This window comes from Neltuma alba, unplaced genomic scaffold (genome assembly GCF_004799145.2).
Source record: "Neltuma alba isolate B1F8T4 unplaced genomic scaffold, ASM479914v2 tig00001479_pilon, whole genome shotgun sequence".
Classification (NCBI taxonomy): Eukaryota; Viridiplantae; Streptophyta; class Magnoliopsida; order Fabales; family Fabaceae; genus Neltuma; species Neltuma alba.
The window spans coordinates 28,698-100,786 of NW_021632477.1; the positions used below are offsets into that span (position 1 = coordinate 28,698).

A 72,089-nucleotide genomic window follows, 5' to 3' on the forward strand; every position below is an offset into this window, starting at 1 on the left:
TGAATTCTGTGCAAATGAATATATTACAGAACAATGCATCTGCTGATTGATACATAGAGAATGACATATGGGTCCCGAAAAGATGGTTGTTAGTAATAAAATTGATGGTGTCCCTAATCATGCTTATTATTTAACGATATAAAACATACCATCAATCCATTAAACTATTTAAGAACTTTATTAAAAGTATTCTTTGAACTCCGCTTGGCTTTATATGAAGGAAACAAGATGAAGATAACGACAATAACAGCAAGTCATCTGATTCATTATTTTTTTATTGTTTAAATTTTTTTCCCGAATAAATATCTTATTTATTCAAAATTCGAAACTGAATAATTCAATAGCTAATCATTTATATATTTATTACTGTTAGCTCGTGTTTAGAGGTAATTCTTATAAAATTTGATTGGATTTATATATGTCAAATTGGGAAAGCTAAAGAATACAAAGATAATAATTCAAAATACACAGGAGAATAAAATTATTTGATTTTAAATTATGAAAAGTAAGTTAACACTCCAAGAGCAACGATAAATATAAACTTATATTTACAGCTATATACAGCTAACGATACTCGATTTAATTAAATAGAAAATTAGGTATGTTCTTGAATGAGTTCATCAAATAATGTAATAAATTTATATGATACTAGTATAAGTAATATTACAACATAAAAATATAAAAAACAATATATAATTATAAATATATATCTACCCAAAAATAAAAATTGGGAACAATAACTCCTACTACATAGAAGGAATTAATTTGGAAAAGAATCTTACCTAGAATGGTAATTATCAACATTCAGTCTTTGAGACTCAAAAACTCTCCATCATCACCAACATAAAATTTTTAATACATGTAAGTAAATGAAGTTGTTCCTTGTCGAATAGATTGTGATTACGAGTCAAGCACGCCAATATATTTTATCTATTTTCCCATCAACACACAATTTTCTTTACCAGGCGTTAATTAAATATGTCTGTCAATGTGTGTATAAACAAGTAGTATTGAAGAAAAATCTTGTTGCTATTGTTAATATTAATGTATAAAATTTACCAAAAAAATTAGACTACTTTTAATTCATTTATAAAATGAGAGTATTATAATATAGGTCCTAGGTAATATGATTTATTTTATAGTTACTATGTCCATCGTATAAATATATGTATCATAACATATCATTCAAATCTGAGTTATTAGGTCTAACAAAATCTTGAACTGGAAAATTGGTGAACCGATCAATAGTCTGATATGGTATGAAGGCTGGACCGGCTAAAACTTGAACCAATATCAACCCGATCAAATCAAGGGGTGGACAGATGAAAGTTGGTGTGAACTGGTGATGAACCAATTTGGATGATTTTGTTGTTATATGAATCCAGATAAAGCATAATACTTTCTATGTATATAAATATATTAGACTTCGAGTCAATAAAATTTTCAAGTAAAAACTTTTAACTGATTTTTCAAAAAAAATCTTTAAAGAACGAACATTAAAATACAACCCAAAAAATTATTATATTCAAATTTATAACTATTTGTTAGTTGTCCAAATACATACAGCCTCAGTCCAAAATACATTACTTTGTCAATTTATTTACAATTGTGCCACTACGTTTATTACTAGTTCTATTCCACATGTAATTGACGTGAAAATTGAATAGTTAAATTAGAAATAAAAAAATTATATGGGTACGTCCTCCTAATCAATGTATTAAACAAAGTGGAAATTGTTGGCCAAAAAAAAAAAACAAAGAAAGAAAACAAAGTGTAACTGAGATGTGTGTTCACTGCGATCAAAATATCTCTCACAGTTCGAAGAATATTCACAAAAATATTTAATAAATCGAGCTCTTTGCCAAAAAATTCCTTCACTTATTTTTAATTATTATATACAAAAATTATCAAAACCAATTAACAAAATTACACTAAATGGTTTTTGCAAATTATCTTCTATCATATTTATGTCCGACTGGATATATGAACCCCACCAGCCACGAGGTGAGTTATACGGTTATATAAAATCTGTAAGAAAAAAATATTAAAAGCCACCCTATGTACATGTGCTTTGAAGTTAATTGGGGTATTTCACTTTGGGTAAACTAGAATGATATTATCAAAATAAATATGTGTGTGTGTGTATAAAAGTTGTTTCGTGTGGAATGGAGTATGACTTCGGGGTCTTCTCACATGTCAATCACTCCATATAATGGGTAGTATGACTTTGGGGTCTACTCACATGTGATTACGAGTCAATCACGCCAATATATTTTTCCTATTTTCTCCATCAACACGCAATTTTCCTTGCCAGGAGTTAATTAAATATGTGTGTTAGTGTGTGTGTATAAACCAGTAGTTTTGAAGAAAAATCTTGTTGCTATTGTTAATATTAATATATAAATTTTACCCAAAAAAATTAGACTACTTCTAATTCATTTATAAAATGAGAATATTATAATATATAGGTCCTAGATATTATGATTTATTTTATAGTTACAATGAAGCATCGTATAAATATATGTGTCATAGCATATTGTTCAGATCTGAGTTATTAGGTCTAACAAAATCTTTATGTTTCTATCATACGGACTTGTGGGGGTATCATGCACATGTATATCTTGGGAAATAAATTTTTTAATTATACAATTTACTCTACTGGATTTTTATTGAAATATTATCTGGCAAAAAAATGTTTATTGAAATATTAAAGCCAACAAGACGAGAATATAAATTAATTTTAAACAAAATACAATACAAAATAGTAAAAAGCTTTTATTATTTGAAAGTCTGTAATTAATCACAATCATGCAATATATTTTTTTTGGCCTGAATATATATTTGATTTTAGTGTTCACTTCTTTATGTTTGTACAAAAGATAAAAATCTTGACACTGTCATCTATCCCTCCCTCCTGGTCTCTTTACTTCAGGGATAGAAACCCAAAGTAGATAGAATGAAAATGCTTGTTGCAACAAACAAAGAATTATGGTGCACCATTTCTGAGAAATACCCTTTTTTTGGTTGTTTTCTTTTTTTAAGAAAATCATTTCGGGTTCTATCTTGTTTTACTAAGGGACATATACAAGGGCCCCTGACAACATTACTTAGGGTCACACGTTATTATCTTGATGCCAAACACTAATTACTTTCTTTTAACGTAATCATGAGAGATGTCATTTTGCAATTTGAAATTCAACTTGCTGGCCTCTTGACTTTGATTTAGAATTGGAGAAATATAAATTGAGGTGTTTGTTCATTGCTGGATGCAAAACGCCTGCAAATTTGATAAGATACTATTTGTCTATCTATAGATAGAGATATGTTGCATTACTCCTTTTACTATGTAATTTTTGAAGTAATGGCTTTATGCTTTCTAAGAGTAACACATAATATTAATTATTCTTATTTTAAATGTTTAACAAATTTTTAGCCCATTTAAATAAAAAATTATCCAAAATATATAACTAAAATAAGTAAATCTGAATCATTCAGAATCATTTCCAATATTTTATATTAATCATGATGCAAGATGAGACTCTGGAGTCAAGTAGGGTCAGGACCCAAGAAAAGAAAATGCCAATGAGAAGGTTAGATGGAAATATTAATATTGCAGGTGAAGATTTAATGGCAAGCTAGCTTTAGAGGATCACAAGTCTTCATACGTACATGAAATTAGGGGCCCAAAAAAAAAAAAATTCTTCCGTCGTGAATGTGTGATATTGATATGATGATATCTGTCTCCCAGCAATTATTAATTAATTTGATTATATTAATGGCAGGACAGACTTAATGAATAAGACAATAATTTTATTAAATTTGAGTATAACAAAAACAATTATTCTCAAGTACGTATTTTAAAAAAAATTCAGAATTAATCTTTTGATTGAGAAATGATAAGGAAAAAAGTTGAAAGGTTTTAAGAATACTCCCCCGTCCCTTTTTATAAGAAACAATCACAACTTCTAACTTGTTCCTATTTATAAGAAGCATTTACATGATGTCTCAAACATTTTTGGCCAGTTTTCTACTTTATCCGCATTAATTACTTATTTTAATATTCAATATTTTTATTATCAGTATTATTCATTAATCTCTCTCCATCACATATTCTCTCTCTTCCATAATTAATCTCTCTATGCTTTTTTAATAATTTTTTTTATGCTCTCTTATACTCTGTACCCCTCATAAAGAATGAAGAATAAAATGTAACAGAAAAAACTTATTATATTCAAATTTATATTTGTATAACTTGTTTGGTTCCAAATACAAGCAGGGTATGAAATATGAATAAAACATACTGCTTCAACAAAAAATAAAACATTATAGGTTTTGCTAAGGTTTTGATGTATTAAACATAGGTTAGTTGAGAGATATGGTCTCACTGTAACCTGAATATTCTCACAGCTCAAAGAACATTGACAAAATTAATGGAAAAATTAGGTAGAGGGACTAAAAATATTAAAATTTACTAGAAAGGATCTTAAAAACTCTAATTTATTTTGAAGGACCAAAATTTAAAATACAAATCTGCAATTATAAAACTACCCCTGGCCTAAACCCCTATATTCCTTCTAATCCCATCTAAAGTAAATAACGGTTAATCATGAATTAAAAATTCCTCAGTCTTTTTCCCTATGGGATCGCTTTGTATTAAAGGCCATTTTCAAACTTCAAACTCTATATATTCTTTTATACAAAAAATTTAGCTTCATGCAAAATAATTTGTGAAGCATGCATATTTTAGTGGACTCTGTTTCAACTTCCAAGCAAATGTCCAATAATTATTGATCTATTAATGAATATTAAATAGGAAATGCTGGGAGAGGGAGCTGGAAACGATGTGTGTGAAAATGGGCAAGAAACGGCTGTGACAAAAGATTGAAAGTGAAGGAGGGAAGCAAAAGGTAATAATTGGAGATTGGATAAACGAGAAGACGATAAGGAAAAAAATAAACAAATAAAAAAGGGCCAAGTTTTTACGTTCAGTAGAGGGCAATTTAGTAATTACCCATTTACATCTTAGGTTTTGGTCTGTTAATATAAATTAGAGTTTTAAGATCCTTGTAATAAATTTAAATTCTTTTAGGTCTGTTAATCTCTAAGTGACTTGCCTCTTTAACAAAGATTTTCCATGGCTCAGACTCATATCATTCAAATCAGAGTTATTAATTAAGTCTAACAAAATCTTAACCTCTATTTGGATGGGAAGAAAAGTTGAGAGGAAAGAAAATGAGAGGAGAGAAAATGGAAAGAAGAGAAAATATTATCACCTCTCATGTTTGGATGGACAAGAGAAAATAGAAAGGAAAGAAAATAAGTAAATATATTAAGGACTAAAATATCCTTTCTGTTATATCAAAATATATCTTGATTAAAATCAAATTAAATATCATAATGAAAAACCATATTTACATAAACATAATCATATAATTTAAAATCAAATTATTTGATAAATATATATTATCATGTTATTATATTTTAATATCAAATAATTTTTGAAAAAAAAGAAAATAAATAAATAACATTTTGTGTAATGTAATGCTAAAAAAACCAAAACAACAACTCTTCTTGTTTTTTCTTTCAGTTCATTTTAGAAGGGTTTTTCCAATTTTAGTTATTTTATTTTTCAATCAAGCAAACACAGAAAAAAGACTTGATAATAATAAATAAAATGAAAAAATAAAAAAAATAAATAGGTATTATTTGCTGAAAAAGCATATGTATAGGTAGAGAGAAAAAATATGTTTTCTTCTTATTTTCTCTTCATATAGAGAGAGAAAAGTTGGGAGGAAAATGAGTTGTGGGACCCACCTCATTTCTTTCCCAATTTTTCTTTTCTCCCACTTTTCTTCCCTCATCCAAACAGGGAAAAAACTACTCTCCCTATTTTTCTTCCTAATTTTCCTTCCTCTCTCATTTTCTCTCCATCCAAACATTAAAGTTTCCACGATACAAAATTGGGGGGCATTGTCTCGCATCTTTGGAGAGATAAAAACGGACTGAAAATCAAGTTACTATAATAATTATTATTATTATAAAAATACTTTTTTCAACTAACATTGAAGTGTGGCGCATTTCTAAGAAATACTTTTTCGGTTTTCTTTCCCGGAAAATCATTTTGGGTTCTCAGTGACATAATATAAAAGGGCTCCATACAATACTGCTTAGGGTCATGCAGGATTTATGCAGTATTAAATGGCAAGTGTAAATCCTACCGTGAGAGGTGTCCATATTTAATGCCAACAGTATTTTAAATATGATTGCTTCTAATAGGAGAATGGTGTAGGAAGGGGAAAAAAAAGAGGCAAATGTGCTTTTGATTTTTATGTAGTTATTGCATCCTTGCATCGCTCACAAGTCAATTCATGTGCCTACACATGTAAATGGAGGAATCCTCTTTATTTAAAAAGAGAAAATTTCATAATTAAAATTAGCATTTAATCAATTATTTTAACCTTCATAATTATCTTTTATAACAATCTCCATAATTATTCTAAGAGTTTTTGTTAGTTTTGATATTCTCCATCGCTTTGCCAATAATATCTTTATCTCTTTATTGTTATAACTTATTAGAAATTTCCACATGTTTTAAATAAATTTACAAGTCCCTTAAATTCTTCGAAAAACATATTCTTTAAATTCTTGAATTTGTTTAGGCGGAAACATGTTGGATTTTTTTTTGAAACCAATATCAGGGATTTAGATTAGATTATATATTGTCTGTTTTCTATGCAATATTTTCATTTCATCAAATCAAATAATGTTCAGGAGACCAAACAAAAAAAAAAGGAAAAATTGGTCAAAAACCCTGTTTGAAATTTTAATTGGCCAAAAGGACCTAAAATTATACAAGTGCAAGTATTCCAATATGTAGGATTTTTTACTAATTTTTCCATCTGCTGTGTGCAATTGCATTCCTCTTTTTATGGTATGTTCTTAGACTAAAAAATTCTTTGAAACCAATATGTAGGATTTTTACTAATTTTCCAACAAAAAAAAAATCAAATAATGTTATGTTGTTTTTATGGTCATCTATTGAATTCCTCTTTTAAAGAGAGATTAAATGAGTGTTACTTTATATTTAAAATTAAGATTATTATGCAATTTTCAGCTTTTTAGACTCAACAAAAAATATGCGCACCTTTGCTTTTATTCTTTTTTACGGTATGTTTTTAGACTAAAAAAATTCTCAATTATTACCGATCGAAAATTTTAACACATAAGTAAATGAATCTGTTTCTTCTTACAATATTAATTACATCATGTTTATCCCTAACTCATGAATTTTCGATTTCTTTTTAATCTCTTTTTCTTATCATTCTTTGTTTTCTTTTATTTAAACACTTGCAACTGGGGACATTGTTTGCAAAGAAACATCATGTTCATCTTACGATTGAGGGTCTTCTTAATATGAGAGTTATAAAAAATAATATGCAAATGAATGTACTATTACAAAACAATGCATCTGATGATTGATATATAGAAAAATCAAGGGACAACTACAGTAAAATCCTTAAAAAAAAGATAATTACTAAAAAGTCTCAATAACAAGTAAGTAATTGAAACCTGTTGTCATTTCTTATCTTAGAACTTATAATTACAAGCTGTTTAGTTGTTATGAGATTTCCTTGTGAATATATTTCTTATGTGGAACTGCATCCCGAAAATCAAAGGGAGAGAATGGCATGAGTCCCTGAAAAGATGGTTGTTGTGAACTTAATCCCCTAAATTGTAGAAATATAAAGTCTAAAAATATTTAGTAATATAATTGATGGTGCTGGTAATCATGCATATTATTTAACTATAAACATCATTAATCCATTAAACTATTTAAGTACTTTATTAAAAGCACTTTATTAAAAGTATTCTTTAAACTTCACTTTACTTTATATGAAGGAAAGAAGATGGAGATAACGACAAAACAAGTCATCTGATTTATTACTATTTTTATTATTTAAAATTTTTTTAAATATCTTATTTATCCAAATCTCAAAACTGAATAAATCACTAGCTAATCATTTATATATTTATTATTGTTAGGTCGTCTTGAGACGGTAATTCTTATAAAATTTGATTGGATATATATCAATTTGGGAAAGCTAAAGAATATAAAGATAATATTTTAAAATACGATAAATTACCATGCTCCTTCAACTATAATACAGATTTGAATCCTAAAAAGCATATTTATTGGGATGACTTTAACCTTAATGCTTTCGGCTTGATAGAAATTAGTTTCAAGTTCAAAGTAGCTTGAAGATACTGTGAGTTTTACCCAAAAGAAAAAAGTAGAAGAGAGTGAGAGGATATTAAGAAAGATAGTTATGGTATTTTAGAAAAAATATATCATGTCATATTTCTTATAATTAACTAACTTATTTAATTTTTTTAATTTACTCAAATTAGTTAAATAGATCTTATATTAAGATCTCAAGGAGTAGTACTTTACTGACAGTGTAAAAAAAAAAGTTACTTTATTAAAAGTATTATTTAAGCTCTGCTTTTCTTTATATGACGAAACAAGATGAAGATAACGACAATAACTGCAAGTCATCATCTGATTTATCATTTTTTTATTATTTAAAATTTTTTCTGAATAAATATCTTATTTATCCAAAATTCAAAAATGAACAAATCATTAATTAGCTAATCATTTATATATTCATTATTGTTCGCTCGTGTTTATACGGTAATTCTTATAAAATTTGATTGGAAATATATATATATATAAATATCAATTTGGGAAAGCTAAAGAATATAAGCATAGTATTTTAAAATACATAGAAAACAAAATTATTTGATTTTAAATTATAAAAAATAAATTAAAACCCCAAGAGAAACGATAAAATAAACATATATTTACGATACATACAGCTAAATATACTCGATTTAATTTGATAGAAAATTAGATATGTTCTTGAATGAGTTCATCAAAGAATGTAGTAAATTTATATGATATTAGTATAAGTAATATTATAACATAAAAATATAAAAAAAATATAATTATTAAAATATATCTACCTAAAAATAAAATTTGGGAAAAATGACTCCTTATACATAGAAGGAATTAATTTGGAAAGGAATCTTACATAGAATCGTAATTATCAAGACTCAGTCTTTTAGACTCAAAAACCCTCCATTATTATCAATATAAAGTTTTAACAAACATAAGTAAATGAAGTTGTTCCTTGTCGAATAGACTGTGATTACGAGTCAAGCACGCCAATATATTTTTCCTACTTTCCCATCAACAAGCAATTTTCCTTGTCAGGAGCTAATTAAATATGTGTGTCAGTGTTTGTATAAACACGTAGTTTGAAGAAAAATCTTATTGCTGTTGTTAATATTAATATATAAATTTTACCAAAATAGACTACTTTTAAATCATTTATAAAATGAGAATATTATAATATGTAGGTCATAGATATTATGATTTATTTTATAGTTACTATGTGCCACGGTATAAAAGGGGCCTAATGAAAATAATTCAGACATAATGAGTATATTTACTATTTATCCTAGTGAAAATACCTTTTTCCTATTTTATTTCAGAAAATCACATAAAAGGGTCCCATATACAACACTACTTTAGGACCACACGGTACTAAAAGGTAAGTGTACTTTTGACTTCTACCAAACATCGGTGATTTCTCTCTTGGGTCATTTGTAATTAGTTGTTTATATTTATGCATATTCTTAAATCTGAATAATCTGTTCATTATTATTACTAAGGGACATATAAAAGGGCCCCAGACAACATTACTTAGGGTCACGCGTTATTTTGCAATTTGAAATTGAACATGCTGGCCTTGACTTTGATTTAGAATTGGAGAAGTATAAATTGACGTGTCTGTTCATTGTTGATGCACAACACTTGCAAATTCGATATGTCCGCTAGGCAAAACATGGAAAAATCTCTAGCCTTTGTTTTCCTTCTCTTACTTCATTGCTTCATGACCAGCTTAGCTACTCAGACAAACATCACTACCGACATATCTGCCCTTCTTTCCCTTAAATCCTATATCACTTTGGATCCATACAATTCCTTAGCTGATTGGTTTGTCTCTTCTTTTCCTTGCAGTTGGGTTGGTGTCACCTGTAATACTCGTTATGGAAGGGTTCAATCATTGAATCTTGGTGGCATGGATCTTAAGGGCACCATATCTCCGCAACTGGGAAATCTCTCATTCCTTGTTGAACTTGATCTCAGCGAAAACAACTTTCATGGTCATATCCCTCAAGAGTTAGTTCAGTTACGTCGATTGAGACTACTCAACTTGAGCTATAATGACTTTTATGGACAAGTTCCAACATGGATAGGGCGTTTATCTATGCTTGAACACTTAAGTTTTCAAAATAACAGTTTCAATGGATTTATTCCATCATCTTTGATCAATCTATCAAGGTTGGAGACCTTAGATTGGAATTCTAATATCATTGAAGGTACCATTCCACCGAAGATAGGAAGTCTAAAGCACTTGAAGAAGTTACAACTTTCAAGGAACAAGCTTTCAGGGGAAATTCCCCAAACAATTTCCAACTTGTCTTCACTTGAACTGTTATGGTTGTCTTATAATAGTTTGTCAGGTATGTTTAGATTTTTTTTTAATATTTATATTTGTGTTTGCTCAAAACTAGTCTATTTAATTATCAGGATATAAGTTAAACCCTCAATCATCATGTGTTTGGTTTTGTCCCAATTTTTTTGAGACATTTCTTATCAGCGTTTGTTTTTTAAAGATGTAGTCGTCAATATTCTTTTAAATAAATCATGAATTAGAACTGAAGTAGATAAATATTTGTTCTCAAAATTTATTCCTCTGGAATAGAAATAAATTTGAACCGAGATTTTGTTTTCCATCATTTAGTTCATGTTATAATTTTCACACATATCGGGTCATAACCTGCTTAAAATGAAAATCTTCAAAAATCCAAGTAAAATATTGAATCATTAAAAAACAGGAAGCCCCATAAAAAATAACCTGATAAGGATGACAAAAAGGATTGGCCGGGATTTCAGTGCTTTTTCTAGCTTCTAATTTTTCATTATCCCCTTTTTTTTTTTTTCTAATTTTTCATTTTCCCCTATATTTTCTCTGTAATTGCAAGCTTTTAGTTTTCCTTTTCTAATATAGAGACAATCCATTCGAATTTGTCAGCGAGTCTCACATCGATCCAAGAAAAATAATTCATATAAATCATTCAAGGGTAGTGGCTAATTAAAATGATTAAGATGATGATTCAGTGCTCTGAACATGATTTTAGATAAATAATCTTAGCAGTATTAACAAATAATTTTATGGTTACAACACGACATTCGAAGGTTCGAGTACTTTTAACTTTCACTAATGATATCTTATCTCTTTATTGGGTCATTTTATAATTAGCTGTTTATATATTTAGGAATACTTTTAAATCCAACTAGTTTGTTTCTTTTTAATAATTCTGCAAAGCGAAACATGGGGGGAAAAAACTAGCCTTTGTTTTTCCCTTGTTTTTAATAATTTGTTTTATATTCCTTCTTTTAAGTCCATTCATTATTTTTTTTCAGTGCATATAAGTCCGTTCATTCTCTTTACAAGCAGCTGTTGCTAATAGATAATGTTTGGATGCCAACCTCTTTAGAAGCATGGGATTACTATATCTTATTTTTATTCCTTTCTTTATTTTTTTTCAGTGCATATAAGTCCGTTCATTCTCTTTACAAGCAGCTGTTGCTAATAGATAATGTTTGGATGCCAACCTCTTTAGAAGCATGGGATTACTATATCTTATTTTTATTCCTTTCTTTATTTTTTTTCATCATTTTCTCTAATAGATCAAATTTAAAATGAGATTTTATTTCCATCATTACTTTAATATTGTACATATACATATCGGTAATGGGGTTTAAATATAGTTAGTAATTTACAATCCCAAAATATCAAAAGATCAAATTACGAAATGATGGTACTATGATTTATCTTTTATTTTTCCTTTTAGATCATTTTCTCTAGTAGAATAAAACACACAAAAAAAGAGATTTTGTTTTTTGTCATTTCATTCATTCGTATCACTTATACTCTGTTCAATTAAAAGGCACGCCATCATATATAATATGCCCCGCATGCCTCTCCTGAAAAAATAATATATATTATAATTTAAGGGTCGGGGTCTTTTTAAAACAATTGTAGTTCTATATTATCTCATTCAAAATGGGCAAGTTTTAAACGATATTTTAAAATCTTTAGATTTAAGTCTTGCACATATTAACTTCTGACATGAAAAAGATATATCATAAAAAGTAAAAAAACCAGTATTTACTAGTATTATAAATTGATAATACAATCACATATATGTATGGTCTGTCAATCCTTTTTACTCCTAGAAGATGACCACCATCATTATGCGTGGTTTCATTTCTCACAAGTTTCTGTTTTTAAAAAAAATGTAGTCGTCGGTATTCTTTTCAATAAATCACGAATTAGAACTGAAGGGGGGAGAATATTTGTTCTCAAAATGTCATAAGAGCTAGCATGGGAATAATAAAGAATACTGCTATTATGTCATTTGGAATGTCTAGAAAGATTTTTTTTTTTTCAAAATGATGAAGGTTTACAACCCTCGGATCTGGAGCATTCAGTTTTGACTTGGGCCATCTCAATTATGTTTTAGTTTTATTATTAATTAATTAATTTATTATTATTTCTTCCCAAAAAGATTGTATTTAAAAATTAATATTTTTTATGTATATTACTTATGACAAATGAAAATACTAAAAATGAACAAATAGATATTAAAAATAGTTATGCATTTAAAAACGAACAAATAGATATTAAAAATGCAACTTCAGTGGCTATATCTTCATAGCAGTAATTTGCAAGGTAAGAATAGTTATGTGATCTTTTTTTCTTTATCATGTTCCCAGTATTTTGATAAATCACGAATTTGCAGTGCAAATTTAATGAATAATAATTTTGTTGGGTAACTTTTAAAGACATGGAACTTGATGCTTTCTTTTAATCCCAAAGTGAACACATGCTTTCTTTAGCATATTATCATTTAGGAGTCATGACTTTTTTGAAAAATAATTTTAGCTAATTATATAATAGTGCTAACTTTAAAAATTAGTAGGTCTTTAGCATGCAAAGGAAATATAATCTAAAAAAAATGATAAACATTCCGAATAGTCTGAAAATGGCGTGTGCGTGCGTGTGTGTATGGAATCTTATATGTATTCCATATAAATACACACACACACACTCACACACACACATGTATGTGTGTATCTGTGTGTCTATATATATATGTGTGTGTGTGTGTGTAACACACACACCTCCCCCAACATTTCCACTTTAAAAGAAAGGATACTGCAATAGAGCCCTTTAACTTTACACTTTAACAAAATTTTTATTTTTTATTTATGCTTATCCTACATTGCCTGCAAAAATTTTAACCGAAATTGCTTTAGGAGTGAAAATTCTAGTATACAGTGCTTTGGTAAAAAAAATTCATTTATTATTCATACTATATTATCTCCAAAAGGTGTAACCGGAAGTATTTTAAGTCCTTAAAAAATGAAAACTAAATTTTCCTACAAGAATTTATCATATTCAAAGTTAGAGACTTGTAAGTATTAAATAATTTATATGAAAGCTACAAAGATTTTGATTGTTTATTTTAAATGGGTGAAATTAACTACATAATCAATCTTTAGCATTTCTTCTTTGAAAGAAATTTTACGGTTCCATTGTCCATTGATATTGGAAGAGTCCCTTTTATATTGCATTCCAATAAAAACTAAATTATTTTATAATAATTTTAAGCCTCTAATTAACACAACTCCACTCATCATTTATTGGTTAAGTGTGAATTCATGAAATTCCTAGTCAACTGATTAACAAATATTTTTTATCTGTTTATAGGTGATTTGCCCGAAAAAATGTTTCATCATCTCCCTTTACTTGAAATCTTCGATGTTGGTTTTAATCAATTAGAGGGAAGCATTCCAAAATCAATAAGCAACTCCACATCTCTGAAAGAATTATATTTAGGTGCAAACTCATTTTCAGGTATGCACCTACTTTTGTGTTTTCTTTTCCTTTTAATATTTTTCTCTAAAATGAAAGTTTGTTTTTCATCATTTCGTTCATATTGTTCATAATTCATATGACAGGGCTCATATACAGCTAGTGGTTACAATCCCAAAATAACAAATAAAGCTAAGATCTTGAACAAATGGAACTATTATGCTTCCCAACAAAACCTAAATTATTTTCTATTAATTACATGGATTATTCATATGGTTGTGTGTAGCAAACGATTTATTGGCAATTACTAGCTAGAAGGTACATGCAATGTCATGGTTATAAGATATTTGCTTTCTCCCTTTCTAACATTGGTAAGACACGCTTTGTTGTGTTTTTTTTTTGGGCTGAAGTATATGTGTATATTATATTATATGCAAATAACATGACCAGGATTATTTTTCTTCTTTTAAGTCCATTCATTATTTAGTTTTCATGCACATAAGTCCGTTCATTTTCTTTACAAGCAGTTGTTAGTAATAGATTATATTTGGATGCCAACCTCTTTGGAAGCATAGGGTACAATATATAACTTTTATTCTTTTCTTTGTTTCTAATCATTTTCTTTAACAGATCAAATTTAAAATGAGATTTCATTTCCATCATTTCATAAATATTGTACATATACACATCCGTAATGGGGATTTAAATACGGAACTAGCTCAGTGCTCATCGGAGTCATGAGCACCATGATATTCATCACTGCGGTGAAATCCATACTATTTAGATACGGTTTTAATAGTCTAGATTTAAAATTTTTAACTAATAAATTTTAAATGAAAATCATGTTTAAAAAACTTACAGTTAAAATATTACATTTATTTTGGATTATCCAACTATAAAAAGAACACATTTTAAAAAAAACAAAAATAAAAAAATTAATTCTGCACCATCTATATTAAATCTGAACGCTCATTAGTGTGATGAGTACCAAAACTAGTTCCGGAAAAATATAGTTAGTGATTTACAATACCAAAGCATCAAAGTATCAAATCACAAAACGATCTTTTATTTTTCCTTTTAGATCATTTTCTCTAGGAGAATAAAACAAAAATGAGATTTTGTTTTGTTGTGATCTCATTCATTCATATCGCTTATACTTTGTTCAATTAAAAGGCACAACATCATGTATATTATAATTTAAGGGTCGGGGTCTTTTCAAAATAATTTTAGTTCCACATTATCTCATTCAAATTGAGCAAGTTTTTAAACGATATTTTAAAATCCTTAAATTTAATTCTTGTACATGTTAACTTCTGACATGTAAAAAAAAATCATCAAAAGAAAAAAAAAAACTAGTACTAATAAAGAATCACGAATGTCTAGCATGGGAATAATAAAGAATACTGCAATTATGTCATTTGGAATGTCTAGCAGGATTGTGTTTTTCAACATGACGAAGGCTTACAACCCAGGGGAGCATTCAGTTTTGATTTGGGCCATCTAAGTTATATTTTACTTTTATATTAATTAATTAATCATTATTTTCAAAAAAGATTGTATTTAAAAAATAATTTTTCTTACGTATATTACGTATTACAAATAAAAATACCATAAATGAACAAGTAGTTGTTTAAAAAAAAAAAAAAACTCACGGTCCGCATATGAACTATCGATGTTATCAAATTGATGACTTGATATTGAACTTTGAGGGCATACAGGCTTCAGTTCTTTTTATTTTCCGTCCTTTCCCTTTACAAATGATCCTTCATTCTCGTAATTGAACTTTGGATCGGAAATCTAATATCATTGAAGGTAACATTCCGCCTGAGATAGGAAGTCTAAAGCACTTGAAGGTTTTACAACTTTCAAACAATAAACTTTCTGGAGCGACTCCCCAAACAATTGCCAACTTGTCTTCACTTGAGCAGCTATGGCTGTCTTATAACAGTTTGTCAGGTATGTTTGGATTATTTTTTATGTTTATATTTGTGTTTTGCCATAAACTAGTCTATTATTAGTTAGCAGGGTATAAAGCCGACCTCTCTGTCATGTGGGTTTTTAGTTTAACCCTATTTTTTGGGGTTCCTTTCTGCCTTTCTTATCAGTTTTTATCGATATTCTTTTCAACGGATCATGAAAAGTAGATAGAATATTTGTTCCTATTCCACAATGCATTCAAAATTTTGTAGGAAAGTTGACATTGACGTATTGCTTATCATTTGATATTTGAAGGGGCCATTCCAAATGAGATTGGTGATCTTCAACGGCTACAGAGGATATACCTTTCAAATAATCAGCTTTCGAGCTCTATACCAACCTCTATATTTAATAGTTTGATGCGACAACACATTGAGCTTGACTACAATAATTTGAGTGGCAGTCTGCCAACAAATTTGTGTTTTGGGCTTCCGAAACTTGAAAGATTATATGTCCATAAAAATGATTTGTCAGGGAAGATGCCCTCCAATTGGCATCAATGCAAGGAATTGGCAGACTTGAGGTTGGGGGATAACAAATTCAATCCAGGAACCGTTCCAAGTGAGTTTGGAAATTTGACCAAACTTCAGTGGCTATATATTGGCAGAAGCAACTTGAAAGGTAAGAGTTTTCATTATATGATTGTTTCAAATTTTGTTGTTAGATTACTTCTAAAGACATAGAACTTGATTCTTTCTCTCAATCCCAAAATCACTATGCTTTCTTTTATATAAAATTTTCATAAAAATGTCAAAAATTGAGATAAAATATTGAATCATTGAAATACATGCGAGGCCAAAGAAAAGGACCTAGTTGGGGTTCAATGTTTTTCTTGTAGCCTCTTGTTTTTCATTTTCGGCTGCATTTTCTTGCCGGTGACTAATTTTCATTATATCCTATCATCTGAATTTCTCAACGAATCACACATTGATCCTGCTGAGAAAGCAAAGCCTCATGCCTTACATAAGACATAATATATGATATCCTTTAAGAATCATTTTTTTCTTACGAAAAAATACTTGTAGTTATATGTTAGCGTTATTTTAAAAAACGAGCGAGTCTTTAACATGCAAAGGAAATAGAGTTTAAAAAAACGGTAAAAAAAATTACACACACAACTCCATCAACATTTCTTCTTTAAGAGAAAGTATATCTGAAATACAACCCCTTTGCAAGTAGGCTTGATCTAACCATCCCTTAACTTTGCACGTTAACAAAATTTTTATTTATTATTCATATATGATTTTTACACACATATCTGAAAGTGAAAAACACGGGAGCCCGTAGAGAAGGACTTATAGTTGGGTTTCAACGCTTCTTTGATCCTGCTGAGAAAGAAAAACCTCATGCCTTACATAAAAAACAGTATATTATCATTTAGGAGTCATGACTTTCTTGAAAAATAATTTTAGTTAATTATATAATAGTGCTATTTTTAAAAATGAGTAGGTCTTTAGAATGCAAAGGAAATAAAATCTAAAAAAAATGATAAAACATTCCGAATAGTCTGAAAACGGTGTGTGCGTGTGCGTGTGTGTGGAATCTTATATGTATTCCATATATATATATACACATGTGTGTGTGTCAATATATGTAACACACACACAACTCCATCAACATTTCCACTTTAAAAGAAAGGATACTGCAATACAGCCCTTTTACTTTAAACTTTAACAAATTTTTTATTTTTTATTTATGCTTATCCTACATTGCCTGCAAAAATCTTAACCGAAATTGCTTTAGGAGTGAAAATTCTAGTATACAGTGCTTTGGTAAAAAAAATTCATTTATTATTCATACTATATTCTCTCCACAAGGGGTAACCGGAAGTATTTTAAGTCCTCAAAAAATGAAAACTAAATTTTCCTACAAGAATTTATCATATTCAAGGTTAGAGCCTTGTAAGTATTAAATAATTTATATGAAAGCTACAAATAATTTGATTGTTTATTTTAAATGGGTGAAATTAATTACACAATCAATCTTTGGCATTTCTTCTTTGAAAGAAATTTTACCGTTCGATTGTCCATTGATATTGGAAGAGTCCCTTTTATATTGCATTCCAATAAAAACTAAAATATTTTATAATAATTTCAATCCTCTAATTAACACAACACCACTCATCATTTATATGGTTAAGTGTGAATTCATGAAATTCCTAGTCAGCTGATTAACAAATATTTTTTATCTGGTTATAGGTGATTTGCCCGAAAAAATGTTTCATCATCTCCCTTTACTTGAAATCTTCGATGTTGGTTTTAATCAATTAGAGGGAAGTATTCCAAAATCAATAAGCAACTCCACATCTTTGAAAGAATTATATTTAGGTGCTAACTCATTTTCAGGTATGCAACTACTTTTGTGTTTTCTTTTCTTTTTAATATTTTTCTCTAAAATGAAAGTTTGTTTTTCATCATTTCGTTCATATTGTTCATAATTCATATGATAGGGTTCATATACAGCTAGTGGTTACAATCTCAAAATAACGAATAAAGCTAAGATCTTGAACAAATGGAACTATTATGCTTTCCAACAAAACCTAAATTATTTTCTATTAATTACATGGATTATTCATATGGTTGTGTAGCAAACGATTTATTGGCAATTACTAGCTAGAAGGTACATGCAATGTTATGGTTATAAGATATTTGCTTTCTCCCTTTCTAACATTGGTAAGACACGCTTAGTTGTTGTTTTTTTTTGGGCAGAAGTATATGTGTATATTATATTATATGCAAATAACATGACCTGTTTTGTTTTTCTTCTTTTAAGTTCATTCATTATTTAGTTTTCATGCACATAAGTCCGTTCATTCTCTTTACAAGCAGATGTTAGTAATAGATTATATTTGGATGCCAACCTCTTTGGAAGCATAGGGTACTATATCTAACTTTTATTCTTTTCTTTGTTTTTCAATCATTTTCTTAAACAGATCGAATTTAAAATGAGATTTCATTTCCATCATTTCATTAATATTGTACATATACATATCTGTAATGGGGATTTAAATATGGAACTAGCTCAGTGCTCATCGCAGTAATGAGCACCATGATATTCATCACTACGGTGAAATCCGTACTATTTAGATACGGTTTTAATAGTCTAGATTTAGAATTTTTAACTAATGATTTTTAAATAAAAATCACGTTTAAAAAAATTACGGTTAAAATATTACATTTATTTTGGATTATCCAACTATAAAAAGAACACATTTAAAAAAACAGAAATAAAAAAATTAATTCTGCGCCATCTATATTAAATCTGAACGCTCATTAGTGTGATGAGTAGCAAAACTAGTTCCGGGAAAATATAGTTAGTGATTTACAATACCAAAGCATCAAAGGATCATATCACAAAACGACCTTTTATTTTTCATTTTAGATCATTTTCTCTTGGAGAATAAAACAAAAATGAGATTTTGTTTTTTGTCATCTCATTCATTCATATCGCTTATACTTTGTTCAATTAAAAGGCACAACATCATGTATATTATAATTTAAGGGTCGGGGTCTTTTCAAAATAATTTTAGTTCCACATTATCTCATTCAAATTGAGCAAGTTTTAAACGATATTTTAAAATCCTTAAATTTAATTCTTGTACAAGTTAACTTCTGACATGTAAAAAAAAAATCATCAAAAGAAAAAACAAACTAGTACTAACCGGTATTATAAATTGATAATACAATCACATATATGTATGGTACATCAATCTTCTTTCAGTCAAAATATACATTTGGTCTAATAACTTTATAAAATATTTCAATTTGGTTTCTCAACTTTCAAAAGTACATGTCTTGTCCTTTAGCTTTAGAATCGTTAGACTTAAATGATGATGTCTTGTAGCAATTATAGTTGTTCTGAAAATTAAACTTTATATGTTAGCATTTGAAAATGTTTTATGAACATTTAAAATCTCAATGATATCATTTTTTGCTAACAATTTTAGGGCTAAAGGATTAAAGGTATGCATTTTAAAACTAAGGGACCAAATTGAAACTATTTATAATGTTAAGGAACAAATCGTATACTTTACCCGTCTTTTATCAGTCCAAGAAGATGACCACCATCAATATACGTGGTTCCATTTTCATTTTATTACTGTTTCATTGTCATTTGATTACTATATCTCTCTGTCCCCCCCCCCCCCAAATTCTCATCTGGCACCTGTATTATCTAAAACGAGACTTTGTTTTTCTTCATTTCATTTGTATTGTTCATCCATGTTAAGAGGAAAATGCTAAGACGATAAAGAAATAAAACAACGTGACAATGTGTGTCCCAATTTTCTTGGGTATGTTTCCGCGCATTTCTTATGAGTTTTTGTTTTTGCTTTCCAAAATGTAGTTGTCGATATGCTTTTCAATAAATCACGAATCAGAACTGAAGTAAAGAGAATATTTGTTCTCAAAATGTCATAAGGGCTAGCATGGGAATAATAAAGAATACTGCAATTATGTCATTTGGAATGTCTAGCAGGATTGTGTTTTTCAACATGACGAAGGCTTACAACCCAGGGGAGCATTCAGTTTTGATTTGGGCCATCTAAGTTATATTTTACTTTTATATTAATTAATTAATCATTATTTCTTTCAAAAAATTGTATTTAAAAAATAATTTTTCTCACGTATATTACGTATTACAAATAAAAATACCATAAATGAACAAGTCGTTGTTTAAAAAAAAAAAAACTCACGGTCGGAATATGAACTATCGATGTTATCAAATTGATGGCTTGATATTGAACTTTGAGGGCATACAGGCTTCTGTTCTTTTTATTTTCCGTTCCTTTCCCTTTACCAATGATCCTTCATTCTCGTAATTGAACTTTGGATTGGAAATCTAATATCATTGAAGGTAACATTCCGCCTGAGATAGGAAGTCTAAAGCACTTGAAGGTTTTACAACTTTCAAACAATAAACTTTCTGGAGCGACTCCCCAAACAATTGCCAACTTGTCTTCACTTGAGCAGCTATGGCTGTCTTATAACAGTTTGTCAGGTATGTTTGGATTATTTTTTATATTTATATTTGTGTTTTGCCATAAACTAGTCTATTATTAGTTAGCAGGGTATAAAGCCGACCTCTCTGTCATGTGGGTTTTTAGTTTAACCCTATTTTTTTGGGGTTCCTTTCTGCGTTTCTTATCAGTTTTTATCGATATTCTTTTCAACGGATCATGAAAAGTAGATAAAATATTTGTTCCTATTCCACAATGCATTCAAAATTTCGTAGGAGCCAGCATGGACATATGAAATACTGCCACTAAGTCATTTATAAACCCTCAATGATCATGTGTTTGTTTTGGTCCCCATTTTTTGGTATCTTTAATTTGTGTATTTTTATCAGTTTTTTAATATTTATCAATATTCTTTTCAATAAATCAGGTATTACCACTGATGTAGTTAGAATATCTAGAAGGGTTGCTTTTTAAAATAATAAAGGCTTACAACCCCCGGATCTCGAATGAATGGAAGGAATTGTTTTTGTCATTACTTACCAAACAGTTTTTGAGGATACTATTTTTTTTTTTTTACATTTTATATTGACGATATTATTTTTTTCTCTATTTGTGAAATAGAAGTTTAGGTGAGTTGGATTTTAGAAGTTGAAAATAATTAGGACATGTCTTATGACTCTACCAACAATACTCACAAAAATGATATTTTTTATTATGGATCTCGTATTACATTAGCAACGTTCTTTGAACACGTTTCTATCAGCTACACCAATAATCTTGACTGGTCTACGGACTTTTTTTTTTCCGCCAACGACTGGCCTATGGATTTGATCTTCACTTGTCCATATGCAGGAAATTATTTAGCTGGTAGCAAATTGACAAAAATGTTGACATAAAATGATACCCTGGATTGGGAAATGTCATATTGTAAACATGAATACAAAAAATACATGCATATTAAATATTTCAACAGCGAACTTGATGGTCTTGCTATTACAATTTATGGCTTATGATACTTAATGTAGATGCTACGAAAGTTGACATTGACGTATTGCTTATCATTTGATATTTGAAGGGGCCATTCCAAATGAGATTGGTGATCTTCAACGGCTACAGAGGATATACCTTTCAAATAATCAGCTTTCGAGCTCTATACCAACCTCTATATTTAATAGTTTGATGCGACAACACATTGAGCTTGACTACAATAATTTGAGTGGCAGTCTGCCAACAAATTTGTGTTTTGGGCTTCCGAAACTTGAAAGATTATATGTCCATAAAAATGATTTGTCAGGGAAGATGCCCTCCAATTGGCATCAATGCAAGGAATTGGCAGACTTGAGGTTGGGGGATAACAAATTCAATCCAGGAACCGTTCCAAGTGAGTTTGGAAATTTGACCAAACTTCAGTGGCTATATATTGGCAGAAGCAACTTGAAAGGTAAGAGTTTTCATTATATGATTGTTTCAAATTTTGTTGTTAGATTACTTCTAAAGACATAGAACTTGATTCTTTCTCTCAATCCCAAAATCACTATGCTTTCTTTTATATAAAATTTTCATAAAAATGTCAAAAATTGAGATAACATATTGAATCATTGAAAAACATGCGAGGCCAAAGAGAAGGACCTAGTTGGGGTTCATTGTTTTTCTTGTAGCCTCTTGTTTTTCATTTTCTGCTGCATTTTCTTGTCGGTGACTAATTTTCATTATATCCCATCATCCTAATTTCTCAACGAATCACACATTGATCCTGCTGAGAAAGCAAAGCCTCATGCCTTACATAAGACATAATATATGTTATCCTTTAAGATTCATGTCTTTTTTTTTAAAAAAAATACTTTTAGTTATATGTTAGCGTTATTTTAAAAAAAAACGAGCGAGTCTTTAACATGCAAAGGAAATATAGTTTAAAAAAACGATAAAAAATTACACACACAACTCCATCAACATTTCTTCTTTAAGAGAAAGTATATCTACAATACAACCCCTTTGCAAGTAGGCTTGATCTAACCATCCCTTAACTTTGCACGTTAACAAAATTTTTATTTATAATTGATATACGAATTTTACACACATATCTGAAAGTGAAAAACATGGGAGCCCGTAGAGAAGGACTTATAGTTGGGTTTCAACGCTTCTTTGATCCTGCTGAGAAAGAAAAACCTCATGCCTTACATAAAAAACAGTATATTATCATTTAGGAGTCATGACTTTCTTGAAAACTAATTTTAGTTTATTATATAATAGTGCTATTTTTAAAAATGAGTAGGTCTTTAGCATGCAAAGGAAATATAATCTAAAAAAATGATAAAACATTCCGAATAGTCTGAAAACGGTGAGTGCGTGTGTGTGTATGGAATCTTATATGTTTTCCATATATATATATATACACATACATGTATGTGTGTCTGCGTCTATATATGTAACACACACAACTCCATCAACATTTCCACTTTAAAAGAAAGGATACTGCAATACAGCCCTTTAACTATACACTTTAACAAATTTTTTATGTTTTATTTATGCTTATCCTACATTGCCTGCAAAAATCTTAACCGAAATTGCTTTAGGAGTGAAAATTCTATGATACAGTGCTTTGGTAAAAAAAATTCATTTATTATTCATACTATATTGTCTCCAAAAGGTGTAACCGGAAGTATTTTAAGTCCTTAAAAAATGAAAAATAAATTTTCCTACAAGAATTTATCATATTCAAAGTTAGAGGCATGTAAGTATTAAATAATTTATATGAAAGCTACAAATAATTAGATTATTTATTTTAAATAGGTGAAATTAATTACATAATCAATGTTTAGCATTTCTTCTTTGAAAGAAATTTTACCGTTCGATTGTCCATTGATATTAGAAGAGTCCCTTTTAAATTGCATTCCAATAAAAAGTAAATTATTTTACAATAATTTTAAGCCTCTAATTAACACAACTCCACTCATCATTTATATGGTTAAGTGTGAATTCATGAAATTCCTAGTCAGCTGATTAACAAATATTTTTTATCTGTTTATAGGTGATTTGCCCGAAAAAATATTTCACCAACTCCCTTTACTTGAAATCTTCAATGTTGGTTTTAATCAATTAGAGGGAAGCATTCCAAAATCAATAAGCAACTCCACATCTTTGAAAGAATTATATTTAGGTGCTAACTCATTTTCAGGTATGCACCTACTCTTGTGTTTTCTTTTCTTTTTGACATTTTTCTTTAAAATGAAAGTTTGTTTTTCATCATTTCGTTCATATTGTTCATAATTCATATGATAGGGCTCATATACAGCAAGTGGTTACAATCCCAAAATAACAAATAAAGCTAAGATCTTGAACAAATGGAACTATTATGCTTTCCAACAAAACCTAAATTATTTTCTATTAATTACATGGATTATTCATATGGTCGTGTGCAACACACGATTTATTGGCAATTACTAGCTAGATGGTACATGCAATGTCATGGTTATAGGATTTTTGCTTTCTCCATTTCTAACATGGGTAAGACACGCTTTGTTGCTTTTTTTTTTGGGGCTGAAGTATATGTGTATTTTATATTATATGCAAATAACATGACCTGTTTTGTTTTTCTTCTTTTAAGTCCATTCATTATTTAGTTTTCATGCACATAAGTCCGTTCATTCTCTTTACAAGCAGTTGTTAGTAATAGATTATATTTGGATGCTAACCTCTTTGGAAGCATAGGGTACGTACTATATCTAACATTTATTCTTTTCTTTGTTTTTTAATCATTTTCTCTAACAGATCGAATTTAAAATGAGATTTCATTTCCATCATTTCATTAATATTGTACACATACATATCCGTAATGGGGATTTAAATATGGAACTAGCTCGGTGCTCAACGCAGTGATGAGCACCATGATATTCATTGCTGCGTGGAAATCCATACTATTTAGATACGGTTTTAATAGTCTAGATTTAAAATTTTTAACTAATGATTTTTAAATAAAAATCAAGTTTAAAAAACTTACAGTTAACATATTACATTTATTTTGGATTATCCAACTATAAAAAGGACACATTTTAAAAAAACAAAAATAAAAAAATTAATTCTGCGCCATCTATATTAAATCTGAACGCTCATTAGCGTGATGAGTACCAAAACAAAAAATGAGATTTTGTTTTTTGTCATCTCATTCATTCATATCGCTTATACTTTGTTCAATTAAAAGGCACAACATCATGTATATTATAATTTACGGGTCGGGGTCTTTTCAGAATAATTTTAGTTCCACATTATCTCATTCAAATTGAGCAAGTTTTAAACGATATTTTAAAATCCTTAAATTTAATTCTTGTACATGTTAACTTCTGACATGTAAAAAAAATATATCATCAAAAGAAAATAAAAAAACTAGTACTAACCGGTATTATAAATTGATAATACAATCACATATATGTATGGTACATCAATCTTCTTTCAGTGAAACTATACATTTGGTCTAATAACTTTATAAAATATTTCAATTTGGTTTCTCAACTTTCAAAAGTATATGTTTTGTCCTTTAGCTTTAGAATCGTTAGACTTAAATAATGATGTCTTGTAGCAATTATAGTTGTTCTGAAAATTAAACTTTATATGTTAGCATTTGAAAATGTTTTATGGACATTTAAAATCTCAATGATATCATTTTTTGCTAACAATTTTAGGGCTAAAGGATTAAAGGTATGCATTTTAAAAATAAGGGACCAAATTGAAACTATTTATAATGTTAAGGAGCAAATCGTATACTTTACCCGTCTTTTATCAGTCCAAGAAGATGACCATCATCAATATACGTGGTTCCATTTTCATTTTATTACTGTTTCATTGCCATTTCATTACTATATCTCTCTGTCCCCCCCCCCCCCCCAAATTCTCATCTGGCACCTGTATTATCTAAAACGAGACTTTGTTTTTCTTCATTTCATTTGTATTGTTCATCCATGTTAATACGAAAATGCTAAGACGATAAAGAAATAAAACAACGTGACAATGTGTGTCCCAATTTTCTTGGGTATGTTTCCGCGCATTTCTTATGAGTTTTTGTTTTTGCTTTCCAAAATGTAGTTGTCGATATGCTTTTCAATAAATCACGAATCAGAACTGAAGTAAAGAGAATATTTGTTCTCAAAATGTCATAAGGGCTAGCATGGGAATAATAAAGAATACTGCAATTATGTCATTTGGAATGTCTAGCAGGATTGTGTTTTTCAACATGACGAAGGCTTACAACCCAGGGGAGCATTCAGTTTTGATTTGGGCCATCTAAGTTATATTTTACTTTTATATTAATTAATTAATCATTATTTCTTTCAAAAAAGGTTGTATTTAAAAAATAATTTTTCTTACGTATATTAAGTATTACAAATAAAAATACCATAAATGAACAAGTCGTTGCTTAAAAAAAAAAAAAAAACTCACGGTCCGCATATGAAATATCGATGTTATCAAATTGATGACTTGATATTGAACTTTGAGGGCATACAGGCTTCAGTTCTTTTTATTTTCCGTCCTTTCCCTTTACAAATGATCCTTCATTCTCGTAATTGAACTTTGGATCGGAAATCTAATATCATTGAAGGTAACATTCCGCCTGAGATAGGAAGTCTAAAGCACTTGAAGGTTTTACAACTTTCAAACAATAAACTTTCTGGAGCGACTCCCCAAACAATTGCCAACTTGTCTTCACTTGAGCAGCTATGGCTGTCTTATAACAGTTTGTCAGGTATGTTTGGATTATTTTTTATGTTTATATTTGTGTTTTGCCATAAACTAGTCTATTATTAGTTAGCAGGGTATAAAGCCGACCTCTCTGTCATGTGGGTTTTTAGTTTAACCCTATTTTTTGGGGTTCCTTTCTGCCTTTCTTATCAGTTTTTATCGATATTCTTTTCAACGGATCATGAAAAGTAGATAGAATATTTGTTCCTATTCCACAATGCATTCAAAATTTTGTAGGAAAGTTGACATTGACGTATTGCTTATCATTTGATATTTGAAGGGGCCATTCCAAATGAGATTGGTGATCTTCAACGGCTACAGAGGATATACCTTTCAAATAATCAGCTTTCGAGCTCTATACCAACCTCTATATTTAATAGTTTGATGCGACAACACATTGAGCTTGACTACAATAATTTGAGTGGCAGTCTGCCAACAAATTTGTGTTTTGGGCTTCCGAAACTTGAAAGATTATATGTCCATAAAAATGATTTGTCAGGGAAGATGCCCTCCAATTGGCATCAATGCAAGGAATTGGCAGACTTGAGGTTGGGGGATAACAAATTCAATCCAGGAACCGTTCCAAGTGAGTTTGGAAATTTGACCAAACTTCAGTGGCTATATATTGGCAGAAGCAACTTGAAAGGTAAGAGTTTTCATTATATGATTGTTTCAAATTTTGTTGTTAGATTACTTCTAAAGACATAGAACTTGATTCTTTCTCTCAATCCCAAAATCACTATGCTTTCTTTTATATAAAATTTTCATAAAAATGTCAAAAATTGAGATAAAATATTGAATCATTGAAAAACATGCGAGGCCAAAGAAAAGGACCTAGTTGGGGTTCAATGTTTTTCTTGTAGCCTCTTGTTTTTCATTTTCGGCTGCATTTTCTTGCCGGTGACTAATTTTCATTATATCCTATCATCTGAATTTCTCAACGAATCACACATTGATCCTGCTGAGAAAGCAAAGCCTCATGCCTTACATAAGACATAATATATGATATCCTTTAAGAATCATTTTTTTCTTAAGAAAAAAATACTTGTAGTTATATGTTAGCGTTATTTTAAAAAACGAGCGAGTCTTTAGCATGCAAAGGAAATAGAGTTTAAAAAAACGGTAAAAAAATTACACACACAACTCCATCAACATTTCTTCTTTAAGAGAAAGTACATCTGAAATACAACCCCTTTGCAAGTAGGCTTGATCTAACCATCCCTTAACTTTGCACGTTAACAAAATTTTTATTTATAATTGATATACGATTTTTACACACATATCTGAAAGTGAAAAACATGGGAACCCGTAGAGAAGGACTTATAGTTGGGTTTCAGCGCTTCTTTGATCCTGCTGAGAAAGAAAAACCTCATGCCTTACATAAAAAACAGTATATTATCATTTAGGAGTCATGACTTTCTTGAAAACTAATTTTAGTTAATTATATAATAGTGCTATTTTTAAAAATGAGTAGGTCTTTAGCATGCAAAGGAAATATAATCTAAAAAAATGATAAAACATTCCGAATGGTCTGAAAACGGTGTGTGCGTGTGCGTGTGCGTGTGTGTGGAATCTTATATGTATTCCATATATATATATATATACATGTATATGTGTGTGTGTGTGTGTCTATATATGTAACACACACACAACTCCATCAACATTTCCACTTTAAAAGAAAGGATACTGCAATACAGCCCTTTAACTTTAAACTTTAACAAAAATTTTATTTTTTATTTATGCTTCTCCTACATTGCCTGCAAAAATCTTAACCGAAATTGCTTTAGGAGTGAAAATTCTAGTATACAGTGCTTTGGTAAAAAAAATTCGTTTATTATTCATACTATATTCTCTCCAAAAGGGGTAACCGGAAGTATTTTAAGTCCTCAAAAAATGAAAACTAAATTTTCCTACAAGAATTTATCATACTACAGGTTAGAGCCTTGTAAGTATTAAATAATTTATATGAAAGCTACAAATAATTTGATTGTTTATTTTAAATGGGTGAAATTAATTACACAATCAATCTTTGGCATTTCTTCTTTGAAAGAAATTTTACCGTTCGATTGTCCATTGATATTGGAAGAGTCCCTTTTATATTGCATTCCAATAAAAACTAAAATATTTTATAATAATTTCAAGCCTCTAATTAACACAACACCACTCATCATTTATATGGTTAAGTGTGAATTCATGAAATTCCTAGTCAACTGATTAACAAATATTTTTTATCTGTTTATAGGTGATTTGCCCGAAAAAATGTTTCATCATCTCCCTTTACTTGAAATCTTCGATGTTGGTTTTAATCAATTAGAGGGAAGTATTCCAAAATCAATAAGCAACTCCACATCTTTGAAAGAATTATATTTAGGTGCTAACTCATTTTCAGGTATGCAACTACTTTTGTGTTTTCTTTTCTTTTTGACATTTTTCTTTAAAATGAAAGTTTGTTTTTCATCATTTCGTTCATATTGTTCATAATTCATATGATAGGGTTCATATACAGCTAGTGGTTACAATCTCAAAATAACGAATAAAGCTAAGATCTTGAACAAATGGAACTATTATGCTTTCCAACAAAACCTAAATTATTTTCTATTAATTACATGGATTATTCATATGGTTGTGTGTAACAAACGATTTATTGGCAATTACTAGCTAGAAGGTACATGCAATGTCATGGTTATAGGATATTTGCTTTCTCCCATTCTAACATTGGTAAGACACGCTTAGTTTTTTTTTTTTTTGGGCAGAAGTATATGTGTATATTATATTATATGCAAATAACATGACCTGTTTTGTTTTTCTTCTTTTAAGTCCATTCATTATTTAGTTTTCATGCACATAAGTCCGTTCATTCTCTTTACAAGCAGATGTTAGTAATAGATTATATTTGGATGCCAACCTCTTTGGAAGCATAGGGTACTATATCTAACTTTTATTCTTTTCTTTGTTTTTCAATCATTTTCTTAAACAGATTGGATTTATAATGAGATTTCATTTCCATCATTTCATTAATATTGTACATATACATATCTATAATGGGGATTTAAATATGGAACTAGCTCAGTGCTCATCGCAGTAATGAGCACCATGATATTCATCACTATGGTGATGGTGAAATCCGTACTATTTAGATACGGTTTTAATAGTCTAGATTTAAAATTTTTAACTAATGATTTTTAAATAAAAATCACATTTAAAAAAATTACAGTTAAAATATTACATTTATTTTGGATTATCCAACTATAAAAAGAACACATTTTAAAAAAACAGAAATAAAAAAATTAATTCTGCGCCATCTATATTAAATCTGAACGCTCATTAGTGTGATGAGTAGCAAAACTAGTTCCGGGAAAATATAGTTAGTGATTTACAATACCAAAGCATCAAAGGATCATATCACAAAACGACCTTTTATTTTTCATTTGAGATCATTTTCTCTTGGAGAATAAAACAAAAATGAGATTTTGTTTTTTGTCATCTCATTCATTCATATCGCTTATACTCTGTTCAATTAAAAGGCACAACATCATGTATATTATAATTTAAGGGTCGGGGTCTTTTCAAAATAATTTTAGTTCCACATTATCTCATTCAAATTGAGCAAGTTTTAAACGATATTTTAAAATCCTTAAATTTAATTCTTGTACATGTTAACTTCTGACATGTAAAAAAAAATGATCAAAAGAAAAAAAAAACTAGTACTAACCGGTATTATAAATTGATAATACAATCACATATATGTATGGTACATCAATCTTCTTTCAGTCAAAATATACATTTGGTCTAATAACTTTATAAAATATTTCAATTTGGTTTCTCAACTTTCAAAAGTACATGTCTTGTCCTTTAGCTTTAGAATCGTTAGACTTAAATGATGATGTCTTGTAGCAATTATAGTTGTTCTGAAAATTAAACTTTATATGTTAGCATTTGAAAATATTTTATGAACATTTAAAATCTCAATGATATCATTTTTTGCTAACAATTTTAGGGCTAAAGGATTAAAGGTATGCATTTTAAAACTAAGGGACCAAATTGAAACTATTTATAATGTTAAGGAACAAATCGTATACTTTACCCGTCTTTTATCAGTCCAAGAAGATGACCACCATCAATATACGTGGTTCCATTTTCATTTTATTACTGTTTCATTGTCATTTGATTACTATATCTCTCTGTCCCCCCCCCCCCCAAATCCTCATCTGGCACCTGTATTATCTAAAACGAGACTTTGTTTTTCTTCATTTCATTTGTATTGTTCATCCATGTTAAGAGGAAAATGCTAAGACGATAAAGAAATAAAACAACGTGACAATGTGTGTCCCAATTTTCTTGGGTTTGTTTGCGCGCATTTCTTATGAGTTTTTGTTTTTGCTTTCCAAAATGTAGTTGTCGATATGCTTTTCAATAAATCACGAATCAGAACTGAAGTAAAGAGAATATTTGTTCTCAAAATGTCATAAGGGCTAGCATGGGAATAATAAAGAATACTGCAATTATGTCATTTGGAATGTCTAGCAGGATTGTGTTTTTCAACATGACGAAGGCTTACACCCCAGGGGAGCATTCAGTTTTGATTTGGGCCATCTTAAGTTATATTTTACTTTTATATTAATTAATTAATCATTATTTCTTTCAAAAAAGGTTGTATTTAAAAAATAATTTTCTTACGTATATTACGTATTACAAATAAAAATACCATAAATGAACAAGTAGTTCTTAAAAAAAAAAAAACTCACGGTCCGCATATGAAATATCGATGTTATCAAATTGATGACTTGATATTGAACTTTGAGGGCATACAGGCTTCTGTTCTTTTTATTTTCCGTTCTTTTCCCTTTACCAATGATCCTTCATTCTCGTAATTGAACTTTGGATTGGAAATCTAATATCATTGAAGGTAACATTCCGCCTGAGATAGGAAGTCTAAAGCACTTGAAGGTTTTACAACTTTCAAACAATAAACTTTCTGGAGCGACTCCCCAAACAATTGCCAACTTGTCTTCACTTGAGCAGCTATGGCTGTCTTATAACAGTTTGTCAGGTATGTTTGGATTATTTTTTATGTTTATATTTGTGTTTTGCCATAAACTAGTCTATTACTCCCTCCGTTCCTTATTATAAGAGACAAATAACTAAATTACGTTGATCAAAAAAATAGTTAAAATTAGTTGAGAACAATTAATGTGTAAAAAGTATAATACTTTTTCCAACAATGCCCCTATTAATAAGGAGAGAGAGTATGAGAGAGAACAATTAAATTATTAAAAAAAAGAGAAGTGGGAGGAGAGAGAGTATGAGTTAGAAACAAAATAAATAGGGGTAAAATAGGAAATCAATACAAAAAAATAGAGACAACTTTTAAGTGTCTCTTATATATAGGAACATGCCATAAGTATCAAATGTCTCTTATAATAAGGAACGGAGGGAGTATTAGTTAGCAGGGTATAAAGCCGACCTCTCTGTCATGTGGGTTTTTAGTTTAACCCTATTTTTTGGGGTTCCTTTCTGCCTTTCTTATCAGTTTTTTCGATATTCTTTTCAACGGATCATGAAAGTAGATAGAATATTTGTTCCTATTCCACAATGCATTCAAAATTTTGTAGGAAAGTTGACATTGACGTATTGCTTATCATTTGATATTTGAAGGGGCCATTCCAAATGAGATTGGTGATCTTCAACGGCTACAGAGGATATACCTTTCAAATAATCAGCTTTCGAGCTCTATACCAACCTCTATATTTAATAGTTTGATGCGACAACACATTGAGCTTGACTACAATAATTTGAGTGGCAGTCTGCCAACAAATTTGTGTTTTGGGCTTCCGAAACTTGAAAGATTATATGTCCATAAAAATGATTTGTCAGGGAAGATGCCCTCCATTTGGCATCAATGCAAGGAATTGGCAGACTTGAGGTTGGGGGATAACAAATTCAATCCAGGAACCGTTCCAAGTGAGTTTGGAAATTTGACCAAACTTCAGTGGCTATATATTGGCAGAAGCAACTTGAAAGGTAAGAGTTTTCATTATAATATTGTTTCAAATTTTGTTGTTAGATTACTTCTAAAGACATAGAACTTGATTCTTTCTCTCAATCCCAAAATCACTATGCTTTCTTTTATATAAAATTTTCACAAAAATGTCAAAAATTGAGATAATATATTGAATCACTGAAAAACATGCGAGGCCAAAGAGAAGGACCTAGTTGGGGTTCATTGTTTTTCTTGTAGCCTCTTGTTTTTCATTTTCTGCTGCATTTTCTTGGCGGTGACTAATTTTCATTATATCCTATCATCTGAATTTCTCAACGAATCACACATTGATCCTGCTGAGAAAGCAAAGCCTCATGCCTTACATAAGACATACTATATGTCATCCTTTAAGATTCATGTCTTTTTTGTAAAAAAAAAAAATACTTGTAGTTATATGTTAGCGTTATTTTAGAAAACGAGCGAGTCTTTAACATGCAAAGGAAATATAGTTTATAAAAACGATAAAAAATTACACACACAATTACATCAACATTTCTTCTTTAAGAGAAAGTATATCTACAATACAACCCCTTTGCAAGTAGGCTTGATCTAACCATCCCTTAACTTTGCACGTTAACAAAAAATTTTTTTATTATTTATATATGATTTTTACACACATATCTGAAAGTGAAAAACATGGGAGCCCGTAGAGAAGGACTTATAGTAGGGTTTCAATGTTTCTTTGATCCTGCTGAGAAAGAAAAACCTCGTGCCTTACATAAAAGACAGTATATTATCATTTAGGAGTCAGGACTTTTTTGAAAAATAATTTTAATTAATTATATATTATTGCTATTTTTAAAAATGAGTAGATCTTTAGCATGCAAAGGAAATATAATCTAAAAAAATGATAAAACATTCCGAATAGTCTGAAAACGGTGTGTGCGTGTGTGTGTGTATGGAATCTTATATGTATTCCATATATACACACACACACATGTATGTGTGTATGGAATCTTATATGTATTCCATATATATACACACACACACGTGTGTGTGTGCGCCTCTATATATGTAACACGCACAACTCCATCAACATTTCCACTTTAAAAGAAAGGATACTGCAATACAGCTCTTTAACTATACACTTTAACAAATTTTTTATTTTTTATTTATGCTTATCCTACATTGCCTGCAAAAATTTGAACCGAAATTGCTTTAGGAGTGAAAATTCTAGTATACAGCGCTTTGCTTAAAAAAAAATTCATTTATTATTCATACTATATTGTCTCCAAAAGGTGTAACCGGAAGTATTTTAAGTCCTTAAAAAATGAAAAATAAATTTTCCTACAAGAATTTATCATATTCAAAGTTAGAGGCTTGTAAGTATTAAATAATTTATATGAAAGCTACAAATAATTTGATTGTTTATTTTAAATAGGTGAGATTAATTACATAATCAATGTTTAGCATTTCTTCTTTGAAAGAAATTTTGCCGTTCGATTGTCCATTGATATTCGAAGAGTCCCTTTTAAATTGCATTCCATTAAAAAGTAAATTATTTTACAATAATTTTAAGCCTCTAATTAACACAACTCCACTCATCATTTATATGGTTAAGTGTGAATTCATGAAATTCCTAGTCAGCTGATTAACAAATATTTTTTATCTGTTTATAGGTGATTTGCCCGAAAAAATATTTCACCAACTCCCTTTGCTTGAAATCTTCAATGTTGGTTTTAATCAATTAGAGGGAAGCATTCCAAAATCAATAAGCAACTCCACATCTTTGAAAGAATTATATTTAGGTGCTAACTCATTTTCAGGTATGCACCTACTTTTGTGTTTTCTTTTCTTTTTGACAGTTTTCTTTAAAATGAAAGTTTGTTTTTCATCATTTCGTTCATATTGTTCATAATTCATATGATAGGGCTCATATACAGCAAGTGGTTACAATCCCAAAATAACAAATAAAGCTAAGATCTTGAACAAATGGAACTATTATGCTTTCCAACAAAACCTAAATTATTTTCTATTAATTACATGGATTATTCATATGGTCGTGTGCAACACACGATTTATTGGCAATTACTAGCTAGAAGGTACATGCAATGTCATGGTTATAGGATATTTGCTTTCTCCATTTCTAACATTGGTAAGACACACTTTGTTGTTGCTTTTTTTTGGGGCTGAAGTATATGTGCATTTTATATTATATGCAAATAACATGACCAGTTTTGTTTTTCTTCTATTAAGTCCATTCATTATTTAGTTTTCATGCACATAAGTCCGTTCATTCTCTTTACAAGCAGTTGTTAGTAATAGATTATATTTGGATGCCAACCTCTTTGGAAGCATAGGGTACTATATCTAACATTTATTCTTTTCTTTGTTTTTTAATCATTTTCTCTAACAGATCAAATTTCAAATGAGATTTCATTTCCATCATTTCATTAATATTGTACATATACATATCCGTAATGGGGATTTAAATATGGAACTAGCTCAGTGCTCATAGCAGTGATGAGCACCATGATATTCATCACTGCGGTGAAATCCATACTATTTAGATACGGTTTTAATAGTCTAGATTTAAAATTGTTAACTAATGATTTTTAAATAAAAATCAAGTTTAAAAAACTTACAGTTAACATATTACATTTATTTTGGATTATCCAACTATAAAAAGGTCACATTTTAAAAAAAAACAAAAATAAAAAAATTAATTCTGCGCCATCTATATTAAATCTGAACGCTCATTAGCGTGATGAGTACCAAAACAAAAAATGAGATTTTGTTTTTTGTCATCTCATTCATTCATGTCGCTTATACTATGTTCAATTAAAAGGCACAACATCATGTATATTATAATTTACGGGTTTGGGTCTTTTCAAAATAATTTTAGTTCCACATTATCTCATTCAAATTGAGCAAGTTTTAAACGATATTTTAAAATCCTTAAATTTAATTCTTGTACATGTTAACTTCTGACATGTAAAAAAAAATGATCAAAAGAAAAAGAAAACTAGTACTAACCGGTATTATAAATTGATAATACAATCACATATATGTATGGTACATCAATCTTCTTTCAGTCAAAATATACATTTGGTCTAATAACTTTATAAAATATTTCAATTTGGTTTCTCAACTTTCAAAAGTACATGTCTTGTCCTTTAGCTTTAGAATCGTTAGACTTAAATGATGATGTCTTGTAGCAATTATAGTTGTTCTGAAAATTAAACTTTATATGTTAGCATTTGAAAATATTTTATGAACATTTAAAATCTCAATGATATCATTTTTTGCTAACAATTTTAGGGCTAAAGGATTAAAGGTATGCATTTTAAAACTAAGGGACCAAATTGAAACTATTTATAATGTTAAGGAACAAATCGTATACTTTACCCGTCTTTTATCAGTCCAAGAAGATGACCACCATCAATATACGTGGTTCCATTTTCATTTTATTACTGTTTCATTGTCATTTGATTACTATATCTCTCTGTCCCCCCCCCCCCCCAAATCCTCATCTGGCACCTGTATTATCTAAAACGAGACTTTGTTTTTCTTCATTTCATTTGTATTGTTCATCCATGTTAAGAGGAAAATGCTAAGACGATAAAGAAATAAAACAACGTGACAATGTGTGTCCCAATTTTCTTGGGTTTGTTTGCGCGCATTTCTTATGAGTTTTTGTTTTTGCTTTCCAAAATGTAGTTGTCGATATGCTTTTCAATAAATCACGAATCAGAACTGAAGTAAAGAGAATATTTGTTCTCAAAATGTCATAAGGGCTAGCATGGGAATAATAAAGAATACTGCAATTATGTCATTTGGAATGTCTAGCAGGATTGTGTTTTTCAACATGACGAAGGCTTACACCCCAGGGGAGCATTCAGTTTTGATTTGGGCCATCTTAAGTTATATTTTACTTTTATATTAATTAATTAATCATTATTTCTTTCAAAAAAGGTTGTATTTAAAAAATAATTTTCTTACGTATATTACGTATTACAAATAAAAATACCATAAATGAACAAGTAGTTGTTTAAAAAAAAAAACTCACGGTCCGCATAGGAACTATCGATGTTATCAAATTGATGGCTTGATATTGAACTTTGAGGGCATACAGGCTTCTGTTCTTTTTATTTTCCGTTCTTTTCCCTTTACCAATGATCCTTCATTCTCGTAATTGAACTTTGGATTGGAAATCTAATATCATTGAAGGTAACATTCCGCCTGAGATAGGAAGTCTAAAGCACTTGAAGGTTTTACAACTTTCAAACAATAAACTTTCTGGAGCGATTCCGCAAACAATTGCCAACTTGTCTTCACTTGAGCAGCTATGGTTGTCTTATAACAGTTTGTCAGGTATGTTTGGATTATTTTTTATGTTTATATTTGTGTTTTGCCATAAACTATTCTATTATTAGTTAGCAGGGTATAAAGCCGACCTCTCTGTCATGTGGGTTTTTAGTTTAACCCTATTTTTTTGGGTTCCTTTCTGCCTTTCTTATCAGTTTTTATCGATATTCTTTTCAACGGATCATGAAAAGTAGATAGAATATTTGTTCCTATTCCACAATGCATTCAAAATTTTGTAGGAAAGTTGACATTGACGTATTGCTTATCATTTGATATTTGAAGGGGCCATTCCAAATGAGATTGGTGATCTTCAACGGCTACAGAGGATATACCTTTCAAATAATCAGCTTTCGAGCTCTATACCAACCTCTATATTTAATAGTTTGATGCGACAACACATTGAGCTTGACTACAATAATTTGAGTGGCAGTCTGCCAACAAATTTGTGTTTTGGGCTTCCGAAACTTGAAAGATTATATGTCCATAAAAATGATTTGTCAGGGAAGATGCCCTCCATTTGGCATCAATGCAAGGAATTGGCAGACTTGAGGTTGGGGGATAACAAATTCAATCCAGGAACCGTTCCAAGTGAGTTTGGAAATTTGACCAAACTTCAGTGGCTATATATTGGCAGAAGCAACTTGAAAGGTAAGAGTTTTCATTATATGATTGTTTCAAATTTTGTTGTTAGATTACTTCTAAAGACATAGAACTTGATTCTTTCTCTCAATCCCAAAATCACTATGCTTTCTTTTATATAAAATTTTCATAAAAATGTCAAAAATTGAGATAAAATATTGAATCATTGAAAAACATGCGAGGCCAAAGAAAAGGACCTAGTTGGGGTTCAATGTTTTTCTTGTAGCCTCTTGTTTTTCATTTTCGGCTGCATTTTCTTGCCGGTGACTAATTTTCATTATATCCTATCATCTGAATTTCTCAACGAATCACACATTGATCCTGCTGAGAAAGCAAAGCCTCATGCCTTACATAAGACATAATATATGATATCCTTTAAGAATCATTTTTTTCTTACGAAAAAATACTTGTAGTTATATGTTAGCGTTATTTTAAAAAACGAGCGAGTCTTTAACATGCAAAGGAAATATAGTTTAAAAAAACGATAAAAAATTACACACACAACTCCATCAACATTTTTTCTTTAAGAGAAAGTATATCTACAATACAACCCCTTTGCAAGTAGGCTTGATCTAACCATCCCTTAACTTTGCACGTTAACAAAATTTTTATTTATTATTTATATATGATTTTTACGCACATATCTGAAAGTGAAAAACATGGGAACCCGTAGAGAAGGACTTATAGTAGGGTTTCAATGTTTCTTTGATCCTGCTGAGAAAGAAAAACCTCATGCCTTACATAAAAGACAGTATATTATCATTGAGGAGTCATGACTTTTTTGAAAAATAATTTTAGTTAATTATATAATAGTGCTATTTTTAAAAATGAGTAGGTCTTTAGCATGCAAAGGAAATATAATCTAAAAAAATGATAAAACATTCCAAATAGTCTGAAAACGGTGTGTGTGCGTGTGTGTGTGTATGGAATCTTATATGTATTCCTCACACACACACATACATATATATGTGTGTGTGTGTATCTATATATATATATGTAATACACACACAACTCCATCAACATTTCCACTTTAAAAGAAAGGATACTGCAATACAGCCCTTTAACTTTACACTTTAACAAATATGTATTCCATATATATATATGCATGTATGTCTGTATGCCTGTGTCTATACATATATATGTGTGTGTGTGTGTGTAATACACACACAACTCCATCAACATTTCCACTTTAAAAGAAAGGATACTGTAATACAGCCCTTTAACTTAACACTTTAACAAATATTTATGCGGTGAAATCTATACTATTTAGATACAGTTTTAATAGTCAATTTTAACTAATGATTTTTAAATAAAAATCATGTTTAAAAAACTTACAGTTAAAATATTACATTTATTTTGGATTATCCAACTATAAAAAGAACATACTTTAAAAAAACAAAAATGAAAAAAATTAATTCTGCGCCATCTATAGTAAATCTAAATGCTCATTAGTGTGATGAGTACCAAAACTAGTTCCGTGAAAATATAGTTGGTAATTTACAATCCCAAAGCATCAAAGGATCAAATTACAAAATGATCTTTTATTTTTCCTTTTAGATCATTTTCTCTCGGAGGATAAAACAAAAATGAGATGCTTTCTTTTATATAAAATTTTCACAAAAGATGTCAAAAATTGAAATCAAATATTGAATCATTGAAAAACATGCGAGGCCAAAGAGACAGACTAAGTTGGGGTTCAATGTTTCTCTCGTGGCCACTTGTTTTTCATTTTCTGCTGCTTTTTCTTATCAGTGACTAGTTTTCATTATATTTTCTCATCTGAATTTCTCAACGAATCACACACTGCTCCTGCTGAGAAAGCAAAGCCTCATGCCTAATGTATGTTATCCTTTAAGAGTCATCCCTTTTTTTAAAAAATAATTTTAGTTATATATTAGCAATTTTTTAAAAAAATGAGCAAGTCTTTAACATGCAAAGGAAATATAGTTTAAAAAAACGATAAAACATTACACACTCAACTCCATCAACATTTCTTCTTTAAAAGTATATCTAAAATACAACCTCTTTGCAAGTAAGCTTGATCTATCCATCCCTTAACTTTACACTTTAACAAAAAAAATTTTTTAATTATGTATGCTTATTCTACATTGCTTGCAGAATTTCTAATCGAAATTGCTTTGAGAGTGAAAATTCTACATTCGGAAAAATTAAGTTGTTGCATACAGTGCTTTGGTAAAAATTCATTTATTGTTTATACTATGTTATCTCCAGAATCTGTAACTGGAAGTGTTTTAACTCCTTAAATGAATAACTAAATTTGCCTATAAAGAATTTATCATATTCAAAGTTAGAGCCTTGTAAATATAAAATAATTTATAGGGAAGCTACACATAATTTGATTGTTTATTTTAAATAGGTGAAATTAATTCTATAATCTATGCATTCCAATAAAAACTAAGTTATTTTCTAATAATTTTAAGCCTCTAATTAACACAACTCCATTCATTATTTATAAGGTCACGTGTGAGTTCATGAAATTCCTAGTCAACTAATTAACAAATATTTTGTGTTTGTTTATAGGTAATTTGCCCAAAAAAATGTTTCATCATCTCCCTTTAATCGAAGTCTTTAGTGTTATTGATAATCAATTGGAGGGAAACATTCCAAAATCAATAAGCAACTGCACATCTTTGAAAGAAGTGTATTTATATGGTAACTCATTTACAGGTACGCACTTAATACTTGCGCGTTTTCTTGTTTTTTTTTATTTTTCTCTAAAATGAGATTTTGTTTTTCATCATTTCATTTGTACTGTTCATTCATAATTCATATGATAGGGCCTACAGTCCCAAAATAGCAAATAAAGCCAAGATCATCAACAAATGGAACTGTTGTGCTTTCAAACAAAAACTAAATTATTTTCTATTAATTACATATATTATTTATGTGGTTGTGTTCGACACATGATTTATTGGCAATGACAAAAATTTTACAGTTAAACTTAACAAACTCACATGAAATTACTGGAAGGTATGCAATTTGGTGGTTATACATATATTATTTATATGGTTTTTCATCGTTTCAATTATATTGGTCATCCAAATTAATAGAGAAAGCTAAGATGATTAAAAAAAAATAAAACAACGTGATAATATTTGTAAATTTTTGAAAAGGTATAGTTTTTAATTTTTCAAATTCATTAACTTCAAATTAAATATGTTTGCCAATAAAAATTAATTAATTATTCAATACACTGATCATGTCACCCCAAGGAAATTTGTGGTTTTCATAATTTTTTATTCTAAAATTTTAAAAAGAGTTAAAATTAATGTAAAAATATTTTTTTCTTATATATTTTGCTCTTCTTAATTGGAATGAGTGTTACTTGAAATTCTTTTGTTATATTTAAAGTTCTCGACTTATTCTTAGGCATGCCATAGTTAGTAATATTTGTAAATTTTTGTATGATAGGATAAGTTTAATATTGAAAAACAGGAGAGTTTGCAGTTGTGGCTTTTTCCTGATTTATTACACACACATACATAATTTAAAGAATTGAAGAATTTGCAATGAACAAGAAATTTATTTAAATAAACTAAGTATAAAATATCAATTTTGAATAATTATATATAAGTCAATTTAGAAATTTAAATACAATTCAATAAACTATAGTTCAATCATTTTTGAGCTCACAATATACAAGATGTTTTAAATCGTCAGACAAATAATTAAATTGTAAATATTATTTTAAGTCATTCACACTGAAGTGGAGCTGTTCCGTACGTTCAATTCTTTATATAAAATTAACCAAGGCATAAAACTTTTCACTAAGAAACGTGTAATTTTTTTGAATATATTACATATATATATATTATATGCATACAATATTATTTTCTTTATTTTCTTTTTAAAATTCGCACAGTTATGAAAATGTGAGTACCTATCATTATACATGTACTTTATGCATATTATACGAAAACATTGCGAGCTGTTTTATTTTTCTATTTAAATGCCAACCTCTTTACAAGCATTGAAATTATAAAATAAATTTAAAATGAGATTTTATCTTTTCGTTTCATTAATATTATACATATTTATTATGGAGGCTTAAACATAGTCAGTGATTTACAATCACAAAATAACAATGAATTTTTTCCTTTTTAGATATTTTCTGTATTAGAGTAAAACTAAAATGAGATTTTCTTTTTGGTCATTTCATTCATGTTCTTCATTCATAGAATGTGTCTTACATCAAGCCTGTTATTACAATGCCAAAATAAAGGGGGGAAACTAAGATCGTGAAGTGATGGGATCACCGAACATTTAAAATGTGTAAAACAGTTTTTCAAAAAATTTTATTATTAATCTACCATATCATTTATATACTTTGATCAATAAAATGGCTTCCATATATAATTTATCCAGGAATCATTCCAAGTGAGATTGGAAATTTGACAAACCTCAAATTCCTTGATCTTAGCTACAACAATTTGCAAGGTAATAATTTTAATTATATGATTGTCTTACACCATGTGTATGTTTCTGTTTTTGAAACTCTCGAATGAAAAGTAATTTTTAAATGAGATTTTGCTTTTATTTTTTTTCATTCCCTTTAAAGGATCGTGAGAAGTTTACCAAAAAGTTTGCATTCACATTACAAATCTTTAAAAGAAAAAAACTAAAATATACATTTGGTCTTTTATATTTGCATTAAGTTTTATTTTGATCCCTCCTCAAGTTTATAAAATGCATTTTTGGTCCTTCAAGCTTAACACAGTTGGTTTCATCTCCCGGAAAATGCTTAAGTGATGAATGTGTAATTAAACACTAACAAAACATCCGCAATAATAGAGTTATTTTCATTTTAATTTTTCAATTTTCACAAATAGAAATGTTATATTAAAAAGATTAAAATGGAGAAAAATGCTTAGATGCACCCAGTGTGCCACTTCATCTGTGCTCTAGCAAATCAATATATAGCATTTCATACCATTTTAATCTCAGGTGTCAGGCTTTTTATTTCCATTTTAATTATTTAAAAAATATCAAGGGTTTTTTGTGTTGCCTTTGCCTCCTCAATGTTCTCTCCCTCCCTCCACGGCTTCACTGGTCGAACTCCGTCCCATCCTTTTCATTCAGAAATTCCAGCCCCTCACCCCACATCTTCGCAACTAGAAAGATTAGAGCAAGAATGAAGAAGAGCCAGAAGAAGAAATTTTAAAATCTGCAACTTCCGGTCTCCCTTCCAAATCCACAATTTTTGAAAACTCCGATGATGAAAACGGCGACCTTAAAGAAGATAAGAAGGTAACCATGTCTTGCGTGTAAGTCATCTTATGCCGACATCGTGAGCCCACTGCTTTTGCAGCGGACCTTCTTCATCTACCTTAAAAAAGAGGCACTAATGAACATTCAGTAAGAGAAATTCAGCTAAAAAAAATTGGTTTGGATGAAGAGGGTTTGATGAAGAACAGAGGGAGGGGGGCTGGAGTTTCTGAAATGGAGAAGATAGGAGGAAGGGAGTTCGGTGTGAAGCCGTAAAGGGAGGAAGAAGAGAGAACAGGAAGGGGCAGCGAATTACAAAACCCAGGAGTTTTTTAATTATTTTTTAAATAATTAAAATGGAAGCATCCTTTGTCAATATTTAATTGCAGTCATCACTTAAGTTTGATGAGTAAGCATTTTCCATGAGATAAAACTAACAAAAAAGTCCTTAAAAAGGAAAATAAAATATAATTTTGGATCATTATAAATATGTGTTTGCTGTTTGTTTTTATAAAGTATTCCATTGCTTTTTAAACAGCCTGTTGATTAATTATGTCAAGTCAGAGATATCTAAATAATGTTGTTGACCAAACTAGTTTTACTGCCAACAAGCAAGCATTTATAATGCCAGGGTGGCGTGGGTTTGTTCATAAAAAGGAGTTTATCTTTTTTCTCTCCTTTTATTTGATGAAGGATTTGTCCTTAAAAGATTTTATGATACATCCAATTCTCTTATCGATATATATATATATATATATATATATATATATATCATCTTTAAAATTGAAACAGGCGAAATTCGATCATCTCCCTTAATTTTATACTTTTAAAATTTTTAATTGAAATTGCGAGAGGAGTAAAAATTCTAGTATAACTGATATTGTTAACGTAATTCATTTTACATTAGGAAAAGTTGTGTTGTTACACTCAAGACTTGTACAAAGGTCCAGTTATTAGTTATACCATATTATCTCCAAAATGTAAAACTGGAAGTATTTTAGTTCTCAAATGAACTAAAATTTTAGCCTTTTTCTTCGCAATTCATCCTTAGATTTTAAAATTAGGACCTTCTAAATATCAAATAAATTTAATATAAAATATAAATAATTTGGATGTTGATTTTAGATAGGTGAGATTATTCCATAGTCTCCCTTCAACAATTCTTCTTCAAAAGAAATTTAATGTCCAATTGGCATTGATATTTGAAGAGTTCGTTTAAACTGCCGTCCAACAAAAACTAAATTATTTTCTATTAATTTTAAGCCTCTAACTAACAAAATTCCATGTCTTATTTACATTGCTAATGCTTGTGTACGTGTGAATTTATTAGAAACATGCTTGCCACACTGCCAAGTAAAAAAAAAAATTACCGTCCAATGAAAACTAAAATATTTTTATTAATTATAAGCCTCTAATTACCAAATTTCCATGTATTATTTGTAGGCAAAATTCCTTCATTTCTGTGGAACATGCCTTCTTTAAGACACATTATCCTTGATTTCAATCATCTAAAGGGTAATTTGCTAAAAGAAATGTGTCATCAACTTCATTTGCTTGAAGTTTTTGGTGTCGTTGGTAATCAGTTAGAGGGAAGCATTCCAAAATCAATAAGTAGCTGCACATCTTTAAAACGATTACATTTGGATTTTAATTCATTTACAGGTATGCATTCACTTACTTTTGTGTTTTCTTTTCTTCTTCTAAAATGAGGTTTTGTTTTCATCATTTTATTCGTATGAACTGATGGATGTAATATGTTTGGAGTCGTTTTTTCTTGTTTATTACATGCATAAATTGCAACAATTATATATTTTTTTAATTGAAATGAAGATTTGAATTTAATATTTTTTAAAAAATATAGCTTAGGAATTAAAAGAATGTACAGTAAACAAAAATATATTTCGATATGTATAAAAAAATAAATTATAAATTAAATTAAAAAAATTAAAAAAAATTTAATGCAACTAAAAAAAAATGCATGTCTAACGAAATTTAAGCTCAAACTAAAGAACAAGAATACAAGATTTTTTAATAGTTAGTCAAATGATTAAAATAAATCATTTAAATTCATTTGGGTTTGAAGAGATATTGTTCTATGCTCAATTCTACGTAAAATTAAATAAAGCTTTTACAGTAAAATTTTTTCATATGATAACTTTTGAGTTTTGAGTAATTATTAAATATGAAAATAAAAGAAGTACACAAAATTAAGAGGAGGGAGAAAGTACGAGTGTGTGTGTGTGATGTAGTACCAATTTTTTAATATGTTGAGAAAAGTATACTTCATAATTTTTTGCTTCAACTGTTCGAAAAATATTAGAAAGTATGCAATTAATAGCAATTTGATGGCTATTTTTTGTTCAGCCAAAACGAGGTCCATTTTATTGAGAACAAAAAAAATAATTGGTACAAACACTAATAGCCGAAGCCACTAGACACGAAAAGACTCAAATCCTGACATACAATTTATGATCAAAGAAATAAACACAGAAACAAAACCAACAGTAAAGCAAACAAACAACAAACCAGTTTCTGTAAAAAGATAAACCAAAAAACAAGAACAATCAAATAGTACAAAGAGGAACAAACAAGAAGCCAACAAGGGGTAAATGGAATTAGCCAATTCTATTTCTATCCTCTACTTCCTCATGCAAGTTTACAACCCAAGAAAAATAAAAATAAAAATAAAAAAAACACATCAGAACCACCTTTAGCTCTAGTATCCTCGCTCAAAATCAAAGACAAAGGGGGGTGATGGTGACTCCAGCCATCTGATAGGAAACACCCCCTTGTTACATGCCACAGCTATGTAATCAGCTGCTCTATTCCCCATTCGATTCACCAGGGAAATTTCCACACATTTTCAAGTTAGTTAGACCAGTAATAGTCTCCTACAACTCCTAACCTCCTCTCCAATCAATATCATCTATAGTTCTCCTCTTACAACACCATCCATGAAATCTCCCACTGCATTTCTACATGTTAGACTAATAGCAGTAGAGTTAGGCAAAAATGAACCATCACAATTAATTTCTACCTTACCACCGTCTGGATAGCTCCACCTTCTAGAAACAGCGGACTTCTCAGCATTGCTCCCAATCTGTGCTGACCATCTTTTAGCTCTCTAATATTCGTCCATAGCTGTATTTGCAGAATCAATAACCAGCCTTGGATCAGATTTTTTACACTAAAAAACCACTCTATTCCTCTCCTTCTAAACCAGCCACATAACCCAAACAAAATAAGCTAACTGATTCTCATCAAAGATATTCTTTTCAGTTAGCATCTTCACCCACCAAGCATCAAATCGTACCATGTCATTTTCATCAAACCTCAATAACGACCTGCTTCTAAACCAAACACAATTCACTTAAGAGCATAAGAAGAGAGCATGTTCTAAAGTTTCAGGGTCAGATTCACATATGGTACAAAGCTCAGTTCTGCTACACCTCCTTTTCAACAGCCTCCGCTTATTGATATCCTTATTACAGGTACTGCCTACACAAGACATCTCCACAAGAATTGGAGAATTTTAGGCAGTACTTCAATTTTCCACAACTGATTCCATACCTTTTTTAACAGAATACTTCCCATCATTTGCACTAAGCTAAACAACTGCATCCTTTCTATAGTGTAGCTCAGAGACATTTCTTCTATCTTCTTCACCACATCAATCGGCACCAAACCCTCTAACCTCTCCACAGCCCACCTACCATTTTGAATTAAACGAGAAACAAGCCAATCTTTTTTATCCTTAGGCACATTCACAAACTGGGATAAATTGCCTTCCAAGCCCTTAATCCATTTATCTCTCCATAGTCTAACATCAGACCCATTTCCAATTCTCCAATATCAATCCTCCATAAGGGCTAATCTACCATCTAGAATGCTACTCCAAATCCAAGAAGCTCTATACCCTTTTTAGCATCTAGAAAAGAAACATTAGGGAAATAAATCTCTTTCAGCATCTTAACCCATAAATCAGCAGGGGAGTTTGGAATCCTCCAAGCAGTTTTGTTAGAAGAGCATCATTGATAATTTCAAATTCTCTGAATCCCATTCCGCTTACCATCTTAGAATCAGTTAGCAAGTCCCGAGATTTCCAATGAATCTCTCTCCCCTCATCACCACTCCACCAAAATCTAGCAACCATTCCATCAAGCTCCTTACAAATTTTTTTCAGGAAACTTTGAAACAATTCATAGGAAACAAAGGGACTGCAGATTTAATCATAATTTCTCTTCCAGCTTGTGAAACCTCCCACTCCACCCCTTGATCTTCTTCTCTACTCTTTCTTTAAAGTAACCTAAATCTTGTTGCTTAGTTTTACCCCAAATATTTGGGATACCAAGATACTTTCCAGGCTCTTCTATGTCTCAATACCCAAAATATAGCATACTTTCTCTTTCAAATCAGCTGCAGTACTTTTAGAAAAGATAATGCCAGATTTTGATAAATTTGCCAATGGACCCGAGGCATCACAATAACTCTTTAACAAAGAAGCTAAAACTTTAACAGTTGGCTTCCTTGGCATTCATAAAGGAGAGAATAACATCAGCAAACAGACTATGAGAAAGCATGGGACAATCTCTAGTGACTTTAAGTCCTCTCAGTACACCATCCTCCACATTTCTGTTAATCATTCTTGATAGCACTTCCAATACTAAATTGAATATACAAGGTGAAAGAGGATAACCTTGTCTCAACCCCCTTTCTGGAATAACTTCTCCCAACTTCCTGCCAAATAAGCAAGTATTCAATTTAACAGTGGAAATACATCTCCTGATCAAATTAACCGATCTTGAATGAAAACCAAACTTGCTCAGCACTGCCCTCACGAAATCCCATTCCATCTTATCATAAGCCTTACTCATATCCATTTTAAGAGCAAACTTACTTCTGATTCCCTCCTTTCTTCTCCTCAGATAGTGAAAAATCTCCTGGGCAATTAATTATGTTATCATGTGTCTGTCTACCAGCAACAAAAGCTCTTTGAGTATTAGAGACACAAACATTCAAACAAGATTTCAAACTACTAGCTAAAAATTTTGAGATTACCTTGTAAACAAAGTTACAAAGGCCAATGGGCCTAAATGACTCACATCTTTTGGTTTATCCACCTTTGGAATCAATGCGATATTTGTTACATTTAGATAATCTATATCACATCTTCCTTCAAAGTAACTATCCACCATCTTTCATAACTCTTCTTCCACCACATGCCAAGAGGATTGATAAAATTTTTCGTTAAACCATTAAGACTGGTGCCTTATTCCCTCGCAATTGGAAAACAACATCATACACTTCCTTCCTATAAACTGGACTTAGCAACCGATTATTCATATCATTTGTGACACAAGTTTCCACATACTGCAAAACCCCCCCAAAACTTCTTCTTCCAGAAAACTTCTTTTTCCAGACGTATTAAAGAGATCTTTGTAAAAATTAACAAAGCAATTAACAATCTCATTCTCATTTTCCATCTAAGTCCCATCCTCTCTTTTTAACTTCAAGACTGCATTCCTTTACCTTCTCTGGATTGTAGAGGTGTGCAATTTCTATCCCCAACTTGAAGCCAAGTTATGCGAGATCTCCACCACTAATAGGTTTCTTCATTATGCCGAACTTTCTCTAACTCAGCTTCCACTTCCCCTATTATCCTCATTACTTCATCAGAGCCAGCTGACTCAAGAGGGTATCAGCCATTTTTTTATCATTTGGAAAAGTTTCCTTACTCCACTTAATAAGAAACCTCCTACAATTATTTAACCTCCTTATAACCTCCTGTATTTCATCCCATCTTGAATCTTTCTCCAAACTCCATCCAGATCTCACTTTGTCAACAAAATCAGGATTTTCAATCCATATTTGCTCAATTGTAAAACTTTTAGGAGTTTTAACTCTGTTTAATTCAAATTAATTAACAAGGGTGTGTGATCAGAACCCACAGGCTCTAAATGAAAAACCTGCGACTTAGAAAATTTCTCTCTCATATCCACATTTCCTAACACCCTATCAATTCTTTCTTTCACATTATCATCTAGCATTCTCTTATTGCACCAGGTATAAATCATGCCTTTAAAATTCAAATCAATTAATTCACAATCAGTAATAAATTGTTAAAAATTAAGAATCTTCCTTACTGACCTTGCATTACCGCCTTTCTTTTCCTCTTGAGAGATTAGGTCATTGAAATCTCCTAAGCACATCCATGAGCCCGCCATGGCTCTAGCAATTTGTCTCATCTTGTCCCAGCATCTCCTCCTTTCTCTTTCTTTAAGAGGCCCATAAACAAAAGAAATGAATTCAGGAAGATCAAACTTAACAGAATCAACATAACTATGTGTAACATTCTTACGTTCATTACACTATACAAGACAATAATCTTCACTTCTATACAGCACCACCCACACAAGCCTCCACTTTTACCTTCAGGATCCACCATATATATAAAGCCTTCCTCCAAACCACAGCCTATCCTCAACCTTTCCACTACAGACTTTTTTTGGTTTGTCTCCATCGAGAAAACTATCCATGAATTCTACTAACATTCTTCAAATTTTTAACTATTAAGGGAGCCCCCAACCTTTGACAGTTCCATGAGATAACACTTACGGTCCTGGGGTGGCTGTTTTAGGCTAGCCACGAGCAACCTTAGCATCAATTACAGTACCACAATCAGTCTGTTCACCAAGAGAAACAGCTTGACTAATGTTCTGGATTCCTTCTAACGCTTTTCTTCCAAGATTCTGGGTTACAGCACCACACCCTACTTTCCCATTTGCTTCTTAGGAATTCTACCCTTCTTGTAACCCTTTTTTGAGTTAATTTTTGAGATGCATCAACAATCTCTGTAGGCTCAGAGAAAACTAATTTCCTTCTTTTAACATCTATCCTCTCCTCTTACTCCATTAATAGCCTTTTCAACCCAATCTTCCCCAAACCTGTTACCATATCTGACATAGGAGAAACACTCCCATATAGTACTATTGCCTCAAATATAATGCTGCTTTTCTTAGGCAGAGACAAAGCTTTTTCTTCCTTCTCTTTAGACCTACAAATTGTAACTTCCTTCACTCATTTTTAATTGAAGTTGAGTTAGCCTTCTTACATCCACTAGTCCTTACAATAACCTCTTCCTTCTCATTCTTCTTACCAACCATATTACTGCTCAAATCCACTTGCTCAGTCCTCTTATCACCTGCATTCTTTTCTTTATTTACCTCATCTTCCTTCCAAGGTAATTCAATCTGTTTGCCTTTATTATTTGTCTTTCTTAACTTCACACCCTCCACTTCTTCCCAACTATCCTTACAGATAACCACTAACTCATCCATCCTTCTATTAGCCTATACTCCTAACTAATTTTCATACTCTACAGAGCCAGGCTCTTTGTTGTCCTTGTACGTATAGCTTTTGATATCATGCCCCAGTCCACAAGCAAAGCACAAATTCTGCAATCTTTCATATCTCAACTTGATCGATATAGGATCCTTATCAGGTCGTGGAGCACAAAGTCCAGTAACTAGAGGTTTCTTAAAATCAAAAAGCACTCAAGCATGAAGAAAACTCCAATTAACAAACCATCACACTTAGGATCCTCCACAGGACCCACATCTCCAATCTCTGAGACAAGTCTAATGGCATTTTCAACATCCATCGCCACCAATGGTAGGCCCTGAAATTGGATCCAAAAAGGGCACAGGTCAAAGTTTACCTCACTACCTACCATGTCTTCCTCCCACTTTTAAATATTCAGGAGCCATCCATTAGTTGACCATGGCTTCCCTGGCAAAATTCTTCTATAATCTTCTCTATATATAAATTCAAAGATAAAAGATTTCTGATCCATCTCTACAATTTCCAGATCCTCTTTCTTTTTGAGATTCCACCCCTTTCTGATCATCTGAATTACCGTAGCAACATTCAGATTCTTCTTTGTAATCATGCTTCCAATCAAAGCATCATCCCCAAACCTTCTATCTTCTTTCTTCCTCCACACCAAATCAACCTCAAGGATCATCTTCTTCTCTTCTAACTTTCTTTCTCTTGAACTTCCTCTAACCTCAATCAACCTCATTCCTCCGATCACCTGTTCTTCACCACACTTTTCTCTCGCAGAGAACGATCGAGAAGTCACTCTTTTCACCTCCATTGGGTGATGGATGACACTCCGAAAAACCTCCTTTACCACCATAATCGACGAAGGAACAAGAAATTACGAACGCGCTGATAGCTGTCGTAACAACTTCCACTCAGGAGAGAGAAAAAGTTTTTCTTGATGATTCAATTTGATGGTTATAAGAAATTCGCTTTTTCCCTTTCTAATATTTCAGTGTTTGGAATTAGTAAGACGTGAAGCTATTTTTTTCCCCCCCGGTTGCACATTGATCAATGAAAAAGCCCCATATCGCATTTGATGTGCCCACATGTTTTATAGATTTTGATTTTATAAATTAAAATTGAAAAATTAATGAGTTCATGTATATATTTGACACAAATATATTTTGGTGGAAACTCATTGACAAGTATCCTATTATATCTATTACTTATTTATTTATTTTGAAAGTTTGTTTATCACGTTCAATTGAATGTGCTAATATGAAAACAAATAACGATCAGCATAAAAATTTAATATTCCGAGACTTAGTTTTTTTTTAACTACTTTAATCAATTAGCGGGGGACATATTATTATTTATACTAAATGTTTGTCTTTTTGTAACATTAAAATTTGAGACAGATTTTTTTTATACACAAATTTGAGACATGGATAGCGTAGCATATAGTAAATTTCTTTTTTGCCATCATAGATAGCGTAGTATATATTTGTTAGCGGAGATGTTATATCATTTTCGAACAAAAATCATTCATCACGCCTGTATGAAAAGAACTCACCCAACCTCGATATTTAATTTTCAAATCATTAAAATAATTTCTAATAAATTACCTAAATCAGGGCATGGTCTTGTTGTAGTATTAAATACATCAAATTAAGTTTGCAGAAAACAGTAGTATTTCGTACACCATTGCGGATCTTATTAGAATATGTTCACGTAATATATATAAAATGATGTATTCTTTTATTCCATGCATATTATATATAAAGCATATTAACTATTTTATCTCCTTTTTTCCCTAGTATCTTCTCTTATGAGAATGTTATTCATCCATCAATTTTTTTGTCCAGGTTTTGTACCCAAAGGGATAGGCAGTCTTGATAAACTTGATATGTTAGACTTGTCCAACAATCATTTCAAAGGACCTATTCCTTCCAACATATTCAACATTTCAACATTAACATTTTTAAACCTTGGTGGCAACTCCCTCTCTGGCCTTCTCCCATCATATTTAGGAAATGGCCTTCCCAATTTGAAGAAATTATGGTTGTATGGGAATGAACTAACTGGACAAATTCCAAATAGCATATCAAATGCTTCTAAGCTCATTGCTTTAGACTTGTCATCAAATAAACTTACCAAAGCTATCCCAAATGTAGTTGGAAATTTAACAAGCTTGATTGACTTAGCTTTGGATGGGAATGAATTGGCAGGTTTGATTACATATACATTTGACAAATTACATAGCCTTCAACGTTTAAGTCTCAGCAGCAACAAATTACAAGGATCCATTATAAATGAGCTTTGCCAACTCAAAAGTCTAAGTGAGTTGAATCTTGCCAACAACATGTTTTCAGGAGCAATTCCGGAATGTCTTGGGAATACTTCTTTGCAAAAGTTGAATTTTAGCTCTAACAAATTTTTTTCCCATATACCCTCTTCTCTTTGGAGTCTCAAAGATATATTGGTTTTAGACATATCCTCCAGTGCATTGAGTGGAATAATTTCACCAGAGGTATCAAAATTGAGAGCAATTACACTATTAAATTTGTCAAGAAACCAAATTTCAGGAAGCATCCCTACAACTATGGGCAGGTTGCAGGCTTTGCAAAACCTATCTTTAGCTCACAACAAATTACAAGGGCCTATGCCTGAATCGCTAAGTGGCATGATAAGTATTGAGTCAATAGATTTTTCTCATAATTATTTGTCTGGTGTGATTCCAAAGTCCTTAGAGTCACTGCACTATCTTAAATCTATTAATCTTTCTTATAATTTATTGGAAGGAGAAATTCCAAATGGTGGTCCTTTTCAAAATTTTACTGCTCAATCTTTCATAATGAATAAAGACCTTTGCGGAAAATCCCAGCTACAAGTCCAACCATGTAGGAGAGGAAACAAGCAAAGAACAAATAAAGTGATGCTGGTGATAAAATGCTTAGTGCCTATAATGGTTGTCATTTTGGTTATTACATGCATTGTCTTTCTAAAGCATAACAAAGATGATGCTAAATATACAACCAAAAAGGACTTAACAAATTTTGATGCACCAACTAGGATATCCTATTATGAGCTTCTACAGGGAACGAATAGATTTGATGAGGGGAATCTTCTTGGCTCTGGAAGTTTTGGATCAGTATACAAAGTAATTCTTCCAAATGAAAAGATAGTTGCTGTCAAAGTATTTAACATAGACATGGAAGAAGCATTGAGAAGTTTTGATATTGAATGTGTTGCCATGTGCAATTTACGCCATCGCAATCTCATTAAGATCATTAGTAGTTGCTCAAATGATGATTTCAAGTCTTTAATCATGGAATTCATGTCAAATGGAAGTCTTGATAGATGGTTGTACTCTCATAACTATTGTCTAGATATCTTGCAAAGGTTGAATATAATGGTTGATGTGGCAGCTGCATTAGAGTATCTTCATCATGGTACTCCTACTCCCATTGTTCATTGTGACATAAAACCAAGCAATGTTTTGTTGGATGAAGATATGGTGGCTCATCTTAGTGATTTTGGTATAGCTAAACTATTAGGTGAAGGACAATTGGAAACTTATACAAAAACATTGGCTACAGTTGGCTATATGGCACCAGGTAATAGTTTAATAATAATATTTTAGTTCAATTAGTTTTTTCTATTATTCTATGCAAAATTATATATTATTCAATCATTGATTGTCAAGACATTTTGCATTCCTATATGCAAAGATTTTATTAGCTATATAAAAGAAAAGTTTAACAGCAAACCTTATATTATCTTTTGACATATAGAGTATGGATCAAAAGGAGTGGTTTCTTTCAAAGGAGATGTGTATAGCTATGGTATCATGCTCATGGAGATGTTTACAAGGAAGAAGCCAACTGACGAAATGTTTATTGAAGATCTTTGTTTGAAAGATTGGGTTAGCAAGTCAATACCACATTCAATCATTGATATTTTAGATATCAACTTGCTGTGCAAAGGGAATCCAAATATTAGCAGTATATTACAGCATATATCATCAATTTTTGAGTTAGCATTAAGTTGTTGTGTTGAACTACCTGAAGCACGAATTATGATGACTGATGTTGTGGTCTCATTGAAAAAGATAAGGTCATATTTACATAAAATGTTAGAGAGGCATCACTAGTTAAATAATCATTATGGAGAAGTTTAGTTACTGTTTCTTTTAACCTTTGGTTTATCTTGTCTATGAATTGTGTAGTATGTTAAAATGTTGATTATTTATATGTTTGTTATATTAATATATGAAGTCTCTACAATTTTTGTAATTTGGAGATATTAAGAAAATTACTTAAGTTGGTTACTTATAACAAATGTGTGTTGACTTGTCTGAATTACTCTTATTTAATCATATACATTGGAACTACCCTTGGGTGGAAATATTTTACAATCAATAGAGATATTTTGCACAAAATATTATATGTTTGGAAAACAAAGTATATTAAGGTTTTATATTTAAAATTAAATTCAACTCCTAACTAGCTCTTATATTTAAGACTGGAGGTAGTATTTTATATAATACTTAAGAAAACATGTTGTGATTACTATTTTCCCTGCCTTCTGTCTTGATTACTACCTTCAATGTTTAATATAAGAACTAGTTAAGAGTTGAATTTGGTCAAAAATACAAGACTTCAATTCATTTTGTTTTTATTGGCCAAAAAAAAATTCATTTTGTTTTTCGAATTTATAAATTTTTTCTCCAAATATCCATGTTGATTGTAAAGGATTCTCATTGAGGGGTAATCCCAATGTATATTTGTTATAAATAACTTATTTAATTAATTTTTTTAATATCATCAAATTAGTTATCTAGTCCTAATATTAAAGAATAGAGGTAGTATTAAATGAAATGTTTTGAAAGGTCAATTATATATACACACATGCACAATTTTGAATGCCTGAACAGAAACCGAACAACAATGTACAATTTTAATAATCCAATCATACACTGGTTCCCGGGTTGGTTCTTTTTTATTTTTGGTTTTTTTTTTTGGCTCATTGACCCTTTGTTTGGTATGAGGGAATCGGAGACAAGGAAAATTTTTAATGAGCTTGATTGAAAAATTGGAAAAATGGGGTTATAAAAATTTGACAGAGAGAAGATGTAAGATAAAAAGAGTAAGCAAAATTAGTTAAAGGCTTGCCAATGTTTTAAAAGCCAGACTAGAGATCGAGCTGGAGAGGTCAGCGGGTCACAATTCAAATAGTCAGATCAATTGAACTGTTTGGTTGGACCGATGACATAATAATTAAATAAAATTAGTGTTATATACATATATAATATATATGTAAAAAATAAAAGAAAAAGTTAAATAACTTAAGAATAAACTTCAATAATTCAGTTTTATAATGAATTAAGCAGCTCACATAATAATAAAAATAATATAGCATCTTCTTGAAAAAATTTTAAAAATGAGGTTGAGTTTTAATTTTGTATAAAGTATACAGTACGTGAATGGGTTTTGATTAAAAAAAAGTTGTATATAAAAACTACAAACACTACAAAAAAACATGGTTTTAGCGACAGAATTTAGCGACGGATTAGCGATGGAATTTGTTCCGTTGCTAATTCCTTTGTCGCTAATTGATTAGCGACGGAATTAGCGACGGATTTTCCGTCGCTAATTCCCGACGGAATTTTTCCGTCGCTAAATTGATTTTTTTAAAAATAAAATAAAATGCCACGTGGCACCTTTACCAATTGCCACGTTATCACTGGGACCACATCCACGTGTCACTGCCACCTCACCCCCGCCTGCCATGTGTGCGCCACGTGTCACCACCACATAATTCCCTTCTCAAAGTGACTTCTCCATGGCTTGAACCCAGGACCTCCTTCGTGCACACGTGCGGCTTTAGCAGTTGAACTGCAATGAACCTGTTGACTTATTATGTAAAATTATATATATATATTATATTATTTTACACAAACAATTATATATGCATATATATTATTAAAAACTAAAAATATACTATATGATAATTTTAATCGTAACTATTTTAATGAAAAATTATTTTTTAAATATTTTTTTACTATTTTTATAATGTTTTATTTTTTAAAAAATATTTTTAATATAATTTTAATTTCTAACGACACTAATTGTGAATTTTACATCATAAATAATTTTTAAATTTATTTTTTAATTAACATTGATGAGATATACAATTTAAGTATATATATTATATTACATTATATTATATTATGTATATGTGGTTTATATATTTGAAGAAAATCATTTACAATTAGTCAAAAAATCTTGTTATTCAAAAAATAACTACTATAATAAAATCTAATAAATTATTCTATATAAAAAATTAAATGATTTAAATAGATTATGATAAACAGTATTTTCCTACTTGTATATATATCCTATGTAATTTATTTTCTTAAAATTTGCGACGGAATTTGCGATGGAAACAAATTCCGTCACTAATTTCTGACGGAATTTCTGTCGCTAATTTTTTTGATGGATTAGCGATGGAATTAGCGACGGAATTATTTGACAGAAAAAGATTCCGTCGCTAATTCCGTCGCTAAATACGGATTAACGACGAAATTTAGCGACGGACAGAAATTCTGTCGCTAATCTGTCAAAAAAATTAGCGACGAAATTTCCGTCACAAATTCCGTAGCTAATTTGTGACAGAACAAATTCCGTCGCTAATTTGCGACAGAATTTGTTTTTGTCGCTAATTCTGTCGCTAATCAGCTGTTTATTTGCAGTGAAATATAAACAGGAAAATTATGAAAATTAGTTTTATCAATAGCTAAAGCATATGTCTTGTTATTTATCTTTATACAAGATTTTATTGCGGTTGCTTAATTTTAAAAAATATATTTTTAGTCCTTTTATCTAAAATTAGTAGTCTTAAATGATAATTTTTGTAACAATCATAGTTAAATTTAATCTTAATATGTTAACATTTAAGAATATTTTATTAACACTCAAGATCTCAATATTATCATTTTTTAATTAACAATTTTAGGAGTAAAAAGCTAAAAGTATACTTATTAAAGTTGATGAACTAAATTAAAACCTCAATTAAAAATATACTTTAACCTTTGACCTTTATGAATTTCAAATTAATTTTTTCCAACAAAATTAGAATAATTTCATCTTTTTTTTCAAATTCTTACTCAATTATTAATAAAAGAGAAAAAAAAAACACATTCACGTTAGACGAGGAGCACGTCACACAGAAAAGAAGAAATGAAGTGATCTTCGGTTCTTTTATCTCATAGGTATTAAGACAATGCACATTTTTGTTCATTGGCCAATAGATGGTCTCTTCTCAAAATATCTGCCATCATTCCCTTTCGTTTTAGGCTTTCATCCCTTCATTTTGCGTACTTTTCTCTTTCCTTTTCCTTTTGTTCTTCGTCTTCATTTGTGCACTCTTTTGGTTCTCTTTGCTGCTGAGTTTTTTACGGTGCATTTTTGAGATTTCAAAACTTAATGTCATTTCTATAAGTATTTTAAATCTACATATTTTATTCTCCATTTCTTCTTATGTAAGCTTTATTTTTCCCCAGAGTTTGAACCGTCCGGTTATTGAAAAACCGCTTCGATTCGCGGGTTGATGGTGGCCACTGGCTAAAAGGCCAACTCAAAATTGTCCAAAACGACTGAATGCTCTGAACAGTTGAATCCATTGAAACGGCTCAACAAACCCTCCGGTCAACGATTGGACTGGTTGAACTGTCTGTCCAGGTCTTAAATCATTACTTTTAACCCCATCTCTCTCTGTTTTTTTTTTTAATTAAGCTCATTACAACATTTTTTCTTCTCCCCTCCACTGTCCGGGTCTTAAACCATTGCTTTTAGCCCCATTTCTCTTTTTTTAAAAAAAAAATTGAGATCATTAAAACTTTTTTTAATTATGAACAATATGAACGAAATGATGAAAAACAAACTTTCATTTTAGACAAAAATATTAAAAAGAAAAGAAAACACAAAGTAGGTACGTACCTGAAAATTAGTTAGCACACGCACGCAAATAGAGAAATGGGGCTAAAACTTGAAAGGTAAGGGTCTTAAACCATTGCTTTCATTTTTAATTGAAAATTGAGATCAATTTTTTAAATTGAGCCCCATTGCGCACCTTTGCTTTTATTCCTTTTTATGGCATGCTTTTAGACTAAAAAATTTTCAATTATTACCCATATAAAATTTTAACACATAAGTGGTGAATGAAGCTGTTTCTTCAATCATTTTTATCAAATTAAATTTTTTCCGAAAAGAATTAGCTAATAATTTTAAAATCTTCTAAAAAAATGACTTCATACTTTACTAGCTTAATAATTTTTAGGACAATACTTATATCAAGTTCTTTATATCTATTGTGTCGGGTTCTCCAATCCTCCTATTTTTGAAATATTATCATTTAATTATATACTCACCTAGAAAAATATAACATTTGGCCATATGTGATTGACATAATGGATATATAATGAAGTTGACAGAAGTATTTTCGTAATTTTTATATTGATTATTTCATATTTTATATAAAGGAAAAATTAGATAATATAATTTCATTCATGTTTTGCTCGAACTTAAGAATGATCCTTTTCATATAATTTTAAGGAATTCATTATGTTTACCCTAACTCATGAATCTTCAATTTCTTTTTATATATTTTTCTTACCATTCTTGATTGTTTTTATATTTAAACACCCAGAGAAATTGTAGTAAAGGACTCCGAGACTCCCCGTGTTATATTAGATCAAAATATATGAGAATTCAAAAAAATTATTTTGTACGGTTAAAATTTTCCAACATGGTTCCATAGAATTTAATCTTAAATTATGATACTGAATCTAATAAAAAAAAGTTAATGATATGACTAGTTTTTAAAATAAATACGGGTGGGTTGATAACTATGCAAAGCCTATCTTTGGCTCACAACAAATTACAAAGGCCTATACCTAAATCGCTAAGCAGCATGATAAGTATTGGGTTAATAGTGTTAGATATTTTATTATAATTATTATTTAGATATATATATTAGGAAATTAATAAAATACTCTGAGTGTGGCCTTTTCAGTCAAACAAGGCCCAAGCCCAGTAGGGTTAAGCTTTTCAGTCCATATATGTGTTGTTAACTCTCTGATGGTGAGACACGCAACAATTGAGTTGACAGCTGAATATTTTGAGAGCGGTAGTTTTAAGAGTGACCTATCTGCTTCCTTGAGGTTCCCTGACTGGTGACGGCTGATCCAGTTGCCATCACTATGCCTTATTCCAGTTAGAAGAGACCTGAGCAATCCTTTTCTTCTAACTATTGTTCTCTTTGGCAGCTTTATTCGCTTGTCTCAAATCCCGAGATCATTCAAGATAAGACAAATGGCAAGAGGTACACAAAGATTCTTTCGCTGTATTATTTTATGAGAAGATTCACATTTCTTTATTATTTTATTTATTTGTATTGTGAATCTGTCTTACACGTGGCATCAGAGCCAGGTTTGATTATTCTTTGCCTACTTATTTTCTTTATCTGGGATGATCTGAGCATAAAATGGAATACAATAATTTACCGTTGTGACTCACATCGGGCTCCATTAGTAAAATCAAAGATAATTATTTTATACTGCAATTTATTTTATTGAAAATTAAATTCAGTTCTATATGTTTTATATTTTACATATTTTTGGATTAAAGGGATGTGAGGAGATTAATTTCGATCTCCTATGAATCATCATCCTCTTCAGTTAAATTGGAGGATCCGAATAAATTTGTCTCCTTTTGGAGTCAATTATAATTAACGGTTCAGTGAGCATTTTGATTCTTGAAGAGTGTATCTGGGATATTTTGAACCCAAATGAATCACCGCTTAATTTGATTTATATATGGGTCTGTTTCGGAATAATGGGACAAAAGGAGAATGATTCTGTTATTATTGGTTGTTTTGTTTCTGGGATTTCTTTTTTGGGCCATTTATTTTGGATGATATAATTTAATTCCAGCATACTTTTATGTTAAATAAATAATTATTTGGATTATGTTTTATTTATTTAACAGCTTATTTCACATGTACTTTAATATATGCAATGTTTTAAATTGTTTAAATAAAGATAAAAGTTGATCTTAGCTATTTCACATTTTGTGTAAATTTGCAAAATTGTTTGTTGTATTGTTTATTTGCCTAAATATTTGGACAATAGATTTAGGCAAATTATTTAATTATTTGAATTTTGCAATGTTTATTTTAAGTAGAAATATGCTGAGGTTTATGTTTAAACAATTGTTCGGATGCATAAAATAGTGGAAGAATTTAGTTTGGTTATTTACTTGTTAATTAAATTAATTGCTTAAATTCTCCATTGAGATGTGCATATACCGTACTAGAATGCACTTGTATGATATTTGTGATTAGCATGCTTTCTTAAGGAGTAGCCACACCATCCTTTATCTATTGCATGCGATATAAATCACATAATGGACTTATAAAATATCAATTGTAATTAAATATGCATTCATAATTGGTCTTTGCCCACAGGTAGATAATTATCGATGTATATTTAATTAGGCTGGGATAGAATTGCCTTGTTTTTTCTAAGTAGCCCACAGGTTTTAGGAAATATAAATGCGTTCTAGTTCCATCAATATGAGATAAATACATGCTATGCTAATTTCTTTGCCCATAGGGAGAACTTAGTGATACGTATTTATAATTGTATGCTTTATTAATGTTTTAAGCATACATGGCACAGTTATTGTGATTGTCTCTATTTATTTGGAAGTTTGACTGATTCTCTAATATTGTAGCTGCATTTACCGTCCCTAACATTGTTGCTGATGCTAGTAACAAAATTATACTTGACGGTACTAACTACCCTGATTGGAGGGAAGACATTGCTTTACATCTCAGTTGTCTGAACATGGACTATGTCCTGGAAACTGAAAGGCCTCCCAAACCAGCTGATGGCTCGACTGACAAAGAGGCTAAAGAGTATTATGAATCTTGGGAGAAAAACAATCACCTTACTCTCTTGCTGATCAAAACAAGGATTGCTAGGAGCATTCGGGAAGCAATCCCTAAATGTGAAACTGTTAAAGAATACCTGGAAGTTGTGGACAAACAGTTCAAACTAACAGACAAGCAGATGGGGGGCACCATTATGTTGAAATTATGTGTCATGAGGCTTACAGGTATAGGCGGTACTAGGTAGCATATAATGAAGATGAGAGATTTATCCTCTCAGCTGAAATCCTTCGATATGGAGCCTACTGAGCAATTCCTGACGCAGTTAATCCTGAACTCCCTTCCTCTTCAGTTTGATGCCTTTAAAGTATCTTACAACACACATAGGGAGAAATGGTCAGTTGATGAATTGCTGTCCATGTGCGTGTAAGAAGAAACTAGGCTGTTGATGAGTGGAAAGGGTGCACTTAAGGAAGCTTATCTGGGAGAAAGCTCCAATAGGGGTGGCAGTAGGAAGGGAAATAAGGATGACAAGAAGAAAAGAAAGAGAAGAATCCCTCCTGCCATTGCCTCAAATAAGAAGGATGCCAAATGCTTCTTCTGCAAGAAGAAGGGGCACATGAAGAATGAGTGCTCTAAGAGGAAGGCATGGCTTGAACGTAAAGGTATGTTTACTTCTCATGTTACCTTAGAATCTCATGCTATTAATGTTGATTATGACACTTGGTGGATTGATACTGGTTCAATGATCCACATTTCCACAACCATGCAGGGCTTCTTAACAAGCAAGCCACCACGTCCGAGTGAGGAATGGGTTCTATCAGGCAACAGGAACCCAGACCATGTGGAGTTGGTTGGCACTTATCATATTTTTTTTGAATAATACTTGTGTAGACCTTTTTGAGGCTTTTTATATTCCGACATACATGAGGAACTTAATTTCCATTTCAAAATTAATTCCACTGGATTATGGTTTATGTCTTGAGAAGGGCTCTATGTTTTTGAGCAGACATCATGTTAAGATTGCAGACATTGCAATGATTGATAATTTATTTAAAATTATTCGTGATCCTGTTCAATCTTTTAATATTTCGCGTGGTATTAAACAAAGTGTCATCAATGAGAATTCTATTAGCTTGTGGCATAGGAGATTGGGATATATCTCCATTGATAGAATCAAAAGGTTAACTAAGGAGGAAATACTTCCACCCTTAGACCATTCAGAATTTGATTCTTGCGTGGACTGCATAAGGGGAAAGCAGACCACCAAGTCACAAAAAGGAGCTAAAAGAAGTTCTGAATTGCTTGAGATTATACATACCGACATTTGCTGCCCTGATTTAACCGCACACGATCAAAAGTATTTTATCACCTTTATCGATGATTACTCGCGCTGCACATATATCTATTTGCTTTATAATAAAAGTGAGGCACTAGATGCCTTTAAGGAATATAAAGCAGAGGTAGAAAAACAAATTGGGAAACCAATTAAGATTGTAAGATCTGATAGAGGTGGTGAATACTATGGTAGGTACACCAATGAAGGACAAGCACCTGGTCTTTTTGTAGAATTTCTTCGAGAGTAAGGTATAGTTGCTCAATATACCATGCCTGGCTCACCAGACATGAATGGTGTAGCTGAAAGAAGAAATAGGACCTTGCTGGATATGGTTAGCAGCATGATAAGTAGCTCCAAACTTCCAATTTCTCTATGGAAAGAAGCACTCAAGACAGCTGTATACATTCTAAACAGGGTTCCAACAAAGGCAGTGCCTAAAACACCCTTTGAAATCTGGAAAGGTTGGAAACCCAGTTTGAATCATTTAAGGGTATGGGGCTGTCCTGCAGAAGTAAGAGTGTACAACCCACAGGAAAAGAAATTGGACTACTTTATAGGCTATGCAGAAAAGTCTAAGGGTTATAAGTTTTACTGTCCGCCTCCTTCAAAACTATTTGTGGAATCTAGGAATGCTAAGTTTCTTGAGAATGATATGATTAGTGGGAGTGATTAGATAGGAATTGATCACATAGAAGAGACCACTAGCACAAATGGTGAGGGAACATCAATTGTCAATGACTCTTCTTTAGTTAGAGATGTCATACAACATGATGTAGATCCCATAACTCAAGTTGATGATGCTAGACATCAGGAACATATGCAAAATGACCAACCTGTCACAGAAGTAGAACCACCATAGAATGTGACAGAGGATGTTCCTGATGAGCCACCTCAACCGACTCAAGAAGTTGAACTGAGGAGGTCAACTAGAGAGAGAAAGCCAGCATTGCCTGGTGACTACATTGTGTACTTCACTGAAATTAACTGTGATGTTAGTATTGAAAATGATCCTTTGACCTTTACTCAAGCCATGAAGAATGAGAATTGCAAGTTGTGGCATGATGCCATGGTCGAGGAAATGAACTCTATGGCAAACAACCATGTATGGGAGCTTGTAAAGTTACCTAGTGGGTCTAAAGCCATTGGCTGCAAGTTGGTTTACAAAACCAAAAGAGACTCACAAGGTAACATTGATCGTTACAAAGCAAGGTTGGTTGCCAAGGGTTTTACGCAAGTGGAAGGAATCGACTACGGAGAAACATTTTCTCCTATATCAAAGAAGGATTCATTCCGCATTATCATGGCATTAGTTGCACATTTTGATATGGAATTGCATCAAATGGATGTTAAAACTGCATTTCTCAATGGTGATCTTGACAAAGAGGTCTATATGAAGCAGCCTGAGGGATTCATTACGAAAGGCAAAGAAAACTTGGTATGCAAGCTAAAGAAATCAATATATGGTTTAAAGCAAGCCTCACGACAGTAGTACTTAAAGTTCCATGAGGTGATCACATCATTTGGTTTCGATAAGAACATCATGGATGAATGCATATACCACAAGGTTAGTGGGAGCAATATCATATTTTTTATTTTTTATGTCGATGACATATTACTTGCAACCAACGATCTGGGACTATTGCACGAGGTGAAACAGTTTCTGTTTAAGAACTTTGATATGAAAGATATGGGTGAGGCATCTTATGTCATTGGCATTAAGATCTATAGGGATAGGACTCAAGGTCTTTTAGGCCTGTCTCAAGAAACCTATATAAACAAAGTTCTTGAACGATTCCGGATGAAGAACTGTTCAACCAACGTGACTCCTTTAGAGAAAGGAGACAAATTCAGTCTAGATCAATGTCCTAAAACCGAGCTCAAGAAAAAGTAAATGGAAAGGATCCTATATGCCTCAGCAGTAGGAAGTTTAATGTATGCACAGGTTTGCACTAGACTTGATATAGCTTTTGCTGTGGGCAGGCTGGGAAGGTACCAAAGTAATCCTGGTGAGGCGCATTAGACAGCTGCAAAGAAAGTGTTTAGATACCTATGAGGGACTAAACACTACATGCTTACATATAAGAGGACAGAGAATCTAGAAGTGACTAGTTACTCAGACTCTGATTTGGGAGGATGTTTGGACACAAATAAGTCTACGATTGGTTATATCTTCCTACTAACAGAAGGAGCCATATCATGGAAGAGTACAAAACAAACTCTAACAGCTCCTTCTACTGGTGATGCTGAGTACATTACGTGTTTTGAGGCAAGTTCACAAGCAATATGGATAAAGAATTTCATTGCTGGGCTTAAGATTGTTGATTCGATCTCTAGGCCGATCAGAATGTACTGTGATAATATCGCTGCAGTGGCCATAGCCAACAACAAGAGGAATAAGAGTCGAAGTAAGTTCGTCGAACTGAAATTCCTATGCTTGAAAGAAAGGGTTATGGATGGCCAAATTTCAGTTGAATACATCGGTACAAAGGAAATGCTAGCTGATCCTTTGACTAAAGGGTTGAAACCAAATGACTTTGTTTCACACGTGCCTCACATGGGACTTCGTCCTCCGATTGGTTAGTTGAAGTATGAGCAATGAAATTTATGATTTGTCATCTCTGGTTATGATTGTATATACATTTGTGTTTTTGAGGTTGATAAACATAAAGTAGGAATCGAACAAAAATTGAGTTTGTTCATAAAGGTATACCCATTAAGTAAGGATGCTGCTTGTGATGCATAGAAGATAATACCCGACTTAAGGGGACTTGTCGCCATGATTCTTGCAGTATAGCCTTAGCTTACTGAGGCATGGCAATTGACATACGTATAAGGGCCAAGTGGGAGAATGTTAGATATTTTATTATAATTATTATTTAGATATATATATTAGGAAATTAATAAAATACTCTAAGTGTGGCCCTTTCAGTCAAACAAAGCCCAAGCCCAATAGGATTAAGCTTTTCAGTCCATATATGTGTTGTTAACTCTCTGATGGTGAGACACGCAACAATTGAGTTAACGGCTGAATATTCTGAGAGCGGTAGTTTTAAGAGTGACCTATCTGCTTCCTTGAGGTTCCCTGACTGGTGACGGCTGATCCAGTTGCCATCACTGTGCCCTATTCCAGTTAGAAGAGACCTGAGCAATCCTTTTCTTCTAACTGTTGTTCTCTTTTGCAGCTTTATTCGCTTGTCTCAGATCCCGAGATCATTCAAGATAAGACAAATGGCAAGCGGTACACAAAGATTCTTTCGCTATATTATTTTATGAGAAGATTCACATTTCTTTATTGTTTTATTTATTTGTATTGTGAATCTGTCTTACAAATAGATCTTTCTCATAATTATTTGTCTGGTGTGATTCCAAAGTCCTTAGAGTCACTGCTCTATCCTAAGTCTATTAATCTTTCCTACAATTTATTGGACGGAGAAATTCTAAATGGTTGTCATTTTCAAAATTTTATTACTTAATCTTTTATGATGAATAAAAATCTTTGCGAAAATCCTAACTACAAGTCCAACTATGTAGAGAGGAAACAAGCACATATCAAATAAAGTGATTCTAGTGATAAAATGCTCCGCACCTATCATGGTTGTCATTTTGGTTGTTATAGGCATTGCCTTTCTAAAGCATAATAAAGATGATGCTAACTACGCAACTAAAAGGGTAACAAATTTGGATGCACCAACTACAATATCCTATTATGACCTGCTACAAGAACAAATGGATTTGATGAGAGTAATCTTCTTGGCTCTGGAAGTTTTGGATCCGTATACAACACACTTCTTTCAAATGAAAAGATAATCGATGTCAAAGTATTTAACATAGACATGGAAGAAGCATTGAGAAGTTTTGATATTGAATGTGCTGCCATGTGTAATTTACGCCACTGCAATGTCATTAAGGTTATTAGTAGCTATTTAAATGATGATTTCAAGTCTCTAATCATGGATTTCATGTCAAATGGCAGTCTTGATAGATGGTTGTACTCTCATAACTACTATTTAGATATCCTACAAAGGTTGAATATAATGGTTGATGTGGCAGCTACATCAAAGTATCTTCATCATGGCACTTCTGCTCCGATTGTTCATTGTGACATAAAACCAAGCAAGATTTTGTTGGACAAAGATATGGTGGCTCATCTTAGTGATTTTAGTATAGCTAAACTGTTAGGTGAAGGATAGTTAGAAACTTGTACAAAAGCATTGGCTACAATTGGCTATATGGCACCATGTAATAGTTTGATAATAATATTTTAATTCAATTATGTTGTTCCCTTCTTTTTTTTTTTTCTATGCAAAATTTTATATTATCCGCTAAATTTTATATTACCCAACCATTGATATATATTTTCCATTCCTATGTATGAAGATTTGTATTAGCTACATAAAAGAAAAGTTTAATGGCAAACCTTATATTCTCTTTTGCCACATAGAGTATGGATAAAAAGGAGTGGTTTCTTTCAACAGAGATGTGTATAGCTATGGTGTCATGCTAATGGAGATGTTTACAAGGAAGAAGCCAACTGATAAAATGTTTGTTGAAGGTCTTGATTTGGAAGGTTGGGTTAGCAAATCAACACCACATTCAATCATCAATATTCTTGATGTCAATTTACTGCATGAAGGGGACCCAAATATCAGCAATTTATTACCACATATATCATCAATTTTTAAGTTGGCATTAAGTTGGTGCACTGAATTAACGGAAGCACAAACTATGATGACTGATGTTGTGGTCATGTTGTGGTCTCATTGAAAAAGATAAGGTCACATTTATGTAAAATGCTAGAGGTGACCTCTAGTTTAATAATCATTGTATGAAAGTTTTAGTTACTGTTTCTTGTATCCTTTGATTTATTTTGTCTATGAGACACGTGGTATGTTAAAATGGCAATGATTTATGTGTTTGTTATGTTAATAAATGAAGTCTCCACATTTTTTATGTCTTGAGCTATTTTCCTTCTTATATTTTATTCATTACAACTGTTTTTAGCTATTTAAATTGTAGTTGATTCATTTTTTTGCCTTTTGAAAGGTTATAATTGAATAAACTTATGAGATAAATTACATAGTTTATAAGGGTTTTCTATTTTCTGTAAGGAGAGAGCAAATGTGAACATCATATTTTGCAATAATTTTGGGTTTCAAGGAGTCTAATTTATTTGAATAACAAGTTTTTGAAGAAGGGGTCCCTCTTCTTCCATAGAAATGGTTGTGGGGCTTCTTTTTTTATTTTTTATTTTCATTCATGCAGGCATTCAGAACTTGAGAAATGAAGAAAGCATTAATATCAATTAAACATGGAGATATTAAATGAAGAAAAGATGTTGAAATGAAAATACCAATGGGAATGAGTCTCAATTTACTGCTCTAACTAGCATCACTTATAGATACAGCAACAAAAAGCTCGTGGAACATAGATAGCTTATGGAACTTTTGAGGGATGGTTTATCCCCCCCCCCCCCCAAAATTTTCTCTTGTCCGTCAAGTTTAAGAATGGAGCAAGAGTTTGTTTGGGGAATATTAATTTGTCTATTAAAACTATTGAATCTAAAAACTTTATTAGTGTTTATTCTGATTAGATGCATGATAGTCATGCATGATAGTCACACGACTAGTGTTTAAAGGATTAATCACAACTGTGTGACCATGTAGTGAGTCTATCTAAGTAATTTAATTTTGCTATTTTTGGTGTAAGGAACAAGTCTAATAATTTGCAACACGACTTATTTCAACAGTTTCTCGGTAGATATATATCACACATGGGGCTACTCCCAGAGATTTTTTTATTGTCATCAAAATAAAGTAGTCAAGTTTATTTGGAAGGGCCCTAGAGCCGCTCCCACGTAGTACTTCACCCTTCTTTATTTAACTAAGATTAATAATTATTCTTTTTGGTAACACCTATATGCTAATTATGTTGTTGTGTCTTGTTAAATTTTGTTTTGTATATTTACTATTAACGCGTGTTACTTTTCTTCCTTCTGAAATTCTTATACCCCTCATAAAAAGTTGAAACTCGATTTTACATTTAAAAAGGTTTTGAAGAAGGTGTTTAGTACCACAAGACCGAGCTATTTGCGTTTCATTTCATGATAAGAAAATATAAAAAAATCACAAGCATACAAGTTTTTCTTGGAGAAATTCTTGGATGCACCAAATGCACCACCTCATCTATGCTCTGTCCACTTATAATACAATAAATAATCTCATTTTAACCTGAGCTGGCAGTTCCTTTTTTTTATAATTTATATGAATATGTCATTTAAAAAAAAAGAATTTCTAAAAAACTAAGTACATTAAAATGTTATTTTAATCAAATTATTGATCAAATTTTCTCTCCTCTCTCCTTTCCTCCTCCTCCTCCTTCATCGGAACCCTTTTTCTCCCAATCCAATTACTCCTCTGCCATCTCTGATCTCTTACACAGCTTTTGTTGAGGTAAAATGTTCAAAATAATTTTCAGATTTTTCAGATTTCAAACGCAAGGGGTGGGCTGGGAGAGGGATTGAAACATGATGTGCATGAATTAGTTTCATGCCCTCTTCAGACTCATGCTATTAGAAATGCTTCCTACTCTAATGCAACAGAGACAGGATAAACTAAGAAGGAAAGGGGATGCTAGATGAAGCAGGCATCGAACAAAGTTTCAAATGACACTGATGGAGGTGAAAGATTAGCTTATTTAAAAATGAAGAGCAAAGTCAGTAGAAACATAAATGAAAACAAAATTTCCAACGGTTTTTGCCATCAGTTCCAATGCATTTGAATTTGAATTAAAAAACAAACCACGATTTCAGGAAGAGAGGAGAGAGAGAAAAGAACCTTCAGGCTGGGGAATTTTTTTGGGGACAAAATCAAGCATCTTTCGAGTGAGGAAGTTAATCAATGAAGACACTGACGGTCAATACCGAGAGCAATCAATAGCAACTGTGTTTACTCTGAAAGAAATTGAATCTTAGAGAAAAAGGGTCGATCAAAGAAGGACGAGGAGAGGAGAGAGGAAAGTACCGTACAATTAAAATAATTTCTTTTTTTTAGAAATTTTATCTAAAAAATAAATTATTCATACATAATTAAGAAGCTACCAGCTCAAACCAAAATAATATTGTGATTGGATAGATCACATATGAGGTGGTGCTCCAGGTCCATACGAGAATTTCTCCAAAATGGTAGCCGTTGAGATTAATATGAGAGCTCATAATTTGCCACATCATTACACTATTAAAAATAAATTTTAATTATAGTGTAAAATTCATTACCAGCTTTTATTTTTTTTAAAGATTTTTTTAGCATGGAATATCTAAGTTTTTCACCTACCTAAATAGAAGATTTATGTAAGGTCCAGAGTAATTTATACAACCATGATGGATGCAACTCGTCCACCAAATATTTATAATATACAATTTTGTGGACCTATCCAATTTCAAAAAGAAGATTTATTACGTTCCAATCTAAAATATATCGAGTCAGACAGGACCATATACCAAGTATTTTAATTTTTAATGAGATAATGTATATAAATATTTCAGAAGTATTCACAAAGAAACATCCAGCACTTGAAAGTTTTGTTTATTCTTATATGCCACAAAAGTTTTTTTTGCATAACATTTACGCCTTGGATTGTTATCTGCTATTAAGTTTTAAAGATATTGGTCAAATTACATAATTTAACTGTCAAACTTAACAACAAATAGCAGACACAGTATTTTTGCTATGAAAATAAACTTTTAATGCATATAATAACCAAAAAACTTTCACGTACTGGGTACTTCTTATAGATACTTTCGAGATATTTAAACACCTTATCCCATTTTTAATTAAAATACTTGATGGTAGAGCTTTGGTCTCTTTATGGTCTTATCTATCTCAATTCATATCAATCTGGAGTCTTAATAAATTATACAGTCAAACTGAGCAGGTATAAAAAAATGAGATGTTCCAGTGTAAACAAATTAAAAAAAGAGTCGTTTGAAGCTACTCAATAATTTATAGTAATAGTTAGACTTATTTTTATTTTTTGGGTGACAAGATTTATTTCTTATTTTTAATAACATGATGATGTGGCGTATTATGAGCTCCTAGATTAATTTGGACAAACTGTATGGGAATGCTCAAAGAGTGGGGCTGCTGAGAGGATCCATACATCATAAATAGGGGTATTTTTGAGCAAAAAAAACTTACCATTTTTATATATTTATTGTTTTTAATCAATTTTAACTAATTTTTTTATTTATGTAATTTGGCAAAATATTTCTTGTAAAAGGGACAAAGGGAGTATTAATTTCACCAAATTTTAGATCAATTGCTCGCCTACACTTAGTACTGGGAAAACGACCGAGCCCAGCCCTTCACAAAGCCTAAACGACTAGTTTGTTTAGGCTTGTTATGAAGAAAAACTATTTTGCTAGGCTTAGCCCTTGAGCTTGTGGTCTCAAGGCCTGTCATCGGTAATGATTAAAGAACCACACTAGACCGAATAGTCTAACCGATTGAACCGGACTCATTGATAGCCTGGTTTGGACCAAAAAACTGTTCATATGGTTGAGTCAGATTGGACTGGAGTTGAGCCATCATTAAATCAGAAACCAGAGTTGGATCCGAAACCGAAACGGTTTTCAGAAAACTAGACAGCCTTTTGGATTAACTGAAAAAAAATACTAAAAAATTAAAAAAAATAGAAGAAAAATAAAAAAATTGACCCCCTGAAATATCCTAATATATTTTTAGACTATTTATAATCATATAGTATTATTTCATTGAAAATTTTATACATTGTGGTGTTACAATCATCAGTTGCTAGCTCTTTTGTTTCGATGTCTAGTCTAGCTTTTAAAACAATGTTTTAATTTGAATGAATTAATAAATTTTTAATATTATTAAATATTTTAAACCTGCATAAATTTAAATATATAAGGTTTTAGTCCATTTTCACTGATTTCACTATAATTTAGATTATTTAAATGTATTTCTAAATTATTTAATAATTTGATATTTTTCATATATATAAATTATATGTATATAATATTGTTTTAACTGACCAATTGAATCATGATCCGTTAATCTTTTTGGTTCAATTTTTGGTCTGGATTTTAAAACATTGATCAGGCTTTAGACCCGTTTAACCACAAAAATAATATTTTTTAATTTTTTCATGAAAATAAAAATAAAACAATAAAATTACTAATTGTAAGCATAAATTTTATTGATAACTTCCTAATTTTCATAGATTTGAAGTATAATTGAAATATATTTGGGGAGTCAAAAATGCAAAATTAAAGGAACTTCCTTGAGATTTTGAGCAAAATTTGATTTTGCAAATCATTTAGGAATTTTCGCTGAGACGAAAGTAGTTAAAAATAATTTGAAGTAGTAAAAAATTGCGATTTTATTTTATCTTGTTTTAATTTCTTTTATCTCAATTTTGTTGGTTTTTTTTCTCTTTTCTTTTTTCTTTTTGTATTTCCCTTTATACTTCTCTCTTTTAGGAACAAGAGGACGCGTCATTTTGGAATTGCTAAGGGAACCAGACGACTGCGTTTTTGGAGGGGCTGGAATGTTGAATTTCCTAACCTAA

General features: G+C 30.9%; 2 protein-coding genes across 2 annotated transcripts; both read left to right on the top strand.

Annotated features, from left to right (window-relative positions):
* The first annotated feature begins 9,908 nt into the window (after positions 1–9,908).
* LOC114757391 (LRR receptor-like serine/threonine-protein kinase GSO2) lies at positions 9,909–39,501 on the top strand. Its single transcript, XM_028946427.1, has 12 exons — positions 9,909–10,590; positions 15,825–15,968; positions 16,245–16,610; positions 20,844–20,987; positions 22,022–22,387; positions 26,537–26,680; positions 26,957–27,322; positions 31,583–31,726; positions 32,332–32,697; positions 36,887–37,030; positions 37,307–37,672; positions 39,416–39,501. Exons 1-12 carry the CDS (start codon positions 9,909–9,911, stop codon positions 39,499–39,501), a joined length of 3,318 nt encoding a protein of 1,105 aa, XP_028802260.1.
* A 12,617-nt stretch (positions 39,502–52,118) lies between these two features.
* Positions 52,119–54,365, top strand: LOC114757395 (probable LRR receptor-like serine/threonine-protein kinase At3g47570). The gene is made up of 2 exons (XM_028946439.1): positions 52,119–53,829; positions 54,007–54,365. Exons 1-2 carry the CDS (start codon positions 52,119–52,121, stop codon positions 54,363–54,365), a joined length of 2,070 nt encoding a protein of 689 aa, XP_028802272.1.
* The last annotated feature ends 17,724 nt before the right edge of the window (positions 54,366–72,089 follow it).

Coding starts and splice junctions, on each gene's coding strand:
- LOC114757391 (XM_028946427.1), top strand. CDS start 9,909: ATGGAAAAATCTCTAGCCTTTGTTTTCCTTCTCTTACTTCATTGCTTC. Junction 10,591..15,824: donor GTCTTATAATAGTTTGTCAG/GTATGTTTAGAT, acceptor ATATCATTGAAG/GTAACATTCCGCCTGAGATA. Junction 16,611..20,843: donor TGGCAGAAGCAACTTGAAAG/GTAAGAGTTTTC, acceptor ATATCATTGAAG/GTAACATTCCGCCTGAGATA.
- LOC114757395 (XM_028946439.1), top strand. CDS start 52,119: ATGTTAGACTTGTCCAACAATCATTTCAAAGGACCTATTCCTTCCAAC. Junction 53,830..54,006: donor AGTTGGCTATATGGCACCAG/GTAATAGTTTAA, acceptor TTTGACATATAG/AGTATGGATCAAAAGGAGTG.